This window comes from Lissotriton helveticus, chromosome 9, assembly GCF_964261635.1.
Source record: "Lissotriton helveticus chromosome 9, aLisHel1.1, whole genome shotgun sequence".
Taxonomy (NCBI): Eukaryota; Metazoa; Chordata; class Amphibia; order Caudata; family Salamandridae; genus Lissotriton; species Lissotriton helveticus.
In genome coordinates this window covers 1,024,640,415-1,024,712,503 of record NC_136070.1, presented here as the reverse complement: position 1 = coordinate 1,024,712,503, position 72,089 = coordinate 1,024,640,415, and positions in this window count along the sequence as shown.

Here is a 72,089-nt window from a genome sequence, read left to right as displayed (position 1 = left end):
TAACATGGGACAGGCTCAACAGATTCAAGGACAGATAATGCAAAATTCTAATGCAACACAGCAAATGCAAATGCTACAAGCTCCAATGCTGCAACAGAATGTTCAGGTACAAAGATACCAAGTCAATCAGGATTCCTACCAGAATAAGAGTGTATCTCAGCAGCATTTGATTGAACTAGATTATAACGATTCAGAACCATTCACATGACAGAGTCTGAGGTGGGAGGAGGACTGTGTGCTTGGTGCAGCCTTAGAGGTAGACCAGAGTGGTCAATATGTGGATAGAGAAGTGGATGGGAATAGTATATCATTCCTTGTTGACACTGATGCTACCCACTCTCTGTAAGAACAGCAGAGGTTCCAAACCTACCCATCCCGGGAGAAATTATCCAAGTTGTAAGTGTTACTAACAGAAAGATGTCAACCTCAGTTTCAGCACCAGTGACTGTTAGAATTGGATCCTTTGAGTGTTTGGTGTAGGATACAAGTCTAGTGAATTGGCTTGGATGTGATTTAAGTTGTAAACTGAATTGTTTGATTTATTGCACACCTATAGGAATTGAATTCCATACGAATGATGATGATGAGGTTTTTAAACTTGCCCAACAGACAACAAGTGTCAGAATGTATCCTCTCCTGACGTGTGAGGATTTGCCTAAAGATTCGAGAGAGACAGTTCAACCTGAAGTCCGGGGCTTTGCAGGTAAAGATATTGGACTAATCAAAGGTGTTGATCCAGTGTGAATTACAGTGAAATCAAATGTAGACTTTCCAAGAAAACCACCATATAATTTGTCTCCAGATTCAGTTGCTGAAATTATTCCTGTGATTGACTCAATGATTGAGCAAGGAATTGTCATTCCATGTTGTCCTGTGGTACCAAATCCAGCTGTGATCCTATTTAAAATCCCATGTGAGGACAGATGTTTTTCAGTAATTTACTTGTGCTAAGCCTTCTTTTTGATTCCAATGCATGAGCATGAGCATAGTCAATTTTTATTTGCTTTCCGCTTCGGCAGTCATGTTTTTGTGATGCCAAGTTCCACAAGGGTATACGGAATGCCCTTCAATATATAATCAGATACTTAAAAAGCATCTTGAAACTCTCAGAATACCTAATAATTCCGTGCTAGTTATGTACATTGATGGCTTACTGATAGTAGCAACAACCAGAGAAGCATGCAAAACTAATACTACTGCTTTACTGAATCATTTGGCAGAAAATGGACATAAAGTATATCCAACTAAGCTACAGTTTTGCAAAACTGAAGTCCTGTACTTAGGACATCAAGTTGAGAAGGCAGTGAGGAAAGTTTTGCAAGAAAGAATATCAGCAATTCTTAATATGAATCCGGCAGCTAGTCAAAAGGGAGTACGCATGATCTTAGGAGTTATGGGCTATTGCAGACAGTGGGGTTCGAGTTTTTTCTTCAGAGGTTAATACACAAAGAAATGTCAGATCCGGTACCCTAGGATAGCAATTGCATCACAGCTTTCACAGAGCTGCGAAAAAGACTTTGTAGAGCATCAGCTTTGGGAATGCCAGATTACAATAAGTGCTTTGTGTTCTTTTGCAATGAGAGGGCAGGTTCTGCTCTTTCAGTGTTGACATAAATTCATGGAAGCAATCATAGACCTATTGTCTATTTTTGGACAACCTTTGATCCTGATGATGCTACCGTGCCTGGATGTCTGAAAGCTGTTGTATCTACGTGTGTGAGCCTTAACAGTGTGAAAGTATTGTGATGGGACACCCACTGACTGTGTTTGTGCCACATTCAGTGGAGATACTGTTGACCCGTACTCGGACACAGTATTTGACCAACAGTTGTTTGACTAAATATGAACAGGTCTTGTTGGGTGCAGAAAAGGTGACTCTAAAAGGATGTACGGTGCTGAATCTAACAACCTTGATGCCATTCCCTGGAAATGAGAATGCGATGGATGAAGCAGAACATGATTGACTGCATTGTGCCGATACCTTGTCTGGACATTTCTGATGAGACATTCCCTGAATCTGATCATGTATTGTTTGTTGATGGATCTGAAGGCTACATTTGTTGACGGATTTGAAAGCTGTCTATTCTGCGTGTACAGTGGGAGGTGTGGTGGAAGCATCCTGGCTGAAGCAGTACTTTATATGCAAGTTGCAGGGCTTATAGCTTTGACACAAGCATGCACTATTTAAGACTAGCTTCGAGATAGTCAGTATGGCTTTGGAGTTTTTCATGAATTTGGGCAATTGTGGACACGGCGTGGGTTCATGACATCTTCTGGTTGACCTATAAGGAATGGAGAGTGCATTAGGAACCTTTTGCAGTCTCTACAATTGCCTACCCAAATTGCTGTTGTGAAGTGTTTTGCTCATCGTCAAGGTACTGACTATGTTACAGTTGGTAACAGGTATGAAGATGAGATGGAAATATATTGTGGCTTGAATGAGCACACATTCAATGAAGAGATTCTGAAAAACATGTCTGACGGTAATGACTGTACCTTGATGTTATCAGCTTTGGACACAAGGGAGGAGATTAGAAAATTACAGGATAAAGTGACAGAAGCAAAACAATACATACATTTTGGAGTGAGCAGGATGTCCCAAAAGAGAGGATGATGTTTGGATTATATTGATGGCAGACCAGTATTACCTGATAGTTTGTCACCAATGGCGAGACATTATCGTGGTCCTGCACATGTTGAAGAGATGCAATGATGCTCCTTATTTAACAGGTTTGGTACAATCCCAAATTTAGAGTAACTGCAGAGACCTTACCAATGTTTGATATGTCAGCAACTAAATGCAGGAAGAACAGAGATTGTCAAGAGTCTTATTGGTAAATCAGCAGGTCTTTTTATTCAAATGCCTCCTAGTAATGGCCTGAGATATGTTTTGGTTATTGTATGGATATTTTCCAAATGGGTTGAAGTCTATCCAACTCAAAGGAATGACAGTTTGACCATGGCTAAGCTATTGTTAAGAGAGCTGATTCCATGTTTTAGTGGGGTTCAAAAGATTTTATGTGCAGTACTACAGGTTGAGCAGAAACTTCATTGCAGTTACTGACCGGAGGCTTCGGGGTTGGTGGAGCAGATAAATTGCACATTGAAAACCAGACTGGCTAAAGTATGTGCTTCTACATCATTGAAGAGGCAAGATGCATTGTCTCTTTTATTGATGAGTTTGAGAAAAAATCCAGACAGGAGAACATGACTATCTCCTCACACAGGGATAATGGAACGAGTGATAAGGATGCCAGCTATTCCCGCTACTGCATTAATCAATATTACAGATGATCTTATTTTGGACTACTGCAAGGAGCCTCCCTGAAGTGGTATATTTTGTTTCTCAACCAGGCTTCTTTGCATGATTTCTCCCTCTGGCTCAACTCCTTGAACGCCCATCTCAAATTCACATGTGAGTCAAGTAAAGAATCACTTTCATTCCTTGATCTGAGACTCTATCCCAAAGAGGGACAGATATGCACGGAAGTGTATGAGAAGCCGATGGCTTGCAATTCACTCCTTAACTACAAAAGCTTTCATCATCAAGACCTCCGGGACAACCTCCCAGTAGGACAATTTCTGCGCCTTAGGAGGAACTGTACTGAATTGACCAAATACCAGGAACATGCCAACAACCTTAGAGAGAACCTGCTTGCACGACAATATCCCTTTCATTTGGTGCACAGAGTGAATAAGAGGGCTCACAATAATAATCGGAAAGACCTACACTAAAACCCACTCTGATTGCCTGGTGTGTGTGAGCACATACAGACACCTGAGTGACACCATCAAGAAGGCTGTCAATTCCAAATGGCATATGCTGAATAAAGGCAAGCAAGAAAGTTTGTGAGAAACCCTTGTTTGCCTTCAAACGCAGTAGGAACCTGAGCAACATTCTGGTGCACACTAGTCCATGCCAGCCCCATACTACATACATCCCACATACCATCTGGACAGGGGAACCCATACATGGCCATTTTCCTAGTGGTACGTGCGTGGTGTGTCTCCTGACAACACGGAGTACACAATTGGATCTGGGACATAAAACACCCTGGAAGCTCACTAACCATACCAATTATAACATTGAGGCAGTTATATATTTGATCCATTCCCTTTTTAAACTGAAGTATGTGGGCATGACCACCCACAAGGTCAAAACCAGAATGATTGCACATAGGAGTTCCATTAAGTGTAAGAAATCCAACACCAAACTCACACGCCATTTCTTAGATGCAGGATACACAGAGGAGGATTTCAGATGGGTTGTCCTAGATAAGCCACACTACCACAGAGACATGGGCCCCTTAGACGCAACACTCTTTCACAGAGAACAGCGTTGGGTTTTTAGACTAGGTAGCCATCAGACTGGTCTAAACAATGATATACCGTGGTGCACTATTATATCTCTGGACTCTCATGCTGCAGCTTTGTATCCTTATCAGCACCTTATCCCTTTAGATGAATTGCTGTACACTACACCTGTTCGATAATATGCTTGTGCCTTATGGCTATTAGATTTGGGCTTGTACATTTGTGCCTTATGACTACCAGCTTGGGGCCTATACACTATCGCAGCTATATCAGCATCCTTTGGCCTTTCTGTTATATTCTTGGGTCCCTCCTCCTGCTGCACCTTTATGGCTCTCTGTCATGCCTTAATGGTAACTTTGATTTACCTTGCTGTAATATATACTGATTTGGATTGTGACTGCTAATTGCCGTTGATTGCCTCCTTGGCCCACCTACCATGTATAACCGAGTTGGGCCCCTGCATTAGTACATTCCATATTGGCAGTGGAGCCGAAAATTAAACATGCAAGTGCCGAAGGATGCTTTCGCCCTCATTATGTTGCTACGGCAACTATTCATCATGTGCGCTGGACAACGTTTCCTCCTTGGTCACGTTGCTTCGACAACCACACATGCGCACGTCGTTCTCAACAACACGCGCATGCAGATGTAGAAGTCAATTTCTATTTGGCGCATTTTTAGTTCCACTTCCGCCTTAAAGACACTCCAACTAGGCGGCTCCTCACTCCCTCTAGAGGCCTTGACAGAGCACCACCCTGATACGTAAGGTGAGTGTAGTCAACTGCTCTGCCTGATTTTGCCTGCAAGGCAACACAGTGCATATTTTAGCCGGGTCAGGTGGTTGTAGAGCCCCTTTAGCTTGTTAATCTTTTGGGTTTCTCTATTATACTAACTGACAGACCTTAGACGGTTCGGCTTCTTTAGGGTCTTCTTAATTTTGGTAACCTTTGGGGCTATGTCTATATTACATATCTTGCAGACATTGTTTTGTTGAGTAAGTTTCCATTATTTTGGTCATTTCGACTGGCCTAGATGTCTCCCGATATGTAGTGTCTGGATAATATCTCAGTATTTTCCACAGATGGCAACACTTAGACCCTAACGCCCGTTGTTCGCTAGTGTGTGGCCTCGTTACAGCTCTCTGCCTCTTCACAGTTCGGGACCCATAAGGCTCTACACATGAGGTCCTCTATACCTTAACCTTCGAGGAGCCAATACACTGTTTGTTTATCTGTTATGTGCTATATTGCACTGACGTTTATCGTGAAATGTGATATATTCACAACCAACCCCCATGGAGACACTTTGAAGCCCTCACTATGTCTTAATGATGGCACCGTTGATTGGCCATAAATTAGTGCACTGTCTTCAGCTGAATGCATACAATTACTCTGCATTTCTGTCAGCATGCATTGAGGAAGGGTGCCTTTCAAATTTCGTTGCAATCACATACTTATTCAATAGTAGCTACAATGAAACATGTCTGTTTGTTGGCCTTTTCATGTTTTTGATGCATTTTTGTTGTACCTCTAACTAGAGAAATCTACGTGGTGAGAGACTCTGTAGATGGTAGAGTCGAACTGTACACATTGTTGATAGATAAGACCACTATGAACTTATTGTGGAAAAGGTATTCACTTGTGTACATGGTGATGGTGCACACTGGTGTTTAGTTATACCTTCTTGATATGTTGTTTTTATACTTCTATTACAGGACCATCTGACATACCTCACTGATTGTTACTGCTACGCATGGTTGGTCAAGAATAAAGGCCTGAATATATTTCTTCTTTTTTTCACTTTTACACTTTTTTCCAGCAGAGTGACTGAAGATCTTGGTCCCTATGAATGCCTTGAACTTATATGTCAAATAGGGCAGAAGCTTGTTGACCATACTACAGGGTTCACTTCCATAACCCTGTCTCACATTGCTTTTATACCCTATCCTGTAGGAGGTAAATAACGTTGATGTCCCTACTGAGATAGTTCTAAACACACACTTTTTGGTTTCACTCTGCCCCTCACTTTCACCCTTGAGATATTGAAATCTGACGTGCTCTATATAAAACACTCCTGCACCTTCCCCAAGGGGAAGTTGTAGCCCACACTGGGCACCTTGCGGTCCCAGTGTGTTGGAGGAACCCAATGATGAAGCATGTCACCCTTGGGTGAGTGAGGTTTCTCATCCAAACACCTGTTGTGCCAAAGCCTTTCCTTAGTTGCACCCTGCTACCCTATATCTTGTGTGAGTAATATTTGTTTGGAAGTAATATGGGATACATCACTCGTTGCATATACTTCCTTTTGACACCCTGTGTGAGAGTTTTTATATTGTGTTTCTCACCAGGCTGGAGAAGCTGTCCTTGTGGGTCAACAGTAGCAGTGCCATGACCTCAGTCCCGGTGGCTGGTTAATGGTGAAGAAACACATGCAAAGAGAGAGTCTGGAACCTCACTGGAAGGAGCCTTTCCAAGTAATTCTTGCCACCAAAACCACAGTGAAGTGTGGGGATCTCTCGTGCTGGATACACGCAGCTCATACTCACAGAGTTCCAAGTCCCCAGAAATATATGACAGCCGGTGGTAACAGCGAGACAGAGGGATCAGGTTAGCCAAGCTGTTATGGACCAGCAAGCTACTGGTACAGCCCTCGTTTGGTCTGAGGGGGGTACTAGATATCCAACTGTAAGAACTGAAGGGTTACAATTAAGAGAGTTGAATATGAGTGGTACAGACCCCAACGAAAGGCATACTGGACTGAGAAAGCGAGTTATACCTTGAGACTGCTGCCCCAATAGTGGTAACATTTTGAGAGGCTGCCTGACCGCAGGATTAGTACAACCAAAGATTCCTGAAAGTGCTGAGCCTTCAGGCCAAAGTTACACAGATGATGAGTCAACAGCTGCAGGGAGACCAAAAAGAGCAAAGGTACCAAGTGAGAGGTATGCATCTCCTGTATGGACTTATCTGGCTGCTAATGAGTGGGAACAGGAATTTTACAAGCTTTGTGCTAAATATGCATGTTCATTTGAATCTTCCTGAAGCGGACTGTGTTATTGATTTGAATTCCAGTTGGGATGTACAAAATAAAGGACTGACACAGTTCTTTTTGGATTTATTCATCAATGAAGCTGATATGAGAGTTTCTCCATACATGAGAAGATTTTTACCTTTGCCATAATTTTCTTTAGAGCAGAGGCTCTTGCTAAAATTGCTTAAACCATTGCTGCTATTTTTGATTTTTCCTTAGTTAAAGGTCTGAGTCTTGAGTAACCAGTCTGATTCTGGAATTACTCCCAAGAGCAAACATTTATATATTGCAATTCTTGCTATTACTGTTTTGATGTTAGTTGCAATGCTTATTTTGCCTAATTTGTTTACGTTATATTCCTTGAAAAAATCAAAGCTTACTATTTCTGTGGAAGCTACAAAGAGAAATGTTTCTGATGTAATTGACATGAATAATGACTTTTTACATAATGGTTCTTTGAAAATTGACTTTAGCTCAAATGTTTATGCTATGTTACTAAATGAATACACTAATACTATGGATATTGGTAATTGCTAGGTTTGTATGCAAATTCCTTCTCAGTTGCTGAGGGTGTGACATACCACCACTTACTACTGATATATGGAATCTCTTGCAATGTGCTAGCTATTCTATTTTGTGGTAGAGATCAATTAATGTATTATTTTTCAAATCAAGATCAAATCTTTTCTGAAGTTACTGTGCTTAAACATTTAAATCCACATCCTGAAGTATCAACCATTGAGAATATGGATTACAAAGTTAGACTGACACAATCTTTTGATATTGCATATGCACTTAGAAATAATCTGACATGTAAACTAATAAGAATGGAAAATAATGTTATAGATTTAGTAGAAAATAGACAAAATAATGAGAAAAATAACGTTAGTAATTTGCCCAAATCATTTTCTTGGAGTTTGCCGCAAGAAGAAAGCAAAGTTTTGGAAGGAATAGCTTCATTAGCTTTAGATTGGCAACTTAAAGGTATACTTTGTGTATAAACAGCAGGAGATCAAATGTAAATATTGTTTTTGTAGGAGTTATTGAATGTGAGCCTACACTTGAAATGCATGAGAACTGGCGGAGATATTTAGAAGGTGTAGATTCCATTTTCCCTGGAATACATTATGGGCCAGATGTAGGTAAATGTCATTTACCGATTCTTAAATACCGAATTTTACCGATTCGGTATTCAAAAATCGGTAAATGAGATGTAGGGGAAAAATCGGTATTTTTTACCGAATCGGTAAAAATCGGTATCCGACTTTCGGAAATTACCGAATCGGTATTTACCGAATCGGTAATTACCGAATCGGTATTTCCTATTCATTCTTATGGGCCAAAAGGCCCATAGGAATGAATGGGAAATACCGATTCGGTTAATACCGATTCGGTAAATACCGATTCGGTAAATTCCGAATCGGCAAGCAAGCAAAAGTGAAACTTAAGAAAACAGCCAATCAGGTGCTACCACCCTCCCCCTCCCTACCAGGAAGTGGCTACACAGGCAGCTGCAACTAGTTAGAAGGTTCTGGAGAGGCAGTCAGAGCTGACCAGAGACACAGAGCAGCAGGGAGAGTTTTGTTGAAACTTTACAAAAACAAAAATGGCAAGCAGCAGTGAAAGTCAGAAGGCTGAAAGGAAGAGGAAGATAAAGTTCAGCAGCATGGAGTTGCAGGTACTTGTGGAGGAGGTTGTGAGAGTACACAACAAACTATTTGGCAGGCACTCCCTCACTGTTCCTGAATATGCAAAACGAAAAATCTGGCTGGCAATTGCAGAAAAAGTCAATGCAGTGGGAGTCACACCCAGGAACATTGAGGATCTTAAAAAAAGATTTTATGATATCAGGAGCCTCACCAAGAAGAAGATGTCTGAAATACACAAGCAGGCTGGTCTCACCGGTGGAGGCAGGAACCCAGCGCCCCCCTTGACTGACCTGGAGGAGTTGGTGGCCTCAACCATTGAGGCAGACAGTATCGTGGGACTTGGAGATGTGCACAGCTCAGCCAGAGCAACTAAAAAAGGTAAGACGCATGCGCAGCATGACACCCCATATCAACCTGCTTCCCTTTACCCTTTGTGGACAAGCCAACCCCAGTCCAGTACTGCTAGCACTATACAGGAGCAATGCATTATGGGAAATGTATTCAGCCAATGTAAGACCATGTGTAACTGCGCAGACATCAGCAAGTCACTGAAAGTAATGCAGATAAATGAAAGTGAAATGTGTAAAGCATTTATTGTAGTGACTGTGACACAGTAGCACACAGTTGATATACGCTTATTTATACCTAGGTGCAAAATCAGCCAGTCGACCCACAGAAACAAAAGGGACTGCACCAGCGAGGGAGGAGAGTGAGGAAGCAGGACCAAGCCAAGTACAAGCCTCGCAGGAGGAAGGCGATACGACAGGCAGCGCCCATGAGGATGAAACTGTACAGACCCCAGAGTTGCCGCACTCCCCACAGCTTTCACAATCCCCTCCCCTGGTTTTCTCGCCAGAAACCTCCCCAACACTGTTCCTGTCCACTCCTGCAACCCCACCAGCCAGGAGGCGTGTTGTGGCCCTGCTACCAGCAATGGAGGCAGCAGAGGGTGAGGCTCAAGTCACTGCAGATGTGAGTCCTGCTGCACTGCAGTCCACCAATGAGCCAGTCACCTCGCACAGAAGGCAACGCAGACCCAGCAGTGCAGGTGGACGTGGAGATGGCACTGTGTTCCGTGGGCATGAGGGGAGCATGGTGCGCATACAACGGATGCAGGGAAAATCCATTCAGGCGTGCCATCGCCAATTCCGAGTCCTGAATGAACAAATAGGAGACATGGGGAAGGGCATCAGAGACATTGTTGATTCCAATAAGGAGGTTGCAAAAACAAATGCGGATATTGCTGCAGGAATGCAGCAGATGAGCAACTCCATCACCCAGCTCTGCTCAAAACTAGACAGCCTGGAACACACAAGGCGCAGGGATGCCCGTGTCCACAATACAGCCATTAATCGTCTGGCCACTGCCACATCCCAGCTATGCCGTAGGGGCATTAATATGCAGGAGAGCCTGACACAGAACACGGCCGAGGTCACCAGGGGCATGGCCAGAATCACTAGTGCACTGGAGGCTATGCTGATTTCACACACTGCACAGAATCCTGCCCTGGATGTGGCAGAGGCAGAAGACAGTAATAGCCGCAGCAGCATGGCAAGCGCTGTAGTGGAGCCACGTAGGAGTAGCAGGCGCCCAGCTGAGGCTGCAGGGCATGCTGAAAGCAGCGACCAACATCCCAGTGGCTCAGGGAAGCACGGGCGCAAGTGACATTGCCGGTCATGGGTGACGTAACCCGGGACATACAGTCCCCAAGTTTCAAATGTTTAATTTGTTGCACTTCCGTGCTTAAATGTTGTGGCAACTTTAAATTACGTTGTTCTCATACACAACCTGTCTTTGTCTCATTACTTACTCAGAAATAGTTGCGTGTAATCTCCTCACGTCTGTATCTGCCATCACTTGGTGTTGACACTCCAGCAGGTTGTGTTTCAGGCACAGCAATGACGTCGTCATGATCCTCATAGTCTGACAACTCCACCTCAGTACCCTTCTTCACAACAAGGTTGTGCAACATAGCACAGGCAGCAATGATCTTACAGCAGGTGATGGGGGTATACTGCCTTCCACCTCCGATCTTGTGCAAGCATATAAACCTGCTTTTCCAGATACCAAATGTTCGTTCTACCACATTCCTTGTGCTCTTGTGGGCCCTGTTATATCTCCTTTGGCTGGGTGTTGAGGGGTTGAGGTAGGGGGTGAGTACGAAGGAGCGGAGGGCATATGCACTGTCTCCTAAAAGGAAATGGGAATACATTACTCACATGCATACATGTACTTCTTACTGCAATAGGTGTTAAGGGGGTCGGACACTGTGTTTTACCTAGGAGGTATCCTTCACCAAATTCCCCTGCAGTCAGCCGTGCATAGATGCCGCTGTTTTGAAATATATAGGAGTTGTGGGTACTCCCAGGGAATTTTGCCACAAGGTCAGTGATGGCGCACTTTGCATTGCAAATCACCTGCACATTGAGGGTGTGGGTGGACTTCCTGTTCCTGTATATATATTCTGTGGCAGCAGGGTGACAAATGGGAATGTGCGTGCCATCTATGCAGCCAATTATATTGGGGAATCGAGCCATCTGGTAAAAGTCAGATTTTGTTTGGACCAGTTCAGTATGGGTTGTAGGAAAAGAAATGTAATGCTCCATCCTCTGTAACATGGCGTCAAGGAATTTGTGGAAGAACCTTGACAGGCTGCTCTGGGTCACCCCACCTACTGCAGCAACCACGCTCTGGTAGCTCCCAGACGCAAGCAGGTGTAGGCTGCACAGCACCTGCACGTGGGGTGGAATTGCATGTGCCCTTGGGGTGGTGTGCTCCAACAGTGGTTGGAGGTCCCTGATGAGGTCCAAGATGGTGTCTAGGGCCAACCTGTACCTCTGGAGTATCTCTGCCTCTGTGAGCATGAACAAGGTGACCCTCTGTCTGTAGACCTGCTCCTCTCTCTGCCATTCCCTCTCTCCTTCCTCCTGTAACCGCAGCCGTCTTGCAATGACATAAAATGCCGACATTGTGCAAACAGAATTGTATTTTGGGTCCTTTTTTATAGGCAGCACCTGGTTACCACCTGATTTCAATCCATGGTAAATACCGACTCCTAAATACCGAATTTCAAGCAAATTCGGTATTTCTGAGCTTCCCTACATCTCAATATTCAATTTTACCACTTCTTATTTACCGATTCGGTATTTTACCGATTCGGTAACTTTACCGATTCGCAAATAGTTGAGTTTCGGTAAATTTACCGATTCAGTAAATTTACCGATTCGGACGAATTTCGGTCTCCTACATCCTGAATGCTCAATACCGGTCGGTAACGGCCAAAAATACAGATTTTCGGCCGTTACCGACCGGTAAAGGGATACCTACATCTGGCCCTATATCTGTGGGAAGAGTTCTGATGCACAGTCTGGCCAGTGCAGCCATGGGAATGTGCCATAAGTAGGGTAACACTGAGAAACATTGCTTACATTGCATGAAACAGAGTTAAAACATTCATCTGGAGATAGCAAAACAATATGCTTGTCAAGCAGAACAGGGCTTAGGAGCAAGCATGTGTTAGGGGCATGCAGGAGGAATGGGCCAAGATGGTTTAATTATGAAGTAGTTTATACCTGCCTGATGGTCCTGTGTACCATGGGACAAATCTATGGGGATTTGGTGTAGGATAGGATAGAAAGTCATCTTGCTGCACTGCCCTAAGCCAATGTGAAAGGGCAGGTATTCACTGTATTTATCAATACGGTGCATTACTGTGCTTTCTCCCTGCGCTGGTGCTGTTTTGGCAGCCTAGTGCCAATATAGGCACCCTTGCAACATGGTGCAAGGGTGCCTGTGTTGTTGGCAGGATTGTTTTTGTGCAGGAAGGGCCACCTTCCTGCACAAAAACAATCCTCTGAGCCATTTTGCTCTTTCCATGTGTGCTGCAAAATGCAGCATATATGAAATGAGGAAAAAACAAGGAGAAATGAAGTAATTTCTCTTCGTTGTGCCACCCCTGGGGAGGCATAAGGTTTTGGCGCATCCTGAGGTTTATTTGGGGAAGTGTCAAAATCTATGGGTATTGCGTGGGAACACCCATTGCAAAGCCTTTGGAATGCCTCCCTAGCACAGAGTAGGGCAACGCAGCGAATTGCGCCGCCTTGTCTTACTCCGTATCTATGAGACCATTGAAAGCGGTGCAAAGTGTCTTTGCGTGGCCTCATTAATGTGATTTTATGATATTCCTTGCCGGAGCATCACAAAAAGGGATGCTAAGGCAGTGCAAGAGGCCTATAAATATGCCCCCATGTCTCAGGATAAGATGCATAGCCTGCTTGGTTTTTGAGAAGTTGGTTCATAATCTTAAAGATTATTGCACAGCTGAGCATTTCACGGAGAGTTTACTGAGACCTACCTTTTTATTGGGTGGAATGTTTTGTGTTACAGGGCCCAAAAGAAGGAAAGCTTAATGGTCAAAATATGAATTGCCTGATTTCACTAAGCATTAGTAAAAGGTTTGGAGCCAATGTAACTGAAAGGTGCAAAAGCGGAAGCTTGGAGATGGAATTCCCAGCTACTTGAAGACAGGCAACAATTGTGGCCATTTTAAAAAGGTGGAGGACATGATATGATTTTATCGACTAAAAAATAGCTTTCATTCCGAGGTGTCAGAAGGAAATTGGTGCTACTGTGCGAGGGCGATTTCCAATACATTATCATGCTGAATTTCTTTACGTATGCTAAATAAGGAGACTCTTCACAGGGAGGCTGCCATAAACCATCAGGTCAGCAAACCTAAACCTTTCATGCAGTCATGCTGCCCGGTGCACAGTAATTAACATGAGAATGTTAATGGCCAGTCCATCAGGGCTTCTTCCTGTGCGCTGCCATCCTCTCTGTCCTTGTTAGAAAGAGAGGATGGGCGAGCACACAATCGCGAAGTCTACAGGGAACTCACAGCCTCATTTACAATGACTTGGCATAGGGCAGCGGTGCAAGTGTTTTTGCTGTGCTTCCCTATGCCAGATCGAAAGGACAGAAAGGCACCGTATTCACGAGATACAGTGCATTCATGTCCTTTCCGCCAGCGCCGGCGCACAATATGGTACCTAGCGCCAATGCAGGTACCCTTGCACCATGGTGCTAGGGTGACTGCATTGTTGGCAGGATTGTTTTTGTGCAGGAAGGGTTCTTCCTACACAAAACAATCCATGGAGGCATTTTCCTTTTTCTATGTATGTTGCGAAATAAAAACATAAAAAGAGGAAAAAATAAGGAGAAATAAACATATTTCTCCTTTTTACGCCTGCACTAGAGAGTTGTACAGTGTTGATGCATTCCAAGGTTTACAGATCCTTGTAAATCTGGAAAGGCATCAAAACCCATGGGTGTTGCGCGGCCAGGGCGACTGACGCTGGAATCTGGGGACCACGGTTCGATCCCCAGCTCCGGCGGCAGGTTAGCCCAGCACCATGTGACTCTGGGCAATAGCTCGCTTAATCTTCCCGACGGCCCCCAGCGCCTAGAGACCCTTACGGGTGATTGTGCGCTTTACAAATGTGGACTTTACTTTTACCATAAACGCCCATGGAATGCCTCCCTATATCAACGCCACACTATATCAACGATGCCATGAAAAGGCATGAAAAGTGGCTTTGCATGGCCTCGTGGATATGGGTCTGCACTCATAAAAAGTGATGCACCAGTGACACAAGAGGTTTGTAAATCAGCTCCTCAGATTCCAGGCAAATATTTTATTTCATCAAGCCTCCTTTTTCTTCATAATGATGTCCTAGAGTATGGCTTGTCCGCCATTAACATATTCATTAGCTTAATTATTGGAGCTTCACCTCAAAGGTAAGATTGAAGGGTGCCATTTTATTTATGCTGAGTGTCTAACACAGATGCAAAACAACAGTTGATGGACAGAATGCAGAACAATGTCATACATTCACCCCAGTACAGAGATCTGGGCCTAAATCCATCGTTTTTTTGCACTCCACACCACCCCTGTTCAGACATGGCCATATGCAAATCAGCCTTGACCCTGTGCCTCATGGGAACAGTCCAGCCCGAAATGCCAAGCCATGTCTTTCCTGGACCGGAATCAAGAATCCTAGGACCGGTTTCTGGCTATGAGCCGTCTTCAGCCAGGATAGCTTGACTCCAGTGGTGTGGAGAGCATGGGACTCACGTCTGAGCATACCCATCCCACTCGGGGTGACAAATGCAAAACAACAGTTGATGGACAGAATGGCCATGTCTGAACTGGGGTGGTGTGGAGTGCAAAAAAACGATGGATTTAGGCCCAGATCTTTGGACTGGGGTGAATGTATGACATTGTTCTGCATTCTGTCCATCAATTGTTGTTTTTGCGAGTGTCTAACACAGAGCACCTGCCCCAGCTGTGCTTTCCACATTAGCCCCATGGGTTACCAAGCTTCTTCAGCTCTCTCTGCTGAGGTCATCTCAGTAATTAAGATGAGTGGTCCAGATAATAAAATTTAGATTGAATGTGCTTTAATTAATGGGCACTCACTAATCAAAAATAAATGTGAAGTCATAGACTCACTGAAAACTGAGCATACTGAGCCGAGAGCTAGCTAGTTGGTAAATAGCCAAGGTTTAAGTTCTTTTCTGAAGGGAAGGAGGGTGGATATGGTCCTAAGATACAGTGGAAGAGAATTCCACAACCTAGCTGTGCGGCAAGTAAAGCTCCTTCCACCCCAACTCACTTTCCTGATTTTGGTAGTAGTGATCAGTCTAGCACTAGCAGACCGAAGATGTCTGTTTTGGTATGCCAGTTAAAACTTTTCCATAAAAATTCAGGGCCTTCTCTACAAGAGGCCTTATGGGTCACACAGAGTGCCTTAAATTTGATTAGCTGACGAACAGGGAGCCAATGTACGGTCCCGGTTCCTGAAGTTACCGACTGATATTTGGGAATGTCCAGAACCAGTCTGGCAGCTGCATTTAGCACCACCTGGAGTTTCTTAAGTACATTTTCTTGGAGGCTCATGTATAAGCTGTTGCAATAGTACAGTTTTGACACGACCAGTGCAGAGACCACAGTTTTCCTGGTGTATCTAGGAATGAAAGGGAACATTTTCCTTAAGGTTTTGATGGTAAAAAAAGATGACACTACTGTAGACACCTGAGCCTCGTATCCAAGCTTGTCATCCACAATAACGCCTACATTTTTTGCTTTAGTCTCCTGATGCGGGGATAAACCCAGACTATCCGGCCACCAGGCAGGGGACCATGCTGGAGAGAGATTGCCAAAAAGTATGACCTCGGTTTTACTTGAGTTCAACTTTAGGCAATGTTTACCCATCCAGCTACTTAGAGCAATCATACAGTCATGTAGTCTTGCAGAATAGTTAAAATTATTGTCCACAGCAGATACCACACATTTGGTTTCGTCTGCATAGAACGTTTGGTTTTAGGTTAAAACTATTGATTAAGGAGGCAAGTTCTGCAACATATGTGTTGAATAGCTTTGGCCTGAATGAGGAGCCCTGGGGAACACCGCATGACAGTGTAAAGGGTGAAGATTTAAACTGGCCAGGGTTCAGAGTTTGTGATCTCTCCAACAGAGAAGATGTTAATAGGGCAAGAGCATTCCCTTTAACTCCTATAGCATTCAAATGGTGGGCAAGTAGCCTATGGTTCATGGTGTCGAAGGCTGCAGATAGGTCCAACAGTATAAGAGCTGCTGAACCTCCACTATCTAATGCCTTTCTTATTTCCTCAGTAGTTTTTATCAATGCCATCTCTGTATTATGGTTGGCTCTAAATCCAAATTGTCTAGGGTCTAGAATCTGATTATCGAGAGTAAAATTGGATAACTCCACATTGATTATTTTCTCAACAATTTTTGCTGGCAGGGGAAGTCTTGAGATGGGACGATAATTGGCAGGATCGTCAGAGTCAATAGTAGGTTTTTTGATGGTGTCATTGGATTTATCGAACATGTCAAAGATTTGATCAACCTTATTTGTAAAGGTCCGTCCCAAAGTATCACAGAAATCTTGACTGCTCATTGTAATAATTTTTTTAGAAACTGTAGTAAGCTTCGTTATGACCTGAAACAATTATTTGCTGGAATTGCCAGCATTTTCAATTTGTTGGTTGTAGTAGAGACTTTTTTAATTTATAACCATCTTTTTATACTTAGCAAAGGCAGATTTAGATCTTTGTTTTTCAGAGTCCTCATAATATTTGCGCCAGATCCTCTCTTGCCTCTTGCATGCTTGTTTTTCAAGACTTAGTGCTTCAGAGAACCAAGGGGCTTGATTGGTAGCTGATGTAGTGGGAGCTAGTTTTGCAAAAGTGGATTCAAGCCATGAAGTATAATTTGTAGCTGATGAATTAACATCCAAGTGGATGTTTGGCAGGCTATGTGCCAGATGGTGAGTTAAAGATGCAGAGTCTATTTTATGTCAAGGTCTACTGTAGACCTTATTTGCAGATTTTGTAGTTGCCCGACAGGAGAGAGCTATCTTATAATCAAAAAATATCCCTCGGTGGTCTAACCAGGAAAGTCGGGGAGTCTTGATGTTGGTCATAGCAGGATTATGACCAGCTGTATGTGTGGGATCGCTGACCAGTTGTTTAAGACCTATTTCGGTAGTCATATCTAAGAGGAGGTTGCCGTGCGCATTATAAGCTCCAAGAATAATAATAATAAGAAGAAGAGGGTGGAAAATTCTAATTGAAAGTTCACATCTCCAAGTAAAGTAAAGTTGCTAGATTGAAGACCTGGTTCTAACAGCGAGTGCAGGTTGACCAGGAAATTATTGTTGGGTCTAGGTGGTCGGTACATTAGTATTCCAGTAAAGGTTTCTTGTTTAAGAATAGTCAATTTAAAAGAAAAACCTTGCAGTCCGGTGTGGGGACCTCTAAGCAATAGGGGGCAGATTTATGAAGGCCTTGCGCCGCCGGTGCGTCATTTTTAACATGGGAAAAAATTACGCACCGGCGGCGCAAGGCCTTCATAAATCTGCCCCTAGGTGTTTATCTCACCTCAATAAATTGGGTCACTCTCCTACTCATACTGCCGGCCATACTCCTGATGGAATTTTACCAACTCGATTGGCCTTTGTATTAAGGACATAATTCCTCTCAGCTGGTCTGATCATCGGGTGATGGCTTTTGCGATCACCTCACCTTATTCATTGGTAGGCACCAACCTCATGCCCAGTAGGCTTCATTCTGGTAGAAACAAGTAAGACCACTCATTAGTACATGCAAAGTGCTCTTAACATCAAAGCATCATACATAGCCCTTTTCTCTGGTCACCCTGTGGAAGATTTCTCCAGTTGGGTGGTGGCAGCTAAGAGATTGTCTCTCTTTTGAAAGTTAAGAAAATACTAGATATTAATCTTCTGCTACTTGGTTTTCAGAGCAACTTAAAATCTTAGAAGGCTGTGCTACAGACAGGAGCGCAAATGGAGCATACATTTGGATCCAGCCAAGAAAAACAAGCACAAAGGTCTATTTTTAACATATAAGCGCTCCATCTTTGAGGCAACATCTGCTTTTTAGAAGAAAGAAAAATCGGCAAAAAATTCTTCTAATTTTATTAGTGCCTCTCTAACCCACCCTCTCAGCAACTTGTGAATACTTCGCAATCTTCCTGCAATTAATTAGCTAATTTGCTCTGTTGCTATCTGTCTTTGCTCCATCCACCGTAACTCAAATTAAGGAACTCCTAATGGGTAATAAATCTGTTCACCTCTTATTCCCTGCCCCTCCAAACATGTTCAACTCACTCCTGATTCAATTACTGAGCATTTGGCCAGGACCTTTATTCAGGTAAAGGAAGCTGGATCATATTCCAGTCCCTGGAAAGAAGACATTGTCATCCCTCTGCCAAAGAAACCCAATTTAGATTTGGAGGACCTCAAACATTTTCGTCCCATTTCCTTACTGCCTACCCCTGTCAAAATGTTGGAGAAATACATTAATTAGGAACTGATGAAATTCATGAATTCCCATGATCTCCTTGATTCGTCTTAGACTGAGTTCATTAGTGGGCACAGCACCTAGACTGCACTAGTACTGGCAGCAGACTGCATCAGAGGCCAGATTGTCTAGGGCGGAGCTGCTGTTCTAGACATGCAGGGCCTATTGGCAACCTTCGATATGGTCTCTGGTTTAGGTATGATCCACAGCTTACAGCCCCGGGGAGTGGGTTCCAAGCCACCCAGTCTTCGACACTGCTTCCTCGTAGATAGGGTACAGGCTGTCTGTTGTGGGCAGTTTAGGACTAAGGCTTTCAGCCATCCTTGTTTGGTGCTTCAGCCCTACCCTTTTAAATCTCTATAATCCTTCCCTAGCTGCAGTGGTGCACTCTTTTGGCTTCCACGTTCTGTCGAATGCTGATGACATGCAAATCATCATGTCAATAACTGACAGCATACCTCTGGTGGCAGATACGTTTAGGAACAGCATAGCAGGAATCAGTAACTGGATGAAAGACAACTTTCTAAAGTTGAATATGGACAAAACTGAGGTCCTAGTTTTTAGGGGTTAGCGGTCCATCTGTTCTGAACTTTGGTGGCCCGATTCGTGTGGTCCCTTACCCACCCCAGTGATGTCAGCTGAAAACCTTGGTGTTATGATAATTCCATGCTTTTTACTTTACAAGTTAACAGCATTACCAGTATGTGTGTGTCAACATCATAAGCTCTTTGAAAAGGATCTTCCCATTTATCCTGGCAGAGCTCCATAAATTAGCGGCAGTGACCTTGATTACTTCCCTTTAGACTACTGCAATGTCCTATATCTGAATATCTATAATTTTTCGTTGAACAAGCTTCAGGTTATTCAAAATGCCACTCTGCATCTTATTTTAAATACTCCTAAAATTCTTTCTGTTGCTGAAGGCCTTCAGGCCCTTCACTGGCTTCCAGTAAGGCAGCGTGTTATTATTAGTGTTATACACAGTTTTTCTGGATCTGCACCAAAAAGGACCGCAGCTTATTTGCGCATCTTTTCAGTGGTTTGTGCCCAATAGGCTGCTCAGATTGATATCTAGGAGGAAGGTGGTGGTCTTTTATGATCTGCAAAGACAGATGGGGCCGACGTTCTTTCTCCAAAGCTGTAGATAAACTTTGGAGCACCTTACCTACTCAGATTTCTGAAACAGGAATATTGTCAGCTTTATCCTTCCCCCTTACCAATTAGAGACGTAGGTACGTCCTATCAGTATCCTTTGCCAGGTGACACCTTCCTCCCTTGCCTCCGAGGGTGGGTTTTCTCCTAGTATTGTCCCGAGAGTCTCTGCAGATATTCATATACTCGGGGTCCCTTGTTGTTTTCTCTGCGGCTTTCCAAAAACACCTCAAAACCTGGCTCTTCTCCCCCAAGTACTCTGGATCCATGGGAATCCCCCTCCTGGTGGCTTAGGCATGTGTTTCTTGACTGGCTTAGCACTTTGACACCCTCTGGTTTAGGGTGCTTTATGAATTCTTTTTTATTTCATTTCATTAGAGTACCTTCAAGTGAGTAGGTTCTGAAAGTGCAGTGTACAAAAACCTCTTGTGTTTGATTTAACTGACTATAATGTTGCTCCATCTGCAACAATCTATGCCACATATAGGGTGGATATCTTCAAGAATCTATGCCACATATAGGGTGGACATAACAACTCACTTGCTTCTGAGTTCTCTAGTGACATTGTCATCAGGGTGGTGGGGCTAGGGGACATGAATGTTTTTAAGTTCATTATAGGGAAGTTCCTCTTTTGGACATGGTTAGCTCCCACATTGTGCTTGGAGAATGATGTAATTCCAACTGGATGTGTATAGGGTCCATGCCAAACAGGTCCCCTGTGCCAGATGTCTTTCCTTAAACTGTACCTGTTGTTTCCATGATTGGCACCCCTTTAGTTAACATGTAAGCCCCTAGTAAAAGGCACCCCTGGTACCAAGGGCCATGTGGTGAAAGAGGATCCCTAAAGGCTGCAGCACAAATTGTGCCACCTCACCAAGCACATGCAGCCTGCGTGTCTTGGTGCAGAAAAAATTGAAGAGTCTACATGGCACACATCCTTGTGTGCCAGGTCCATAGACACTGCATGAGATATAGGAAAGACACCCCTCCAGCAGGCCTTAGTCCTAAGGCAGGGTGCACTATATCTCCTGAGAGGGCATATCTGCATGAGCAGATATACCCTTGCAATATTCTTGTAAATTCTTGAATATTGTAAGTGACCAGTGGAGCCATAGTAAGTACATGGGCTGGACACTCGTCATTATGAGTTCCCCAACTCCATGATGGCTTCACTGAAATATGGGATGTTTGGTACCAAACATCTCAGCATAATAAGCCTGCACAGATTCCAGTGTCAGATTTATTAAAAATTGCACTCAGAGGGCCTTTAAAGGGGCCACCTGAATCCAACCAATCCTGAGTGTGGTCACTGACTGGCCTGAGTAAGCCTGCTACACCCAGGGTAGAGTGCCTGCGCCCTCTGAGGTCAAAAACAATACCTTTCCTGGGTGGAGGTGTTCACACCTCCCCCGGTCAGGAAGAGCCATCCTTGGCGGGTAACTTTAAAGGCCTTGCTGCCTTTGTAATTCAACTCCAACCTCTCCTATTAGAGGGAGCATGCCCCCTTCCTGTCCTCACCCCCTTTTTAGCAGGAGTACAGGCAGGAAAACATAGAAAGAATAGGAGGTGTACCCCCCCCTCTGCCAACTCCATCCCTCAGGTCCTGGAGGCAATGTGAAGTAGACTTTTCAGTGCCCACCAACTTGAAGTTGGTGGGACTTATCCAATTAGGACTAGGACAATGTCCTCCTCCTTCAGGAGGTGGACCTAATAGAGGATGTAGACACCCCAGGAGAGGGGCCCATTGGCCCCTACCTGTCACTTCCTTGTAACACTCCTAAATCTAGTATTTAGGTGGTATCCCCAGACCCTGAACTGCAGTTCCTGATGATCTAAGAAGAGCCAGACACCACAGAGTTGCACCAGCAGAGAAGAATGCAGAGAACTACTGACTTGGTCCCAGCCTAACCAGCCTCTCTGCAACCCTTGGCGATCCTGCACCAAAAGACGACTTTTCCTGCAGCTCAGTGACCTCCAGAACCTTGGGAGGGCTGCCTTCCTTCGATAAAGACCAATATCTCCTCAGAAGGAGTGGACCTGTTCACAAAGCAACCATCTTCAAAGTAAAGACTCTGTGACCTGAAAAACCGTGAAGTCTGCCTCCGGTTCTACCTCTGTCCCCAACGCCTCCGGCCTGAATCTAAGTGGCACACTTCTAGCAAGATTCCCCAGGGCTCCAGAGCCCAAATCCACCATGAGCGGACCTCTCCCAGATTCCTTGATGTCGCCTGCAGCCTCTGCGTGGAGACCCCTCTCAACAGTGACCTGCTCCAGTAAGCTGTTTCCCTGAACCTGTCCATACTGGGCCTTGGTGAAGAGAACAAAAGGTGTCCCATAGACTACAAGCATCACAACTTACCTCTACAGCTTTTGGTTTCCTTCAACCTGCTTCCTGGCCTGAGCTTTCAGCCCTTTTCCAATTTAGCCTGCCTCAATTGGTTGTTATTGGGCACCTGCCGCTGTGTTGGCACCCTGCACATGCCCACTTCTGTGCTACTGGTGGTATATTGTTGGTGCTGCCTAGCACCCTGTCCAGTGTTGGCCTCAACCCCTGAAGACTGGTCCCCCAAGCTGCTGCTACTTACTTGTAAGCAGCCTCTGTCCGATTTCAGTTCCCATTACTTTGTATTGGGCGCCCAAAGTGGAACGGGCACCCTGCACCAGGCCTCCCCTGTGCCGCGGGGGGGTGTACTGTTGGTACTGAACTGAACCTTGCCCAATACTGACCTTTACTTCGGAAGACTGGCCTTGTAAAATGATGTTGCCTTTATGTATGTTGAATATTTTCTTCCTCCCAAAGGTTAACATTGCAAGGTCTGAAAATTGCACTGTGTCCACTTTTTACATTGAAAAATATTTCTATTGCAAAATGTATTTTCATAAGAGGAAGTTCTCTTGTTCTACAAAATAAATATAACTAAGTATTAGTTTCATAAATTGGTCTCATATTTAATTATTGAGGGCGTCTCTCATTTTTAACACTCCTGTCTGATAAGCCTAACTGCACGCCCACACTATCACAAAAGAGAGCATTAATGTTATCTACTTTAGCCTCTGATGATCCACTGGACATTCTGCACACTATACCTCTTTTTTGTATAGTGTATGGAGAGCCAGCTTCCTACATTCATATTTTGAAACTTTAACTTTTAGTAAATACATCTCAATGCAGTGATTTAATCTGGTGTATTAGAGTTAACACTTCAGCATGCTAAAGAAATACACTTTTTTGTAATCTGGGAGCGATTTTATCACATTTTCACGTGATGCTTGTTGCATGACTTGCACACCGAATATTTTCAAGGTGCATCTTGTGCATGGACTCTTGGAACCATATTTATAGCCAGGTCACGCAGTGCAGCGCAGCAAGTCATCTTGCTGCGCTGCACTGTGTGACAGGGAAAGGGCAGGAATGTGCCGTATATAAGGAATGTGATGCATTCGTGCCTTTCCCCTGCGCTGGTGCTCTTTTGGCTGCCTAGTGCCAAAAGCAGGAACCCTTGCACCACCGGCACCCTTGCACAGTGGTGCAAGGGTGCCTACATTGCATGCAGGATTTTTTTTGTGCAGGATGGACACGTCATACATGTGATCTAGAAAATGATCTTCTGTGGCGCGAAGGAAAATAGGTTTGCACTTTTTTTCCAACACACCAAATATGGGTGAACTTAAACCAAAAAAGTGTACAAACCCAAAGTGCATGTACTTTTTGGAAACTGACTACCCACGCAACAAAGTGAATTGCCTCATAATACATTTTGTTAACTTGTTTTATTACCACATATTGATAAAAACATTGAGCTTTGATGTTTACCAGGCTCATGTATAAATAATGCATCCAGCCCTGAATTTTAAATTGTATTTGGGGGATTTTGGTGTGTGTTTGTCCCGCTCTGCATTCAGGACTTCAAATATCAGAATGCAACGTAAAAATTGGTCCAATCTATATTATCTGTCTATTGATGATCTTAAACAATGTTTTCAAATGGGTTGCACGTCATTTGGAAGATTTTAGAGACAATGCACTGTCACTTGTCTGTGTATCATAATGCTATTGGCACCTAGATAAGTGAACAGCATTATTTAAGATACCATATAATAGGCCATATAGTCTTCGTCTATTAGTTTGCCCTCTGTGTACATGGTCCTAGTGTCACTTGTAAATATGTATATGTGCCACTATACTAATCTCATTGCACAGCAACTTCTTTGCACTGTGATGATATGATAGTTATTACATAGCTCATAATTGTGTTTGCACACAGATTGGAATTTAGCCTTGATCTTGTAATGAGGAGCACAGTTTTCAATATTTCCTGGTTCCTTCAGGACAGAATGCTCCCTGAATGTGCCATTGTTACAGATGTTAATTTTAATTTAAAAGTCAGCATTTCAAAATTTAGGGGCATATTAGCAAGAACCTTGTTAAAATTATCGCCGTTTTAGCGCAGGAAACTGCCGCTAAAACGGCGATAATGGGCTTGCTAATATGCGTTATAGAATTCCAATAGAAGACCAGGTTAGATGTGCAGGACATCTAACCTGGGCTTCTATTGGAATTCTATAACGCATATTAGCAAGCCTATTATCGCCGTTTTAGCGGCAGTTTCCTGCCGCTAAAACGGCGATAATTTTAACAAGGTTCTTGCTAATATGCCCCCTAGTCTGGCCAATTCAAGCATCCTTTAGGGGTCACTACATTCAGGGGCATATTTGCAAGGAAATGATGAAGCACGGAGCTACAGCAAATTTTGCAGCGCCGCGCTCCACCATTTCTCAAACACAAGGATGTGACATATTCACAATACGATGCACCCCTGTGTTTTACCTATGGCTGGCACTAAAAATAGCTGCCTAGTGCCTACAGAGACATCTGTGCACCATAGTGCAAGGGTGCCTGCGTTACAGGGAATGATTGTTAATGGGCAGGAAGGGACACGTTCCTGCACATAAACAATCATTAATGGCGTTTTGCTCTTTCTATGTGTGCTGCAGATTGCAGCACACATAGAAAAAGCAAAACCGAGGAGAAATAAAGGGGCAGACTAACAAACCCCCATGCAACACTTTGCGCCGCCTTTGTGACATTTTTCTTTTTTTGTAATGCATCGGCGGTGTAAACAATGCGCCATGTTGAGACTCATTTACAACGTGACGCATCTAGGGAGATGCGTCACCTTGTAAAGCCCTGCGACACATTACACCTGCGTCAGGTACAATTTATGCAGGATGGGTGTTCCCACGCGGGGCAGCCCCATAGAAGTGATGCAGTGAAATCTACAAGATTTCACTGCGTCACTTCTAGGATGCCACTGCATCAAAACCCTACGCCTGCTTAGAGCAGTGTATTAAGAATAGGCCTCCCCATGCATTGCTGGAGTTGCGTCGTGCTTGCAACACAACTCCAGCAATGTGTAACTATTGTGCTGACAGAAGCATCAGAATTTCTGACGCATCTGCCAATCCTTGCGCCATGGTGCATCGTATTGTAAATATAGCGCATCTATGATGGTGCAAGGGTTTTGCATGCATTCGCAGGGAAACTGATACATCTATGCCGATGCAACAGTTTCTTTTAAATAAACCCCAAAATATTTCTCTTCATTGCACCATTCTTACACCTGTTATTGCTTGGCGTTAGTTTTTGGCGCTGCCTCAGCAGTACACCTCCTTGTGAATCTGATGCAGCGTCAAAAAGCAATGAGTGTTGTGGGGGAACTCCCACAGCAACACCCATTGCACACACCTTTCACGCAGACACCTGGGTGAAAGGGTACCATATTTACAACGCAGTGTAAAGCCACAAAAAGTGGCTTAACGCCCCTTTGGAAATATCGTGCAAGACATTGCGCCCCAGAATGTCAAAAAAGGTGAGATTTCAGTAGCGCAATTCCCTTGTAAATATGCCCCTCTTGTCATCAAATTAAGCAACAATAACTCCTGAAACTGCCTCATAATAAGGAAAGACAGAGGTAAAACGCTATATTCAAATACTGCCTGCTTTAATGTGCTACCTTCATTGAAAGTTCCCCAGTTACAAGTTGTACCTTTAGTCATTGCCAGTGTTTGTTTATATAGAGAGATGTTGGAAAGTCACAGTCCTTTAAACAAGAGAGGCATATACATTTGTTTTTATCTGCAACATAACATGTGATGTTTGGCGAATATATCACACCAACTCTCGAATTTGTGATTCGCAAAATAAGAAATCGCAATACAAATTCGCAAACCAATGTACAAATAATCGCAAATTGAGATTATTTGAAAAATCACTATTTTGGTGTCGCAAATTAACACTGACTTAAAGCAGGTGGTAAGCAGGTGCTCTGCATCTAAACAGCCCCAGAATGCATCAGCATTAACACAATGACAGCCCTCTATGTCATTGCAAGGCAGATGCGGATGCAAGCAGCAGCAGCACTGAGGATCTGGAGACAACAGGAACGCGTATACAGAGTGCACATTACACTATTCCAACTCACAGATGCAGAAATCCATGAGAGGTACAGGCTTCACCCCACCACCATCCTAGACCTGATACGTGACCTGCACCCAATCATGGAGCAACAGACACCAAGGGCGCACGCAATGCCACCACATGTACAGGTCCTTTGTTGCCTGCACCTACTTGCATCAGGTTGTTACCAGGGGGTTATAGCTGTGGATGGTGTCTCACAAAGTTGCCTGTCACGCTTTTTCAACACATTCCTGGATCCCATGATGCAAAGAATGCACCACTATATCCGGTTCCCCAGCACACAGACGGAACTGCATAAGATAAAGATGGATTTTTATCAGAAGACCCAGTTCCCACATGTTATAGGGTGCACCGATGGGACACATATTCAAATCTGCCCCCTCCCATACTACTGAGTACATATATCGGAAAAGTAAATCAACACATTCAATCAACGTACATGTCATTTGTGATGCGTCTCACATCATCACCGATTTTTAGCAAAATTTCCAGGGAGCACACATGACTCCTACATTTTCAGGAACAGTGGGATCTATACACGTCTGGCTGGGGGTGAATTTGGAGAAGGATACCTGCTAGGTAAACCAATATGACACACCCTGATGTATACCTTGGATGTATCTGTTGTTGACTCTGAATAATGTTTCTTCCTTTATCACTTAGGTGATAGCCATATGCGCTGTGGGCATTTATCCTGACTCCATACCTCAGCCTATCTACCCCAAGTGAGAGGAGATTTAATGTGGCCCATAAATCTACGCGAAATGTGGTGGAGCGCACATTTGGACTCCTGAAAATCAGGTTCCGCTGCCTCCACAAAAGTGGAGGTGCACGGCAGTACCGCCCTCTGATCTGCTGCAAAATAATAGCAACATGTGCCATGCTTCATAACCTGGCCACAAAGGAGGGAACACATGTGGAACTCACTGAATCAGGTGATGAGGATGAGGAATGTCTACAGCCACTGCACCGTGCAGCAGGTGTCGTAGCAGCGCCAGATGGGAGACACAGACATGCAGAGATCACACACAACTATTTCTGAGTAAGTAATGAGACAAAGCGAGTAATTGCAATTGTGTAACAGTGTTTTATTGACCTTAAATCAGGCAATAGGAATGCACCATATTGGCCTCTCAGTGCCTCAACAATCCCAGCATGGCATTGATACACTGCATGCTCATTGTCATCCCTTATCTGTTGGTCACATGGGTTACTTCACCCATCTCCCAATGTCAGCTGAAGCATGGTTTCATTTCTTGCAGCCACGCACAGCACTGCTCCGTGCACTTTGCACACTGCCCTCCCTAGAGGACTGTCCTGCGGCTGGACCTTGCCTTGCACTGCGCCTCCTGGACTCTGCAATAGGTGGAGTGATGCTGCTGTGGCTTGTTACCTCCTCACTTTCACCACCATCCCCAGACCCTGTGGCAGCGATGTGTGTTGTCTGGAGCACTTCTAACCCAGTGGTGACAGTAACCAACCCCCTAGCGACAGCCTGGCTGCAGTGGGCCATTTCCAACTGAATGGCCACTGAGCGTTTGCTAAGGACAGAGGTGGCATTACATAGGCGGTTCACCGCCTTTGTGTACCCTTCCATGTGCTGTTTATCCCTGCGCCTTGCCCCGCGTTCAATGTCCATTTTGCTGCACAACAGCCTTCCAGCCTCAGCCATGTCCTGCATGCCCTCTGCAACGGTGTTGTTGAGTCTATTTATGCCCTCCTTCATGTCCCTCATGTGTTTGTTCATGGCCACCATCTGGTGTTGCATTGACCGCATTGTCTTCCCTTGCAGCCACTGCACCTTCAACATGTTTCCATCCAGAACTGCAAATACACTGGAATCTTCACCCTGTACATCTGGACTGTGTGCCCTTGGTCTGCGTCGTCGGGGACTTGTGGGGCAACGCTCTATGGGTGACTGTGTCTCTGGAGTCTGTTCTGCCTCTTCCTGCATGGACTGTGGGCCTCCCGTGCTCTCCTCCTTTGACCCCTCCATCTCCTGAAGGCTACCCACTGTGTACCTCCTGGGTCTGTGTGGTGGTGATGGTGGTGGTGGAGGTGGGACATCGGCGGGTGACAGGGTCTCTTCCTCCTGATTGTCGTGTCTCCTAGGTGCCTCTTCTGACTCCCTCGCAGCAGTCTGGGGTGTATGTTCGCCTGTGGGTACAGAATGTCAATTTACTGACTTGCCTTGCAGTATTTGTGTTTCAATAAATTACACGAATGCCATTCAAACCAACAGTCCCCAGCTTGCTTATTTACTGATTTGGGTCACATGCACTTGGGTTCAGTTGACTCACTGGTATGCTATGTGTTAATTAGGACTACATCCCCAAGATGCATTGCTGGTTGTTAGCAAATTATGGACTGGGATTCATACTTGCTCATTGGGGATTGGGGAATGGGGATTGGGGAGGGGGAACACCATGCTGTGCATGCATCTTACCTTGTCTGTTGTTTCCTCTGGCTGAGCTGTCTGCGTCTCCAATGCCAAGGATGGTCTCAGGCTGGAGAGTGGACTCCACCAATTCTTCCAGGGGTGTTGTTTCTGGTGCAGTGGATGTTCCACCACCTGTCTGATTAGCTTGTTTGAGCCTGTCAGCCATCCTCTCCTTGGCATGGGAGCAGAGGTCATAACAGCGCTTCTTCAGCTCGTGAATGGAGCGCTGTGTGGCACCAATGGCATTTATTTTTCCTTGTATTTCTTGCCATATCTCACGTTTCTGCGACTCAGAAACATGCAGAGATTTCTTCCCAAACAACTGTTTGTGAGTCTTTACCACCTCCTCAATTAAGACCTCCAACCCCTTTTCGCTGAATTTGTGTTTCCTCTTCTTCTCTGCGGGCTCCTTTCCCTTCTCCTGTATATCGATACTTGTATTTGGGGTCTGCTTGGTAATTACTGTGCCTCTCCCACAGCTTCTGGCTCAGTGAAACAGCATGTGTCAGGCCACTTCCTGGTTGTGATGTCATCAGGGTGCACCAGAAGAGCAGATTCGCTAATTTGCTAATTTTTTAAATAGCAATTTCGCAAATACTGATGTGGTAATATGGATTCGGTATCGATTTAGTGATTTTTACTGAATCGCTAACTTTTAGAGAATTTGTATCTGCATCGAAGTTTGCATGCTCTTAATAGCGATTCGGTGAAAATCGCTTTCAAGAACTCGCAATTTGGTTTTTACCTACATCTGGCCCTAAGGCACTTCTCAAATGCGTGGCAACCAACACCACTTCAAAATGAATACAAAATGTAAGGCTACCAGAACAAAGGGGAGCAAATAAAATAACTGTATCTCATGCAATACGATCATAAATACTTCTCTCTGAGCACACACACACATTCTGACTGCCTCAGAGGCACGAACCCTAAGTCTGTTTTCTAGGTGACATTAAAAACCAAAATATACAGTGGTGGCTCCTCCTCTAAGGCGGAGGAGTGTTGCCCCACTGATATTTGGGTAGCGCAAAAAATAAAAATAAAATGATAATAACAAGATGTTATTATCATTTAATTTTTCTGTTCAGGACCAGACCAAGGTTGGGCAGGGCGGGGCGGGCTGAGTTTGCCGCCATCAGAGTGAGGAGTGGTTTGCACTCCTTAAGTGCACATGACTGTTTGGCCGCCAAACAGTCATGCTTATTTAGCATGTTCTCCGGCTTTCTGTGCTGTACAGCCCGGTGGAGAACGTGCCTAGGTTCCCAGGCACTGCCTGACCAGCCAATACATTCTAGAAAACAAAGCATGCAGAGTACCTGAATAAAAAAAGAGTGTATTCATTTGCCTCATCAGTAAAAACCTTTCAGCCTCAAGGAGGTGCTAAAGAGCACATGCCAATATCATGGAGTTCACTATAGGCTGTGGCAAGTGGAGGTCCAGAGCATTGTGCTGATGCAGTTGTATGTCACACTGGTAGCTCGTCAGCTGTAATTCAGAATATCGTGGACTTATACTTCATACAACTATTGTCCTACTGCGTGTAGAATTTCTTTTATTAACTCCAGTAAGTGATATTATGGTATTTTTTTATAAGGCCTGACTTTACTATCAGGTGACATTTCAAACCATGATATTCTAGTAATATACCAATTTCACATCTATCAGTTATGGCCAAACCCTAACTTGATCAGGCAATTACAGGTCTTATCTGTGTGTGTTCTTCCATGGTATCTGTTCTCTCTATGACTGTCCTGTAGAAACACACAAGGGATATTGTGCTAGCTGATGCCCACAGGTGTCAATACCCACTTTCAAGACCCAACTGTAATCAAATAGAATAATCTCCTATGCAGTTCAATAGATTTCTAAAACTAATATCTCAGCAACTGGATCTAGCCGAAACCATCTGTAATTGGTCAGTGTAAGGCAATGGGTTCTGCCATTAAATTGGTCTGGATTTTTTGCTTTTTGATATTTTGATTTTAGACCTTCCTACTGTGGGTGAACCTCATAACCAGAAACTCACCCACAGTGAACTCGCAGTAAATGGAATGCTAATGTTTACCGCCTTTTAAGATAAGACCACTGTGACGCAGCAAGGCTAAGGGGTACTTGGATATTTACACTGGAACACTTAAACTACCACAGAACACCAGAGCCTGTAACAAGATCACTATGTTCAAAAAACTTCTAAAGACATGGCTCTATTAGTTATATTTGCCCAGTATGACCTTCTCTTCGAAGCGCTGAGAGATCCCTTTGGGGATGATTCGCTGCGCTATACAAGTCCACAAGTAAAGTAAAGTAAAGTAAACACTTGTGCACACATGCGTGCACATGTGTGAGGGCTCCACGTGGAAGACTCCTTTCGTGCATAGCCAGGTAACTGCGCACAGGTAGCCTGGCGCAGAGGGAACTCTGCAGAATTGAATATTGACCTGAGGTAGGCTGCATGTTAGTGTACACTCATAGGGAAAGTCAGTGTGGTTTACTGTGTTGTCTGCAGTGACACTTCATTGTACACCTATGGGGAAGACAACCATAGCTTGCAGCTTCACTTCCCTTTGACCTACAGAGACCAGTGAAGTATCAACCTGGGGTGGAATCTGTATCCCAAAATCAAATATGAAAGTTCCAAGAAGATATCTGTACAGCCTACGGGTCATTCAAGATTGTCATATTTCTCTGGCTCAGCTCAGGATCAGAGCCCAAGCCCTTTGTCACGCTGCTGTGCCAAGTTTATTACATTTCTCTCCAGCAGCAGGAACAAAGGATTGCCCACACAAAGGGAGCAATTAACAATGCTTTACTCAGCTTCTGAGGAGGAAAGGGATGGAGAAGAAGGATCTGCATTAGCTAATCTGTTGTCACTCTCTACCAGGGATGGGCCAGCCCAAGCGCACAGAACAAAGCAGGGAGCCCAGACCTCTGGAGCCAACACCGTAGGGGGCTTCCTTTAAATATTTGGTTGGAATCCCTGGCAGTGATGGCAGCCAGGGAAGGAGCTGAGTTTTCCAGAGTAGATATGACTAGTGACTCTTGTGTGATGCCATTTTGAAATGTCCCAGCAGGCTCTGCAGAAGGGTTAACATGGGGCAGAGAGGTGATATGTCCCCCCTGGATAGTCCAGAGGTGCCTCGCTTCTGGAACCTTCCGTCCCCACTTAAAAGCTTTTGAGCAAGGGGGAGCTCTTTCTTGGTTGTGTTCTTCTGCTGGACAATGGGGCAGCCATGGAAAATTGTAAGAAGGAACCCCCTGATGCCCATTTAAACTAAGAATTCTAACTTCAATTGACCCCCTGGACCAGTGGGGCTATCCCCAGGATCAGGGAAGCTGTCCTTCTTACATCCACTGAGGGGTAGTTGGGGAAAAGACTAGGCTTCTGCACCAAGAAGAGAAACCCCAAAGGAAACAGATGACAAGGGCTGGCACAGGCAGCCAGTGGAACCAGCCCCTAGCAAAGTTTGCCACCTTTTAGGCCAGGAGACCAGAGGAAAGTACCCCAGGTGGCTAGGGCTCACCACTAGGATCAATATGAACCCAAGATATTGAAAAACGGCCCAACGGGGCAGAAGATACAAAGAGACAAGGGATTTGAACTTTGACCCCCCCAGCTTTATCGCAGAGTGTGTGGATCTACGCAGCAGCCCAGCTGATCCATACCACCTGTGTGGGCCAGGGGATCTATTCATTTTTTTCATGACGGAAGGGGGTGTGCGTGGGGCCATCTCCCCAGTGACCAGAGGCCCTGGGGACCCCAACCCCCAGGCTGGTTTATGGATGGGGATACAGGACCCTATTTCTGGGCCCCAGTGGCAGAAGAGATTGAGGGAGTGCATTTGCGCCTCCCCCAAAGAGGAGAGAAGAGCAGAGAGGGCCCAATATTCCCTCCCCGGGTCCCCGCAGAAATGAGAGGAGCAGGAGAGTGCTGCTGCACTCCCCCCTACCCATGGTGGGCCTGCCGTGCTCCCCGTGTCTAGGTAGACTGCTGGCCATCTCAGTCCTACGCTGAGTGATACCAGCTTTTGATTGGTTAAGTAGGACACAAAGGGCGCAGTCTTTACCAAACCATAGATTTGCATCCATAGGGAGTAAAACATGGTTCCTGGGGTGTTTAAATATTGGTTGCAAATAATTGGGGAATAGATTTTTACATGTATCTCTCAGGGCAGAAGTCTTCATACTGGGGTTGGATGCTCCTTTCAGGGTCTGTGGTGCTTTTTTTCTGGGGGTGCACATAAGTGATGAGAGGGGAGGGGAGGGGAGGAGCATGCTGCCCACTAAGCTGGCACATGAGCCCATTCAGAGCAGACCTTTAAATTGTATGAACTCCTGGGGATAGTGTTAGGAATGTTGGCTGATGGGACTAGGGCAAGCTGTGAGGGAGAGGGATGATGTGCAGCTCACAGTGATGAGTGATAAGATAATGGTCGCGGGGACAGAGGATGATGGGGGCTCCCTGTGATAAGAGGACACTGGTTACTGTGCCCTCAGACCAGTGGCATGAAAGGGAGGAAATGGGAGTAACTGCTGCCTGCTACAGTATGTCAGCTCACCTTGTCATAGTGGAGAAAGACCTACCCTACTGAGGCAAATGTTTTTGTTTTTAACTTTATCAGTTTTGCTGAAATAATCCAAACAAGCTACACAGATGGAAACAGTAAAAGACATTATTCACATGAACGTTCCCAGAAAGAAAGGGGAAAAATTAGCCAAAAGAAAAAGAAAAATCAGTCTCGAAGCTCAGCATTGCAGGCACATAGTGAAAGCAAAGCAATGCAATTGTTCCATGAGGTACATGCCATAAGTAAACCACGTGCCATACAAAGAACAGATCAGGGAAAAAAGACATTAGTCTACGGTTTCGTGCTCCTCATCAGAGTCCAATGTTAAAAGTCAGTCTCAGAGTGCCTGCCAGATATCCCTTGCTCTGGATGTTGGCAGTTGCAATGAAGAATAAAGCTCACTGGTTGTATCACAATATACCAGCAAAGACCTGTTGTTTAACTAGTAGTAGCGCAATGGTTGTAAAACGTCACCAGACTGGGGGTAGAGGTTTAACATAACCCAGCAGGTCCATCAGGGGACGAGGGTAGAGTATATGGTCAGTCATAGGGGATATTGTAGAAACAATCTCCCCCCAATACGATGCTATCACAGCGCAGTTCCATGTCAAGCGCACATTATCAGCTTGGCTCATTTTACGTTTGGGGCAGTGGTGTGGTCTTGTGGGATTGAGTTTAGCTAATGCTTTCTAAGTTATATAAACTTGGGGAAGGTATTTGTATTGCAACACCTTGTGTTGGTGGTTGTTGGATAAAAGTTTGGTTTGCATACAACAGTAGGACCAAGTTTTATCTGGAATAATGTATCCCAAGTCATGTTCCCATGCAGTTCTAGATTTTTCTGGACCAACAAGGCGCAGTTGCAAGGAGGTGTGATATAGCAGGACACTAAATGACTATTATCTGGGGTAGATATTACCAAGGTGAGTGGAGGAAAGTCTTTGGACTCCTCAGGATAGGTTGGCAGGGTGGAACGTAGTGTACTATATAGGTGGTAGAAGACAAATGTGTCCATGTGGGTTGGGTTCTTACCCTTCGCCAAGGTGGAACTGGGTTTCAAGGTTCCATTAAGGTACAAGGTACCCATAACAGATAGCTGGTATGATGCATGTGAACGCTGTACCTACCATTTCTGTGTGAGCGCTATCTATGGATTATTTGAGATGGTATAATAAAAGGGTACAAAAATCTTCCAGCCCAGGTAAGGCCGTAGTTTTGGCAAACCCCAACACGTGGTGTGGAGAGGGGCTGTTTGTTAGTGGGGTGTTGTGGAATTCCCTGATTGAGTAAGTAGGATAGAGGGAGATGTGGTGTTTGAGCCATCTTGGGTTTAAGATATGGTAACCTAGCATCTGGATGATACCAGTAATGAGCGAAGTGGGATTGTGCCACCAAATAAAATAATTGGAGGCCAGGAACCCCAAATGCGGAGTCAACAGCCGGCCTGATGAGTTGTGTCAGGCAGCCCCGCAAAGTGGCAAAAAGAGTATCAGTCAAAGCGATGGGGATAGTTGGGAAAAGCTATAAAAACTTGGGAAGGCCCACCATTTTGATAATGGCAATGTGTCCTGACATAACTAATGGCAGTTTAATCCATCATCCCATTTGGGAAGTGGGTTTGTCTACAGCTGGGCCATATTTATGCAGGATAACTTCTGATTTAGCTCTATGTAAAAAGATGCCCAAGGATATAGGGGAATCAGTGCACCAGCACAAGGGGTATTCAAGATAAAGTGATTTAGTGGCCTCCGTCAATGGAAACAGCTCTGATATGTGCCAGTTAATTAATAACCTGGAAGAGGTCCCAAAGCGTATCACTTCACAAATGAGAGGGGGTAAATTGATAGATGGGTCATGGTCAAACAACAATGTATCATTTGCGTAGAGTTTGGCTAGCCGGGAGCAGTGTCGGAATCTGAGGCACCTGTGGGGATGGTGCTTCTGTTGGTGTCTATCAAGGGGGTCATGGCAATAATAAACAAAAGGGGGGTGAGCGGGCAACCCTGCCTTGTACCCAAAGTGAGTGATCGGAAAGGATTCCAATAGCGTGCGATTCATCCTGAAGGTGCACCAGGGGGTTCTTATAAAGTAGCAAAAGGAGGTCCCTGAAATTGTTAGTCATTCCCAGTTTGATCCGTGCTGCTTGTAGGAAGGACCACTCAAGCAAGTCAAATGCTTTTTCAGCATCCTGTAGGGTGACTACAGCGGAAATGGTAGGTGAGATCTGGTTCAGTACAGCGAAAATGGTGCAAAGACTGATTGAGGTGGAGCGATGAAGGACAAAGCCAGATCGCATGGGAGAGATTATATGATCCATTAAAAGGAAGAGGCGGGTGGCTATCACCTTAGCCAATATTTTGTTGTCATGGTTCAAGAGTGATAGTGGTCTGTAGGAGGTACACAGGTGGGCTGGTTTGTCAGGTTTAGGCAGCAAGGTAATGATGGCCTTACACAGGGTAGGAAGGAGTGTGTCTGCTTCGAGGGATTCAGCTTAAACCTCCAGAAGGTGCGGGGCTAAGATGAACCTGTACACTTTGTAGACATTCCCAGTAAAACCATCTAAACCCGGAACCTTAGAGCCGTTGAGGGCTTCAGTAGCTTGTATTATTTCCTTGCATGTAATAGGGACAGCTAGAAATTGTTGCTCTCCAGGTTCAATTTACACCATGGCCACATTGGCTAAGTACTCAGCTAAAGTGGCCTTGCAGTCGCTCATCCTCATGTCGTACAGTTGACGATAATAGCATGTAAACGTCTACATTTGAAGCATTGTCAGTAGCGGTCAAGCCATCTTCAGTCAAGATAGACGACTACATACATGGCATGATAAGGAGGCCAGTGCAGGTAGGAATATCGACGGAGAAATATCGTGGGACAGAAATATCGACGCAAAAATATAGTTGACAAGAATATTGACTTACAGGTAAGTAATATCAATTACAACAATATCTTTGTAATAAATATCATTTACAAAAATATGATTAACAAAAATATTGATTTAATAATAATTTAATGTATTTTAGTGTTTTTAATGATATGTTTTAGAGTTTTACTAGTTATTGATTTATTTTAAGTTTAATTCTGCTTTTTTTAGTTCCGTAGCGGGTTGTGGGTTTATAGGGAAATAGGGTGAGTAGTAATTACATTTTATAAAATGTATTGAATAATTAATGTGTTAATTGATTCATTAACAATAGTTTAATAATTAGTTATTAATTTCAATTAGTCAATTGATAATTAATTAAGTTAATTGTTTAATTAATTTTAGGTGTTGTTTTGTGGTGTTTATATGTGTAAATTGTGTGAAGGGTGATAAGTAATTCATTTTTTTATTGATGAAGTATTACATATTTTTAAATTAATTACCATTAATTAATTAGTAATTAGTAATTGCAATTGTGTAATTAATTTTAGGTGTGCAAGGTGGTAGGTAATTATTTTTTATTGATTAATTAATAAATTCATTTTCATTAATTAATTAGTAATTATTACATTTAATTGTGTAATTAATTGTAGGTGTGTGTTGTGGATATTGTAGTGTTAAATAATGTGTAATTAATAATTTTTTATTATCTTTGTTAATAATAATATATTCAAATGTATATATTAATTATGTTAATATTGGAAATTAAATTTAATAAAAATGTTGATGATTTTGTTTTTTATTGTTTTGGGATCCAGCGCTTTCCCTACTGTTGCAGTCACTGGAGTGGGAATAGTAATTTTTATCCCTTTGCTATCCAACGCATTCCCTATTGTTGCACTCACTGGAGTGGGAATAGTAATTTTTACCCCTACGCTATCCAACGCTTTCCCTACTGTTGCACTCGTTGGAGTGGGAATAGTAATTTTTACCCTCCGCTATCCAACGCTTTTCCTACTGTTACACTCACTGGATTGGGAATAGTAATTTTTACCCCTCCGCTATCCAGCGCTTTCCCTACTGTTGCGCTCACTGGAGTGGGAATAGTAAATGTCACCCCTCTGCTATCCAGTGCTTTCCCTACTGTTACACTAATTGGAGTAGGAATAGTAATTTTTACACCTACGCTATCCAGATTTTTCCCTACTGTTGCACTCACTGGAGTGGGAATAATAATTTTTACCCCTTCGCTATCCAACGTTTTAGCTACTAATGTTTTTATTTTGTTATTATATGTATGTATTATTGTTTTTTAAATAGTTTAATGTGTTAATTAAATATAGAATATTTTATTTTAAATTATTTATATATGTTTTTATTTTATTTTATATAATTAAAAACGTTTATAAATTAAATAAAGATAATAGTTAATAAAATGTATTTAAGTAAATAGATGTATATGTACACATTTTTTGTGTTTATATTTATTACATTAAGTTTATTTGTTATTTCAGTAAAAATATATATTACATTTAATTTATTCTGTTAATATTATTAATATTATTTAATTCATTTATTTTAAGTTATGTTATTTTTTAAAGTCGATAGTTTTTACATCTATATTTTTTACATTGATATTTTTGAGTCAATATTACTGTGCTTACCTGTTTAAGTATAGGGAGTCGATATTTTTGTAATCGATATTTGTACATCGATACTTTTTTCCTCTAGATTTTTGAAATCGATATTTACACATGGAACCAAGGAGGCCATAGGGGCTGAGCCAGTGTGCATCCAAGTCGCTCTCTGTCACTATATTTTCACGCTTTAGCATATTTGCCCAGGTATGCTACCTCCGGATCAGCCAGGTCACAAAACTCCTGCAAGAATGTGGATCGATCATATAGGTGGGACTATTGCACGTCAAACATGTCTATCTTATCAATGTCTTGTAGTTTTCCCTCCACTTTAGCCAAGTCATGTCTAATGATAATGAGCACTCCGGCATGTTTTGCCATACATACACCCTCCTTATGTAAGCCTTTGAGACTTCCCAAAGTACAGAGTGTTTTTCAATTAAACCAGTGGTGTTCATTAAGTATTCATTTATTGTGACATTGATTTCCGACTGGAAACCCTCATCATGTAGCACAGTTTCAGGGAAGTGCCATCACCTAGTGGAGTAACCGAAACATGGTGCGAAAAATGTTGCAGTCACTGGGGCCTGACCAGAAAGGGTACATGGTTGATAGGCGGTGTCAGTAATCCATAGCAAAGCCTCTTGAGAGATGTTCCAGTGATCGATGCGGGTCCAGATGTTGTGTGCGACAGAGTAAAAAGTATGTCTTTCGCATGTGGGTTGCGAGTGCGCCAAGTATCCATGAGCCGGAAAGTATTGAGGATGTCAATGAGCGCCTTTAGCGAGTGAGGTTTCAAGATTGTAGTGGAACCAGTTGTGTATGGAAGAGAATGACAATGTGATATTGGAGTCACCTCCCATAAAGAGGTAGTCATCCTGGAAGCGACCCAGAAGCGCAGATATCTGACAATGTTCCTAATACCAGCAAATATCTACCTTTAAGGTCAGCTATACATTTGTGGCACACAAAGGTGATACTTTTGTAGATAAGGATACAGACCCGCATGAGTAGGAGCTGTAGTAGGCAAAGAAATGGTTGGGGCCCTATGTTGTACCAGATATGCAGTCACCGCAAGGGGAGAGGTGCCTCTCTTGAAAGAATGCTAACTTGACCTCATGTCTGGCTAAATAGGAGAGCATCTGTTGCCCATTTCTTGGGTTATTGAGGCCTCTAATGTTCCAAGTCATGAATGGGAGGGCAAGACCCTAATCTGCACTAGTGCGGTGCACCATCTAGTCTTCGGTAAATATTGTGCATTTATAAGAGCATGTGTCGCAAGAATGTCATGTATCAAAAAATTGGTGTAGCAACTGAAAGCAAACCGAACAAGACAAGACAATATAACTCCCACCCCACCCTCACACCAGAAGAACAATCCTCTGGCAAATCCAGACAATCCCAAAATATATCAAATAAACAAGCATGATGGCATATACCACCTGGGGGGTAACAACGCTCGAGGGAACATCGCCCTACTGCATAGTGGGTATGTAAGAGGAGTAAGGCTGTCCAAGCCAGGCAGTTTGTCTCCTGGTTGCACACAAAGGGAAGAAGTTATAGTGTAGGTACGATATCAGGCATCGAAGGATAACAACGGTTTGGGCATTGAATCCGGTATAGAATCATTCAAGGTGGTGATATGTGTTGGGATCCCAAGAAGGTGGCAGACGGGGGACCACCTGGAAGAGTATGCCCAGGCGAGGTCATGTGCAGTTTGTGTGTTTACAGAACTGAGGAGCATCAGCAGGGGCTTGAAATATATGATGTCATCCATCAGTCTCGATGTCAGGGGGGTTGCCTATAGCATGTTATATTTGAGGCCTAATTTCTGCAAGATACGTTTCATATCTCTGAACTTATGTGGTGCCTCCAGGACCACTAGTGTTAATACTGGGAAGATAGACAACATTAAACCATGATATTGGAGTGGTCCCCTCATGTGGATTACATGTACTGCAGTGTTTCGGTCTCAAAAGTTTAGTAGTTGGATAATGACAGGGCATGAGGGCGTGCCCGGTTTGGGACGAGGTCCAAGTGGTCTCTGGGATCTTTCTACAAAAAAAGTCTCAATGATGGCAGGTCTACCACCTCTCTGCTTTCCCCACAATTTGGAGATTGTTATGGCACAAGTGTGCTTCTAGATCTTCATTTTTGGCAACAGTGCTTTTTATCAGGCACTCTACCTTCTCAAGGCACTTCAGGGCATCTACGTTCCCGCCCTCCATCTCCACAATGCAGCACTCTATGCCATCAAGGCATGAAGTGTGACAGTCAAGGCGTTGGTTTATGGGGTCCAAGCGACTGGCAAGAGTGTCAAACCGTGTGTCAATAGCCTGGAAGCCAGCACGTTGTTCAGCCATGATGGTGGATATGCCATCAAGGGGAGACCTAGACACCTCTCCTTGGGGTGGTGCGTCAGTGTCCGGGGGTAGAGGGGAGAGCTGTCGCCACGGGGTCCTCACAGTCTCAGAGGACAGCTGTTTCCATTTTGCCTCTGCGGCAGGGGGTCTCAATATATCAAGTAGAGCAGGCGCCAGTGAAATAGTGAGCTACTGCAAAAGTGTCCGCTCCAAGCGGTGAGCCAGCAGCCACATGATCGCAAAGAGACACTCTGAGAACAGCACCACAACACCATTTCGAACCTGGCAAAATAAACCTTTTGCCAAGCTCAAACCTTCCTTATTAATGCATATAGTCACATCTAGGGTAGGCCCTTGACAGCCTAGAGGTCAGGGTGCAGTGTATTTAAAAACTTGAACATGTACTGTTCCCCCACTTGCATCTGAATAGTCTGAGTCCTGCCTCCACACAAAGAGCTGCATACTCACTGTAGTCAGGCTGGGGCCTGGACAAGGAAGGCAGGATGCCTGGGAACTTCAAAGGGAAACCTATAGAAGCTTCTCCCCCTCTACAAAGGTCAAACTGGGTGTAAATATTGGCCCTCAGACACCAGCTTTTCAGTACACTTCTGGAACTGTGGATAATCTGCCAGGAAGAAGGACTGCTGTGCTGCTGAAAGGACTACCACTCTGCTGTACTACTGCTCTGAAAGTACTGCTACACTGCTGTGCTGACCTCTGCCTGCTGCCCTCTGTCTGGGTGAGAAGGACTGGGGGACCTGCATCACTGGAACCCATAGCCCCAGAGTGAGTGAGAAGGAACCATCTGATAGTGTATTATTACCTTTGCTAAGGGACAGGTGATTGGGTGTGTATCGCAGTTCGCTTTGAAATAAATATTCTAGCAGAATTCGTTCAAAATTCCACATTTTGGTTTAAATACTTTTTACTTGTATTCTTTTAAGCCGAATAGTTTCAGCTGATGTTGTTTGAAAGCGAGACTCATGTTTACTACACATTAATTCAGGCTGATGTGAGACTCAGGTCCTTATTTATGGCAATTTGTGGTAGGGCAACACAGCAAGGTCCCTGCTGCGCTGCCCTCCGACAAAGTGAAGGGCAGGAATGCACTGTATTTAAGCAATGCGCTGCATTCCTGTCCTTGCTGCTTGGGCTGGCGTAGTTTTGGCAGTCTAGACCCAACCCAGGCACCCTTGCACCATAGTGTAAGGGTGCCTCCTTTGCATGCAGGATTGTTTTTGTGCAGGAAGGGCACCTTCCTGCACAAAAACAATCCTGAGAGGCGTTTTCCTCTTTCTATGTGTGCTGCGTTCAGCACACAAGAAAAGAGGAAAAAACGTGTAGATATGAACGTATTTCTCTTCGTTAGAACTCACTCGGGAGGTGTACCGATTTGACACTTTCCCAGGTTTACATCACTTTGTAAATCTGGGACAGCGTCAAATTCCAAAGGTGTTGTGTAGGAAAACCAACTGCAATGGCCATAGTAGGCCTCCCGGGTACAGAGTAAGACAACACAAATTTTTCTCTGCGTTGCCTTCCTCATGATTTATAAGGTCACTCAAAGTCACGCAGGGTGGCTTTGTAAATCTTTATGAGAGTGCTGCGTCACGAAAATACCTCTTTACGTGGTGTAAAGGTGACTCAGGGCCTCATAACTAAGCCCCTAAGTATGATATTTTGCACCACACAGTGTCATAAAATGGTGCAATTGACAGTGACGATTAGTTTTCACATGCAAGAAACATTTTGCACGTAACATTGACAAGTTTGGAGTGCCAAAACCTCTTTGTGTTGTAGATGGGGTGTTGGGGGCTTAGGCAAATTTCTATTATTTATCCAGTAGGTCGACATGAGGCAGAAACATTACAAGCACCGTAGGTTTTCAATCAAAATCAGATCTAAAATAGCATGACCTAGCTTTGTGTGAAATCTTCATACCAGGTGCAAACACGAGACAAACAGATAGACAGAATTTTGCATTATATTTGTGCACATTTCATTCAATCAATCAATCTTTCACATAAAATATGCAATTAAGGCAAAATTACACAATGCCACTGAAGGCAAATATACACATTGTATGTGCCTTTGTTGGTTGTCATCGTATTAAGGGCCAGATGTATCAAGATACACTTTTGCGATTCTCAAATAGCGATTTTTAAGGAATCGCTATTTGAGAATTGCAAAATGGTATGTATGTAGAAATTCGCTATTTTTTAGCGATTTCTTAAAATTCCTTAATTGCGATTAGCAAATTGCTAATTGCAATTAAGGAATAATTTCCCATTCATTTCTATGGGCCAGGAGACCCATAGGAATGAATGTGAAATTATTCTCAATTTGCGATTCGCAATTTGCTAATCGCAAATTGAGAATAATTTCAAGGGTGCAGGGGTGTCCAAAGGACACCCTGTTGCACCCCTGAAATAAGCATGGGTGCACATGTGGTGCACATACATGCCCTAAGGGCATGTATGTGCATCACATGGCACTTTGAAAAATGCGAAAATTGGCATTTTTCAAGAAATTCGCAAAGTACCACCAACTTGAAGTTGGTGATAATTTGCGATTCCTTAGGGACAGTAAGCAAAATGTTTTTGCTTCATACATTGCATTTAAGGAATCGCAAATTTTGAGATTCCTTAAATGCAATCACAAAATAAGGAATCGCAAATTTGCAATTCCTTATTTTGCACTGAAATTTGCTACATACATACCATTTTGCTCAAATGAGTTCGCAAACGCCGAATTTCGGCGTTCGCGAACCCATTTGAGCTTCATACATCTGGCCCCAAAATTTGTACCAAAGGATTTATATAGGGACATATTTATGAGGGCCTTGTGTCATGTTTGCACCTCGCATAGTGGTACATGCACGATGCAAATCCCTAAGTCATATTTATGAAGCTACGAAAAGCCACATTGCATGGCTTTGGGTGGCTTTATAAATATGGAGTAATACAATGCAGCGCAAATCACTGCATTGCATTTCTGTGTACAAGGGAGGTGTTCCATGGCGTTGCTGTGGGTGTTCCCACGCAAATCCCATGGTTTTTGATGCGTTCCCATATTTAGAAAACCTTGTAATCCTAGGAATTCACCAGACAAGCTGAGCCTCCCCAGAAAATATCTTTATTTCGCCTCATTTTTTCCTCTTTCTATGTGCATTCAGCAGCACAGATAGAAAGAGGAAAACACCTCTATGGGTTGTTTTTGTGCCCCTTCCTGCACAAATACAATCCTGCTTACAGCACAGGCATCCTTGAACCCTGGTGCAAGTTTACCTGCGTTGGTGCTAGGCTGCTGAAATGGCACCAGCGATGGGGGAATGGACAGGAATGCACCATATTGTATAAATATGGTGCATTTCTGCCCTATACATAAATTGCTGTGCTGCCTTCCGCTACCTTTCCCATAACTATGCGCCCTAGAGTACAAATGACATGCCATGCACTACATGAGATTTGTACCCTTACATACAGTAAAAAAAATACTTTATTTGATTTGGTTTAAATCATACAAAGAGCGGAATGACCGCTAAAAACACATAGGCACCTGTAACTTAAAATTTTATATTAATACTGGTTTAGTAAGTAAGCTTTCTTTTAAAACATTTTGATCAATGAAACAAAGGAAGCGAGGGTTCAGTTAACGCCTTTTGGTCTTTTGAGGTTATACTAGCTCAAGGAATCCGGTTCTAGTACTTATGTTTACTTGAGGTAAATGTCTAAGCATTTCCTAAATCCTGTTCCGCCTCTTTCTTTTCTAGCGCTTTTGCAGCTAGACTTAAAAGTTTTAGTGATTTGCATGCCAGGTGCACTGTTGATCCTCCTAAACATTTTATTACTGCTGATCTGCATGTCCTTATCTGTTCTTTTATCAATAACGGCCGCAGCAATCTTTTCCATTCGGATAGTAATGCCGGACAAATACAGAGCAAATGGAGCACTGATTCATCGCCTTGACCGCAAAGGCGACAGTCCATTGAGGGCCATGTGCATTTCCATTTGGGAGTTAAGTCTTTAGTTGGGTATACTCCTAGTCTCAGTAGCATTAATTGGTGTTTCATTCGGTTTGCAAAGTGTTCCGAAAGATATGGTTGGGGCTTTAGGTTTTTGTATGTCGGCAGAACCGTCCATGCATTTGTTTTCGTGGACAGCGTGGCTTTATCCTGGTCTTGTGACATTTGGTTAACATTTTTGTTTACCAATTGTTTGACCTCAGAATAGGACTGTATGGTCTGCCATACTATCTCTAGCTTTAAAGCCTCAATCGATTTTCTTAAGTGCGAATAAACCGAATTAGTCAGCTTTGATTGCTTTTCGACCTCCTGCCAGCAATAGTGTACCAGGGAATCGTCCTCAGCTGCACGCATTCTCCAATAGTATTTCACCAGCGCGCCCTGTCTTGCCATAGTCTGATTTTTTTGCCCAAACTCGAGTCTTATCTGGTCTTGTGAGATGTGGGGCGGGATATTAAACAGTTTTTTGAAGAGGCGGATTTGGGCGATGTTCAATGATGTTCCATCCTTTGCATTTAATAGTTCAGAACCATATGTAATTGCGGGTAGAAATTTTGATGCCACAACTTTTAATAAGTGGGTGGTGGAGCTAACACTGAGTTTTTTTTGCAGGGTTTTGAATGCAAACAAAAGTTGTTTAGCTTTAATTTTCCGATGTTCTTGGTGTTGCTTATAGTTGAGGTGGTTGTCCAAAATCAGTCCCAAGTACTTGTATGTCTCCTCGCGATCCAAACTATTGCTGTTGATGGTCCAGGTGAATTTTGGTATTTTTTTCCGTGGGCTGGATAAACACATGACCTTTGTCTTTTTAAAGTTTATCTGGAGTTGGTTTAGGTCTGTATATTCTGCCAATTTATTTATCAGTCATTGTAGTCCTCGAAGGCGTTTGGGAGAGCAACACAATGTCATCTGCGTATTGCAGGCTTGCTGTTCTCACGTTCCCCAGGTTTGGGGGATCGCCCGGTGTTGTACGTAGGTGGTTGTCTAGGTCGGCTGTGAATATATTGAATAAACAGGGGGCCAAGACGCACCCCTGTTTTAGTCCATTCGTGGTGGTGATTTTATTTGTTAGACTTCGGCCATCTCCCATTTTAAATTGGACCCATGTTTTTGAATAAAGGTCTATAATTGCGTTCAATAAACTTCTTGGTGCGCCCCAGAATTTCATTTTTGCCCACAATGCTAGTCTGGGGACCTTATCAAAGGCCGCCTTGAGGTCCACGAAACAGGCGTACAGTACTTTAGAATTTCTGATGGATTGATTGGCCAGAAGTGTTACGGCGGAAATGTTTGCTAAAGTGCCCATTCCGGGACGAAAGCCTGTCTGTGTGTTGGGGATCAATTTGATGTTATCCACCCATTCTTCTAGGTCCTTAAGCAGGTTTGCTGCATAGATTTTTGCCTCAACGTCTATGAGCGCAATCAGCCTAAAATGTGAGGGATTTGCACGGGCCCCTGATTTAAATATTGGGTGTAATATACTTCCTCGCCAGGAATCCGGGATAGTGTGGGATTCCAAAATGTTGTCAAACAATATGGCTAGGTGTTTAGACCAGAATTGTGGATCTTTTTTAAATAGGGTGTTTGGCAGACCGTTGGGACCTGGCGCCCTGTCTGATCTCTGCTTTTTTATGATGTTCATTACTTGTTTTTGTGAGGACTGGATGTCAACCATTAATTGATCAGACCCTAATGTTTCCAATTCGTTTAATATTATATTGGCTTGGGGGTGTGTTGTTTTTAGAGTCTTGATGGTGGCGACCAATTGTTGCATGTGTCTCCTTTTATACTTGTGAGCTGGGTTGATGTAGATGTTCATTATTATCAGTGTGCAAGCGATGTTGACTTTGAATTTAATGCATTGCATCCAGCTCGAGTCTAAGTCGATATTTTCTTCTACCCATCGGATTTCTGTGGTAATGTATATTGATAAACCGCCCTTGGCTCTTCCGTGTGTTGACTCCTTTTTAGCTGGGTTTAAATGTTCTTTATAGCCTACAATCGGCGTGTGTTTTGTTTGCCAGGTTTCTTGCAGCAGCAGTATGTTGTACTGTAAAATGAAATCAGCAAAGTCTGTTTCCCCTATTTTAGATGCCAAACCATTCACATTCCAGGAACAGATGTTGACGTCCTGCCCTGTGTTTAATTTTGTTTGGGATTTTGTTCATGCTACTCCTTGTTGAGTGGTAAATTATGTCTGGTATTGATTAACTTCTTGTTGGTTTTTGTCTGGGTGTGAAATTGTAATTGTGATTTGTCTTGTGAGTTTGACATCGTCCTTTGTTTGTTCGTAAGTTTCTGGGCCTTTTGCTCCTTTTAGGATACCCTCTGTACGGTTGGAGTGTTGTAGGGGACTCGGGTAACGAGGAGCTTCCACCTCTTTTAGTTCTATGCCCCATTGTGCGAATTCCTCCTTGTGCCTCAAGATCTGTTCAGCTACTGAGTAATTTGTCCAGGTCGCTAATGTTTTTCGACTCCTGTTTGGCCAGTGATAGATTTGAATTCTATTCTTTCCAAGTCTCTCGATGTTATATGACTCAGGGCTGGCAAGGATTTGAGTAGCTTTATGATTGTACTTCGGTTTAATATATCATGGGATCCTCGTGATTTATAGTGTGGAATCAATTCTAACTGACTTTGAGGCTTAGGCAGTTGTTTTTTGGTGTAATCGATCGGGTTCCCTGTTGTTAGTTCTATTGGTTCTTGTCGATATATTTTACCGAGCTGGACCGTTTTGATTTGATCTTGTTGTATCTTTTCGATATGCTCTATTGTGCTTTGGAGTTTTAAGTTGTTTTGCTTTTCATTGTTATAATTTCTTATCTGATTTCCACCTTCCCCACTTGTTACTGTATCCTGCTCTGTTGAGACTTTTTCCTTTATAGTTTGGTTATTAGATGTTTGCGTTATTTCTGGTTTTACGAGTTCTTTATTTTTATCTTTGTCTTTTTTCTTCTCGGCCAACGACTTAAATATGTCATAAATTTTATTGGTTGACGAGTTTCCGTTTCTTGTTTTATTTTTGCCGTCATGATTTATTGTGGCCACGGGTTCTTTTAAAGCCGAGTTTTTATGAATCATCGTGCTGGATGGCCCGCTGCCACTTTCGATTTTTTCCTCCGATCCTTGCTCGATTGGTGTCGGCGAGGCCCGTGGGGTGACTTTGTTTGTTTTGCTTTTCCGTGCTTTCCTCAAGCGTTTGCGTTCCTGTTTTGAAAGGGGTTTTGCCAGGGTTCCTTGTTCCTTGCCTTGTGATGGTTCCTTTGATGGTGAATTTTGATTCGCTACTAGTGTTGAACTTTCCAATTGCGGGTGTTCCTCTGTTCGTTCCCAGTCTTTCTCTTTGATCGGCAAGTCGTTTCCCTCTTTTGATGGTTTAATGTTGGTGGTAAGTGTTCCATCTGTCTCCTTGAGCTCTCCTTCCGTTGAAGTTGTGGAATTTAGTTGTGTGTCCCTTACTACCCCCAGCAGCTCTGACATTATTGTCGGGACGGTTGCAAGCTTATCAATTATTTGGTGACAATGGCATGTGTAATAGGTAAAGTACCCTTACATAATGCTTAGCTTCATCTAAAAATGACTATGTTATTGCAAGTGACTGATGAAATCATCAGTGAATGACATTTTATAAACATGGTGTTGTGTAATTTTTTTCCTGTTAACCCCTTCGCTAAGCGGCCCTGTGCTAAGCTTTTTTTGGCTATTTGGGGTAGTTTGCGCTTAGGCCCCTGTAACTTTTTTACCACATAAGGTATCCACACCAAATTTGCGCCATTTTCTTCCAACATCATGGGGATTTTAAAGCTACCCTGGGTTTGTTGATTTTCCCTGGAGGGAACCAAGAAATTACCCAAAATGCAGCTACGTTTAGTATGTTTTGGGAAACATGGTAAAAAAAAGTGCTGCAGATGAAAGTGACTTCAAGGGCTAGCTTCCTGGCCTCCTGATTTGAAGCCTCAAGGACACAACAGGCTTCTAGCAAACTTTCACCTGCACCTGGACTCTGCCATCTGTGAGTCTACCCTGCCAACTGGTGCCACCCCAGTCCTTGAAAGTGGGGCGAAGGTGCTTTACCAGCCTCTGCAAGACCAGTGGAACCAAAGCAAATCTTCTGCTGCATGGTGAAACCCCTACCAGAGCTGATGCGTTGCCAAAAGACTCAGTAAAGTCGTAAAGACCCAAATCACACTGCAGCCTGCAGCATCTTTGGAACCGCCACTGTGTGACGCATCCCCAGCGCATGTCCTAACATCTCCCATCGGCAGCAGCCCCTTCGACAACGCGATACTCCACATCGCAGCCTTGCAGCTACTCAGATCCGATGCATTGCACTGATTGCACAGTGCATCCCCGACACCAGACTTTGCATTCGAAGCCCGCACCGACAGGATCCTCGATGGCAATGCAGAATCTTGCCTCGCTGCATCTCAGAACCGATGCATTGCTTCTGCTGCACAAAGCGTCTTCGACGTGGATCCTCTCAATGCTCCACAAAGCAGGATTGAAGGTACTCTGTTCAGTGGGCCTAACTAAATCCTGGTAGCCGGCCTGCGCTCCATCGTGGTCAACCTGAACTTTGTCTCGGTCCGATGCGATCATATATTCACAATTAGCACTTTGTGCTTTTAGGCACTATTTTTACTGATATTTTTTACATTGAATATCTCCTGTTCTACTACTTGGATTTTTGTTGTTTTGGTCTTGATTTGCTCATTACAAACTACTCTAGTTTTCTAAACCTGTTGTGGGACTCTTTTGTAGTGTGTTTTCACTGTGTCATTGTTTGAAATGTTGCACAAATACGTTAAACGCTACTTCTGAGTTAAACCTATTTCTCTGTGCAAGCTACTTGAGGGTTGACCACAGGTTAATTTAGGGTTTGCTTGTAACTTCAGCATGAGAGGAATTGAGGTTGCTCCTTGGCCAGGGCTCACTCCCCAGTCAACCAACAACGCTAGTTCTTAGAATTAACTTAAATGTATCTTTTGAGAAAGCCCCAGATTCGTATTAAGTTTGAGATTCCCAGTCGAGGGTTGACTGGGACTATTTCACACTGCTTGGTGTTAGAAGCTAAGTCACTTAGGTGCATTAAACTGAATAGACCCCTTGCAATTGTGCTATATTTGGCTGGTGCCGAAAGCTACAATGGATTCCTCAACTAAGTAGCTAGCTAGTTTTAAATCATTGTTGTTGTTGTTACCATGCACCCAAGTCCTTTAAAACGTCTTGAAACAAGAGAATCCGTGGGCTTGCACTGGGTGTGTTTGGTTAGCATAGGAAAGCACCAGGTTGCATTTGGGCCATATCTCAGCCCCTGTAAATGATTGACCCTTGAAGTGTGCACCACTGTCATCTGTCTAACTTACTATATTTCTATTCTGTTATTCTGCATCTGAGCCCAGACATCTCACGGCTCCTATCGAAAGCCTTGACTGCACTACCAGAGTTACAGCTGGAGAGTCAAGAAATCAAAGGAACTCTTGAGCACCCATTGCAAGCAAAAGCGTCCAGAGCCCTGGGACTGTGAGGAGAAAATTCAGCGGAAAACAACTGATGCTCAGGGGCGGCTCTTCCAAGTGGGAGGAGGAGCGTTGCCCCACTGCTTTCTCTCAGTGCGAGAAGCAGAACCATAAAATGGTATTTAACTACCATTTTATGTTTCTGCTTCTCGCACTGTGAGAAAGCTGACTGCACGGTTTTGGTTCGGGGCGGGCGGGTGGGCGGTCCTGCTCGAGGGCAGGGGAGGAGTGGCCAGCCCACTCTTGTGGGCAATACCGGTTTGGTCGGCCCCAGGGCTGACCAAACCAGCCATACGCACTCTGCATTTTCTCTATGTAGGCTGCATGCAGCATACATAAAGAAAATGGCCTTCCAATGGATGCCTGTGGGGTCGGCGTCCCAGCCAATCACAACACTGCCATTGCAGCGTTTTGATTGGCTCAAGGGAGGGGAGGGAGGCTGCCTGCGGCTGCTTTCTGTTGTAGACAGTGAGGACGACGCAGACCGACAACGCGGGTCGGGCCAGCAAACCTGAGTTCACTTAACCTTTCTTTTTTTGAAATTAAACCTCCCCCGTGCCCCTCCTCCCCCGCGCCCCCAACCCTACCATCCCACCCGCGGGTCAAACCGGCCGTGACTGCTAATACTGCCTCCTACTCCCCAAATGCCAAAGGTCCAGCGAGTGATGCAATGGATCAGGTAAGGCTGTCTTAGTCTGAGAAGGAAGGAGGATAGAATGCATCTAAAGAGGGCTAGCACATCCATGAGTCGAGATAAGGCACGAGCCAGTGCTTAATTTGAGCCGGTGGTTTCCGGTGCTTGGCACCAGCATTTACTTGGCTTCCAGTGCTTGGCACAGGCACTTAATTGTAATTCCCAAACTTCTGACACTCTGCGACATGGTGGCACTCCTCATCTAATTTAGAGATGAGCAGAACAACGGTTGTTTATGAATACAATATACATTAAAAAAATACTAATACTAGCCTCTCCAACCGCTCTTTTAGCTTTGGAGACCTGGAATAATTTGAACTGTCGCACTTGCAGGTGAGCGAGATGGTTAGTAGTTGTTTTGGTACCATCATTGGCATCGATGACTGGCAATGGATGGTGCAAGCTGCAGTGGCCTCCTGGTCAGGGCCCTGGCACCTCATATTTTACAAACTAAGCACTGGTCCCAACCTTATGACAGCACAAGCAGCGAAGAGCTCTGTATAGTGACATGGGGCTGTAAATATGGCTCTTTTGCTTAAGGCCAAAACCAAAAAATGCATTTTTGCTATGTGCTTAATAATTCTTTCACGATACCATTCTATCCTGTTACCTAGAGTATTTGAAGCTTTGACGAAAAACAAGATGGTTGTGTGGAGTATTGAGGATGGAATATCGAATGGCCACAATATAGAGACCAACATATTTAAAACCAGAATATCGAGGAGACAAGTGCATATAGGCACTGCAGATGTATTACTCTTACCATAACATCTATGTAGTCTGAAGATATATATATATATAAATGTATATATATATATATATATATACATATATATATTCACTGAAAAAACCATAGGTTATAGACCATATATAGTTAGGAATTAGCATTTACAAAACCTTGAAAATTCACTGAAAAAACCATAGGTTATAGACCATATATAGTTAGGAATTAGCATTTAAAAAACCTTATTTTACTCACACAAAACCATTGAAATTCCATATATAGTTAGTTGCACTAACTATATATTGCGCACCCGCAATCCACTGCTGATGATGTCACATATTACATCATTCATGACATGGTCAGTGACATCACTGATGACAACATCCAGTGACTATGTTTCTGTAAAGTTAAAATATGTCTTACATATTGAAGAATGAGTGGATGTATAAGTGTCTGGACGAAGGATTTAGTAGGTGCATGACTGAATGTATGAGTGAGTGATTAAATGTGTCTCACTGAGTGCATGGGTTAGTGACTAAACTGTCTTAATTTGTGCATCATTATGTCTGTTATTCTGTAAACTGCTGCATGTGTTGATCAGTAGCTATATGAGTAACTATATGGGTTATTGATTGATTGCCCAAGTATTTGCATGGGAGACTGAGTGTGTGTGTGGCTGGATGGGAGGTGTGTGACTCTGTACAGATCAATGTGTACTTGTATCAATGATTGTATAAGAGAGTAAGTATGTGTTAGTATATGGTTGAAAACGTAAGGTGCTCTATGTTTAACTGTATAGAGTAGAAAATGGAAGTGTGATTGATTCTTTACAGGACTGACTAGGTGTGTGAGTAACTCCATGGATGAGTGGCAGAGTGTGAGTGTCTGTATAGGTGTATGAGTGCATATGATTGTGTTGTAAACATGAGTGATTGTATGTATGAATGATTGTATGGGTGAATGAGTGAATGTGTGTGTAGACGTAGGAATCAGTGAGTACGTATGTAGTAACTAGTATTGGTGTGTCAATGGTTTCAAAAATTATACTCTGTTTTTAACACTGGGTGAAACAGAGGTTATATTAAAATGTGAGGAGATGCATTGTATTGTCACATGAATGATATCATCAGTGATGTGGTCATTGATGTCAAATGAGATGTCATCAGTGATGTCATTTGAGATGTCATCAGTGATGTCATCAGTGATGTCACTGACCATGTCATGAATGATGTAATATGTGACATCATCAGCAGTGGATTGCGGGTGCGCAATATATAGTTAGTGCAACTAACTATATATGGAATTTCAATGGTTTTGTGTGAGTAAAATAAGGTTTTTTAAATGCTAATTCCTAACTATATATGGTCTATAACCTATGGTTTTTTCAGTGAATTTTCAAGGTTTTGTAAATGCTAATTCCTAACTATATATGGTCTATAACCTATGGTTTTTTCAGTGAATTTCAATGGTTTTTTAATAGCAAATATCATAAGCTGTCGAATGTCAAGTACGTGGTAAGAATTTTTTTTTTCGTGTTTATGCACACTGATCTGCTTTGATTGCTGCCCCCCACCCCTCATTTCTATTAGGAGTACTCTCTCTTTGCAGATAGTGAAGGGTAGTTAACGCAGCCCTTTCCCCCTTTGTAATCCGTCGTGCCTGCTTCTCTCTCCATTTGATTGATTGTTCTCTTTGGTTCATTCTCTATTTACAAACAAGCACAGAGTCGCAATACTCTGTTTAGTCTTTGCAGATAGCGAAAAATCGTGTAAAAAAACAAAAGGAATCGAGCAAAATCAGTAGGCCACTAATGGGATCTCTTTTTGACCTCGCTAAAATAGAAACATTAGGAACAACCTGTTGAAAATAGCAATGCGTATGTACATAAGCGGCGTTCATTTGTGTTCACAGTACCCCTTGTTGATTGTTTCAATCGAGCATTGAATTGTTCGATGTTAATTCTCTTAAGGATCTTCTCTACCTGCAAACGAGGAAGAATAGGAATATTCTCTCTCCCTTTGCAGATAGTGAAGGGTAGGTAACGCAAGCCTTTAACACGTCGTACCTATTTCATTCCTCATTGATTGATTGATTGTCCGAACATTGACTGTTTGAGAATTAGTTCTTTTTGGAGGTATTCCCTGTTTGCAAATAAACGTAGGAAAATCTTTGCAAGTAGTGAAAGGGTACGTAATGCGGACCTTTCTCCCCCGTTGTAATCTATCATGCCTATCCCCACTGATTGATGCACCTGTTTCACCCGGACCATTTACTAGACATACGTCATCTGGCCCGACCAGAGAGCACCCCTAGTGAAAAGGACATATGCAATAATAACGAAGTGATCACTGTATCCTGTTAACAGAAACTTTAGCATGAAACAACCTGGAAAGAAAAGAATAGGAAAACGAAAATCAGTAGGCCACTGATGAACATGAACTTTTATTAAACAACGAACAAAGAAACGATAACATAACGTAATGATAAAACCTATTAATGTCCTAGAAACAAGAAAACGTTAAAATATGCCAGTGGTGAGAGACCAGAAAAACAGTAAGAGAAACCAAATCACCCCTCGCTGTCCCACCGCCTGCCACGCCAAAAAAATCGATAGACTAGGGAAAATGCAAGTCAGTAGAACATCCGCCCCCACTCTGGAAACTTCCAAGGTGGGGCAGGGTTCCGGCTACGCCCAGCCGGGAGCAGCCCATATAAGGCAGGTCCTGCTGCCACGCCTCGGCCAGGAGATCCTAACGTAGGGTGTAGCCGGAGGAGAGGCCGAGACCAGCGGGACCCGGCCAGGGGATTGCCTTTACAACGCTGAACAGTTGCAGGGGGGGGGAATGTCTCCTCGACCCTCCCCTCTCTCTCCCAGTCCGGCCGCGGTGGCCCTTGAGAGTTGCAGGTAGTCCCGCCACATGCTCTTCCGGTCCGGCCACCAACGGTCGGGGGGCCGAGGCCGACGGAATCCGGCTGCAGCCGATAAACCAAGAAACCCGTTCATGGGGCCAGAGCCAGGGGCGTCCGGCCGACATCCACCGGAAGCCCGGCCCGAAGACGGACGGGACACTTCTTTCTTTTATAATGGCTGCGACAACACTGGGGGGGGATGTCTTGCACATGCCTCCGACCCCCCCCTCGTCCTCATCGCCTGGTCCGGCCATAACAAATCTCAAGCGAGACGCCGTGGGGTGCACTGGGAGGGAGAGACGGTGCGAACAGGCCTCTCCCGCCTCCCCAGTGTAGGCTTCCCAGCTGCACCCTCAGCGGTCCAGGCGCCCGGAAAAGAGTTCTTCCACTGTGGCCATGCTGCAACGTCTCGCCCGGCAGGGTGGAGCCCGTCCGTTCATTTGACCCCGCGATCGCCAGTAGCTACCGAACTCTCAAAATGGCGGTCGACCTGGCAAGAGCGGGCCCAGCATAAAGAAATGGCCCGGTCACTGGTTGACTCCACCACCGTAGTCCTCCACGACCTTGAAGATTCTAGAGGAGCCGCGGGAGTCTCCCACCCCCGATGGCGAATGACTGCCATGATCACCCGTGGAGTGACGAAACTGTATCCGCGGGACGTCGGCGCCAGCCTCACTTTGAATTACTAGAATCCTGCAGACCTCACTTCCGGTGAAAGCACAGTGTGACCCGGTAGGAAAAATTGTTGCACCCCCTCCCCTTTTTGACTGATAGTTCAAACCACCGATCCTTTCCTTTGCCCTTTTAACGGAACTTTGGACTGCCTCCCCCTCTTTTACATTTTCTAGAGAAAACAAAACATTAACCACTACATTAGCATAGCAGTTGACACCAGAACTGTTTTCAAATTGAAAACCAACAACATCTTCAACAGAATCCTTTTTGTTTCTGCTGTGACCCTGCTCCAGCACAGGCATTGTCCCCAGCAGTAATTCTGCAATGCCGGTAAGAATAGCTGTGGTGCCTACTGGACTCACTCACCCCCGCGGCGCCCCACGCCGTTATTTGCTGGGCGGCAACTTGCTAGACATCACCTTCGTGACATCCAGATTTCAGCGCGTTCTGCTGCCTTGGAACTATTCGCACAACAGACCGCTACTGACAAGAATATTTCATTATTGGTGCTGTCAATTTCAATAAATCTATTACTGTTTTTGTTTTGTTGTATATATTTATATGTTATTAAAGTTTTATATTCCTACTACTTTGTTGGAGTGCTATATATTTTTTATGTGACACATAATTGTAAAAACTTTGATGTACAAAGAGTCATTCCTGGAATCTTCCGCTTCAGGCTCGGTCCCCTCCCCAATCACAATACAGGATAGTTTTCAGATAGTAGGAACACGTGTGGTGTGACGGATCTCATCGGGTGTGGGCCTTGATCTACTATAACTCCTTTGAAGAGGGGTGATTCTTTACAGCTGGGGCCATAAACTACATCTGCAGGGCTAGCTGATAGCCTGGACAATCGGACACAGAGGAAGAGGAGTGTCAGAGGGTGCGGTAGTGAATAGGGCGAAAGGGAGGTGTCGGGCGGGCACAGTGTGATTCTCAGGGAAGAGCAGCGCAGATGGGGGGAGGTTTATTGCCCATGCATAAGACAGAGAGCGGGGGTGACCAGTGCCTGGGGAAGATGCTTGCGAGGGTGAGGAGCCATGCTACGAATCGACAGCGTGCAGAGAGTGGGTCTGGTCAAGACATCTAAAATGGCTGCCGTGCACGACAAAAGTGTGGCATTTCAAAAAAGGCAAGATGGCGCAGACAATGTTTTTCAACACTTCCTCATTTCCTTCGAATCGAACGTTAACAGACGTTGGGGCATATTACCAAAGTTAAGCGATATTTATCGCTAACGATGCTTACCAACCAATTTTTTACCACTAAGCATCGTCAGAAATTATCGAAGATAAACCTTACTATTATCAAGGTTTATCGCAAATGCGATAATAAACGGCCGCAATGCATGAATATCGCTAAAAACTCAGCGATATTCATGCATTACCGAGCTAATACTCTTAGCCATGTTATCCACCTCCCATTGGATAACATGGCTAAGAACTGCTCAGGGCAGGTGTTACTTTTTGGAGATATTCGCGCTTAGCGCGAATATCTCCAAAAGTTGGTAATAGGAGATAGATATCTTGCATGTTGTAATGCAAGTTATTGTGGTATATGGAACTCATACCATAATCTCTCAGGAAAGCAGAAACTGATCCTTTTGGGACCGCCTAAAAAGGCCTAGGGGGTGAGGAGTACTCTACTTTGCCCCCTTTTCACGTTCCGAACTATTTTATTTTACTCTCTTCTGTAATTACACAAAATACCAGCGATAAGATGCATCGGAGACACACAGTGAGAGAAAGGAGGCCGGAGATGAAGAAGACATGTCAAATACACATTGGAGATAATATAGTGGCAGAAGGGAAGTAAATATGAGTAAACTTACCATGTAACATAAAAATGTTGCACTCTATACTATAAGTCTCATTTTATACTACAATCACTTCGCTACAACCTCATAAATTAAAAATAAAAATAAATAATGTCTCAAACAATTTTTGATTTCTAAATATAAATTTATTCTTCAAAATTTTCTAAATTTGAAACAACTAGTAACATGTCCTCATCAGTAATTTCCTCTTCAATCATCTCATCTGGAATCTCCTCATTAAAAGTCTGCAATGATGATTCTTGTAACTCTATGGTCTCCAAACACTCGATAAATTCGCCATCAAGAGATTGATCAAAAAAATCATTCAAGTCATCTCCTCCTTCTGACAATATTTCATTATTGGTGCTGTCCATTTCAATCAATGTAGTGGAATCATTCAAGTCATCTCCTCGTGACAATATTTCATTATTGGTGCTCTCAATTTCAATCAATGTAGTGGAATCATTCAAGTCATCTCCTCCTTGTGACAATATTTCATTATTGGTCCTGTCCATTTCAATCAATCTAATGGAATCATACAAGCCATCTCCTCCTTGTGACAATATTTCATTATTGGTGCTCTCAATTTCAATCAATGTAGTGGAATCATTCAAGTCATCTCCTTGTGACAATATTTCATTCTTGGTGCTGTCCATTTCAATCAATCTAATGGAATCATACAAGTCATGTCCTCCTTGTGACAATATTTCATTATTGGTGCTCTCAATTTCAATCAATGTAGTGGACAATTCAAAAGAAATTGCCACGGTCTCTTCATTGTGAGCCATTTTATTTTGAAATTGCTTGCTGTAAATTGCAGAAAAAAATAATCACTTTCATTTATCGTTTTTAGTAATACATAATATAAAACTAACTTCATCAAGTATTTAGTATAACAGAAGGACTGCAAATAAATAACAGAAAACATTTTTCAAATTATCTTCAAGTGTACAACATAGTTCCCCTTACAAATTAACAACTCACCTTTTTAAAAGTAGCAGAAGTGTTAGTACTGTGTAAATCAAACACCAGAAATTCACCACCAAAAATTCCTCACAAATGTACCTCAGACAGTAGTATCACAAAATGGCTGTGGTTTCCTCTCATTTGACATATATACATAACCAATTAACTTTCATCACACACAAATACAAAACCAAAGTAACATTTTAATTGGTTCTAAATTTCAACACTTTCAAATGTGTTTTCCCCATGCAATTTTCCATAGGACATTTACATACGTCTACAGCCTGAATGGCTGAACGGAATTACACCAAACTTGGCAAAATGGTACATCAAACCTAAGAGGTCAGGAAGGATCTACTATGCCCCCTTATGGTCATTTCCCCCTTCGCTTTGGCCTCCTCTTGTCTCTCAATCCTACCGAGAGACAAGATGGCGGCCGCTACGGACTGTTTGGAATGTTGACAGACGCCGGAGAACCAATCAGCTTCGCAAAGCTCCGTAACGCGAAAAGTACGCGAAGCGGAGCGCTGTTACAGATATATATCTTTTTTTGAACGTTAATTTCTCAAAATCCACTGGAGCACATATATTGAGACCTAGCAAAGGCACATCGGGCTACCAGTCCCTAATATTTTGCCAAGTTTCGTGCAAATCCATTCAGGTGTTCGATTATTATTATTATTATTTTTTTTTGCCCCGCGGGGCCCTTTTAAAACCTCCACATCAAACCTAGGGGGTCAGCGAGGATCTACTATTCCCCCTTATGGTCATTTGCCCCTTCGCTTTGGCCTCCTCTTGTCTCTCGATCCTACCGAGAGACAAGATGGCGGCCGCTACGGACTGTTTGGAATGTTGACAGACGCCGGAGAACCAATCAGCTTCGCTTCACAAAGCTCCGTTGCGCGAAAAGTACGCGTCCTAGGACGCTGCCCGGTCCGCTGTTACAGATATATATCTTTTTTTAAACGTTAATTTCTCAAAATCCACTGGAGCACATATATTGAGACCTACAAAAGGCACATCGGGCTACCAGTCCCTACAATTTTGCCAAGTTTCGTGCAAATCCATTCAGCCGTTCGGGCTAAAAGTGAGGCCAACCGCCCTATGGAAAACTCAATGTTAAAAACACGTTTTGGGACCCCCCTTTTTTCTCGGCCCCCCCTTGACGAACCCCCCCCAAATTTTCAAGGGCTGCTCAGAAACAAAATGTGCCATTTTCCTGAAAATTTCAGCCAATTCCGTCCACAAACGCCAAAGTTATTAGACATAGAATTTTCAAAAAACCCATAGAGAAAAAATCCTAACTATATATACCTACTGGCGACCGCCAGTAGGTAATATACATACACACATATATATAAATATTTCAAGCTACATAGATGTTTAGATATATATATATCTATCTAAACATCTATGTAGCTTGAAATATTTATATATATGTGTGTATGTGTATATATATATATACATTTATATATATATCTATATATATATATATATATATATATATATAGAGAGAGAGAGAGAGAGAGAGAGAGAGAGAGAGAGAGAGAGAGAGAGAGAGAGAGAGAGAGTGAGTGAGTTAGGTATAGAAAATCTATGCATTCTCACGTTTGGCCCTTTAACATTAGTCAGAATATTGTGGTCACTCGATAGTCGATCCTTGAAATTCCCGATCCACACTGTAAGGACAAGCACTGACAAATGAGGTAGCTGCCAGTACTCAGGAGGCACTTCCCCTATGAAAATCCAAGGCTAGCAGGACCTTTGTGCTGAGGAACAGATCTGACCACGGTCCATGGCAGAATCAGTTCATGGATTGTTTCTTCAGTAGAAAACAACACTTTGCCCTCCTTGTCTAACCCCACCCCCTGGCCCCCCACAACCTGCCCATCTATCAATGTGGTCACACTAGATACCTTTACAGATGATCGTGTACCCCTTTTTTGAGGCCGCCCTAGGCGACTGCCTAGAGTTGCCATGCCATCCAATACCGCTCGCTGTTCGACCTTCTCAAGGGTGGTCTAACCTCATAGCAAACTTTACGAGCGGCTGGCCATCCTCGTGCCCAGGGAATGGGGCTGGTAGGCTATTATTAGCTGTGGTTGGACGAGGAAGTCGTGTTGCCAAGGGATTTAGTCTGGGGGTTTATTCACGCGCTCATGTGTTTGCTCTAATTTTACGCATCCTGCCTTTGATTGTTTTTCCTCTCCCTAAGCGAGGGTGCATCTGGACACAGATCCTGCTGCTTGCCTGTGATTGGGCGACAGCCTCGCTCGTCTGATGGGCCCAAGGAGACCACATCAAGCATTGGATATACCTCCAAAGCAGCGAACATCTAGCATTTCCAGAGGAACTCCCGGCTGAAAATGAACCATCTGATAGTGTATTATTTCCTTTGCTAAGGGACAGGTGATTTTTGGGTATGTATCCCAGTTCGAATTGAAATAAATATTGTAGCAGAATTCGGTCAAAATTCGACATATTGAGTTAAAGTACTATTTACTTGTATCCTTTTATGCCTAATAGTTGCAGCTGATGTCGGTTGAAAGTGATACTTATGTTTACTAAACATTAATGCAGGGCGATGTGAGACTCATCTCCCCATTTATGGCAATTTAGCGTAGGACAGCACAGCAAGGCACCTTGCTGTGCTCCCCTGTGACAAAGTGAAAGGACAGGAATGCACAGGGGCAGATTTACAAGCCCCTTGCACCACCTTTGCGTCACTTTTAACATTGGAAAGGTGACAGAAAAGTGACGGTAAAGTGGGGCAAGGGGCTTGTAAATCTGCCCACAGTATTTAAGCAATGCAGTGCATTCCTGTCCTGTCTGCCTGCGCTGTTGACATTGTGGCAGCCTAGCACCAACATTTGTTCAAACGCTCCGTCCATCATCCCCTTTTGCATCGCTTTGTTCGCCCTAAGCGTGGCAGGGTATGCTCAGACGTGAGCCCCTTGCTCACTTGGCCACTGGATTCAAGATAGCCTGGCTGATGAGGATTATGAATCCGGAACCGGTCTCAGGATGCTTCTTTCCGGTCCAGGGAAGACATGGCTTGGCAGTTCGGGCTGGACTGTTCCCATGAGGCACAGGGTCAGACTGATTTGCATATGGCCATGTCTGAACTGGGGTGGCTGAGTGAGCTAAAGAATGGTGATGGATTAAACCCAGATCAGTTGACTGGGGGTGAGTGTTTGATTTGTTCAAACGCTCCGTCCATCATCTCCTTTTGTATCGCTTAGCACCAACATAGGCACCCTTGCACCATGGTGCAAGGGTGCCTCCTTTGCATGAAGGATTTTTTGTGTGCAGGAAGGAGCACCTTCCTGCACAAAAACATCCTGCAAGGTGTTTTCCTCTTTCTATGTGTGCTGCATTCAGCACACATGAAAAGAGGAAAAAATGAATAGATATGAACATATTTCTCTTCGTTACAACTCACTCGGAGGTGTACCGATTTGACGCTTTCCCAGGTTTACATCACTTTGTAAATCTGGGACAGCGTCAAATTCCAAGGGTGTTGTGTGGGAAAACCCACCGCAATGACCATGGTAGACCTCCCGGGTACAGAGTAAGACAACACCAATTTTGCTCTGCGTTGCCTTCCTCATGATTTATGAGGCCACTCAAAGCCACGCAGGGTGGCTTTGTAAATCTTTATGAGAGCACTGCGTCACACAAATACCACTTTATGTGGTGCAAAAGTGACTCAGGGCCTCATAACTAAGCCCCTAAGTATGATATTTTGCACCACAAAGTGTCACAAAATGGTGCAATTGACAGTGACGATTAGTTTCCACATGCAAGAACCATTTTGCATGTAACATGGACAAGTTTGGAGTGCCAATACATCTTTGTGTTGGAGATGGGGTGTTGGGGGCTTAGTCAAATTTCTATTATATATCCAGTAGGTCGACATGAGGCAGAAAGATTACAAGCACCGAAGGTTTTCAATCAAAATCAGATCTAAAATAGCATGGCCTGGCTTTGTGGGAAATCTTCATACCAGGTGCAAACACGAGACAAACAGATAAACAGAATTTTGCGTTATATTTGTGCACATTTCATTCAATCAATCAATCTTACACATAAAATATGCAATTAAGGCAAAATTACACATTTAATGCCACTGAAGGCAAATATACACATTGCATGCACCTTAAAATTTGTACTAAAGGATTTATCTAGGGGCATATTTATGAGGGCCTTGTGTCATGCTTGTACCTCGCATAGTGGTACATGTACGATGCAAAGCCCTAAGTCATATTTATGAAGCTACAAAAAGCCACATTGCGTAGTTCTGATTGGCTTCATAAATATGGAGTAATACAATGCAGCACAAATCACTGCATTGCATTTCTCTGTTCAAGGGAGGTGTCCATGGCGTTGCTGTGGGTGTTACCACGCAAATCCCATGGTTTTTGATACATTCCTAGATTTACCAAACCTTGTCATTCTAGGAATGCACCAAAAAGCTAAGCCTCCCCAGAAAATATCTTTATTCCGCCTAATTCTTTCCTCTTTCTATGTGCATTCAGCAGCACACATAGAAAGAGGAAAACACCTCTATGATTTGTTTTTGTGCCCCTTCCTGCACAAAAACAATCTTGCTTATAGCACAGTCATCCTTGACCCTGGTGCAAGGGTGCCTGTGTTGGTCCTAGGCTGCTGAAACGGCCCCAGCGCTGGGGAAAAGGACAGGAATGCACCATATTGGATAAATATGATGCATTTCTGCCCTATAGGTAAATTGCAGCGCTGCCCTCCTCCACCTTTCCCATAAGTATGATCCCTAGAGTACAAATCTCATGCCATGCACTACATGAGATTTGCACCCCTACTTAATGCTTAGCTATGTTATTGCAAGAGACTGATGAAATCATCAGTGAATTACTTTTAATAAACATGGTGTTTTGTAATTTTTTTCCATTAACCCCTTCGCTGCTAGGCCTTTACCCCCCCCCCCCCGTGCTAAGCTTTTTTTGGGCTATTTGGGGTAGTTCGCGCTTAGGCCCCTGTAACGTTTTGACCACACAAGGTATCCATGCGGATTATGCGTCCTTTTCTTCCAGCATCATGGGGATTTTAAAGGTACCCAGGGTTTGTTGATTTCCCCCAGAAGGAACCAAGAAATTAGCCAAAATACAGATAAATTTAGTTTTTTTTGGGAAACATGGGAAAAAAGTAATGCAGATGAAAGCGTCTGGTTTTTTCCCTTTAAATGGGACCAACAACGTGTTTGTGGTCCTGAAATCACCATCTTCCCAGCTTTCAGGAACTGACAGACTTTTGTCACAAATATTTACACAGTTTTGGCATTTAACTGGAACATAGGCTATTTTTGCTATTTTTTGTGCTTTCAACCTCCTTCCAGTTAATGGTAGAAATGGGCATGAAAGCAATAATGGATCCTGGAAAGCTATACATTTCAGAAAAGTAGACAAAATTCTGAATTCAGCCAGGGGCCATTTGTGTAGACCCTTCAAGGTTTTTTCATAGAAACGAACCTTTGAAAATAGGAAACATTGAAAATGAGTTAACAGCCATTTGTGTCAACCTTTTTGCCTGTAACTTCTTCAAAGAATGACAGATTTTCAAAGCAATATACTGTTACATCCGCTGAACCCTTCAGGTTATGGGGATATATAAGACTTGTAGGTTCACCAGGAACCGGACGAGCCGAGAGCCGATATCTGAGCAGTGTCTTGCGATGGGTTTTTATTGTGTATGGGGTATATAGCAATTTATTTGGGAAAATATAAACAGTGAAAAATCGGTATGAACGACACCTATGTATTTATGAAATGGGAATAAATTATAGAGTTTGGAAACAGTAGCTATTTGAGCATCTCCAAAATTGTGGGTAACGATACTAGCATGTGAATTGTTGGACCCGGCCTCGTGGCGTGGTCCTTCCTGACCCGTGGTAACCCCTCCTGACCCGTGCAGCTCCCCATGACCCTGATTCACCCGACCATTCCCTCCATGACCCACATCCCCGACACTGGGCTTCCCCGTCCTCGCCCTCCATTTCCCTGGTACCCGAGGCCGAGGCCCATGTCCCTGCACCTAAGATGGCTGCCCCGGCCCCAGCCCGACCTCGGCCTTCGGCACCATACCCGGCCTGGGGGTAGAGCGCTCCCCGTGAGCGAGAGAGGGAGGAGTAGCTCGATCACACCTCCCACCTCCCCTCTAGAGATGAGTTTCAATCACCCATCCGGCCTCCCTGAGGGCTGGCTCCAGGCCCGCTGAGTGTCTGGGATCCCTCCAGACCCAACTTGAAAGGATGAAAGGAGCCGCCGAGGCGGAACCCCCAACAACCGGCCCCCAGGTGCTAAGACCTCCACCTGCGAGGACTCCGGACATCAAAGAGGAGCAGTCCTATATCAAGAGTGGCTCTGGGACGATCCCCAGTTGTATACTGGACTACGTGAGCCCTGCTGACCTCGTCGCGGCTCCCCTGCAACCTAAAGACTACTTGAGCCCCTCTGACGCTGTCGAGGCTCCTACCGAGCAGAGAAGACTTCTGCCCGAGACCACCTGAGCCCTGCTGATGCTGTCGCGGCTCCCTTGCAACTTAAAGAACCACCTGAGCCCTGCTGACGCTGTTGCGGCTCCTACCGAGCAGAGAAGGACTTCTGCCCAAGACCACGAGCCCTGCTGACGCTGTCGCGGCTCCCTTGCAACCTTGAGAACTCCTGAGCCCTGCTGATTTGATCGCGGCTCCCCAAGACCGTAAGAACTGCGACTTCCTTGCTCGAGCCCTGCTGATTCGATCGCTGCTCAGAGACTACCCTGGTCCGGTTGGACCCAAGACCACCCCGTATCCCCCAGCTAAAGGATTGAGAGCTGTGCGCCGGATACGCACCCGCAAGTGACTTTGAACCTTGAGACTGTCCCACTACCCTACCCCTACCGAGACGTTTTGAGCCCTTTATCGCCTGTACATAAGAATCTGCGGATCATAAAGATCCATTTCTTTCTTGAAGATATAAAGAATACGTTCTCTTGATCCTACGGTGTGGTGTCCCTTTGTCGAGTGGTGCTAGAGCAGCGCGTACGATCCTAGATCGGAGGTCCTCTCCAATAGGGGTCTCCCGCCAGTGCTCGGCTGTGTTCCTAGGAGAGGTGGGTCACAGGGTGGTCAGGTGCCGAGTCTGTCCTCCCCTGGGATCGCCCCTCTAACATTGGTGGCAAGCGACGGGATACGAGCCCATAATCTAGAGATCGTACAGTAAGCGGCTGACGCACTGCCAAACAAAGATAGCGGAAAAAAACACCAAGAGTTCCACTGAAGCCGACGCGAGTACCACGTTCCGTGCAGAACGGCTGGAAGAGTACACGCACAAAGAACTGAAAGAATTTTGCAAAGCACGAGGAATCGCTACCACAGGCCTGAATACGAAGGAGGATATGCAGAAAGCCCTACAAGCTTGGGTAGAGTCCGAGGAAAACCCTTCCCCGTCAGGAGGAGGAGTAGAACAGCCGACCAAACCCGAACACAACTCAAGAGTGAGCAGCAGCACTCCGGTACGGAGCAGCGCACCAGATGGGGGCCTCTCCCCAGAAGAACTAGCGGACAGAGAAAGAAACCGCAATCATGAACTTGAATTGGCAAAACTCAAAATTGAGTGCGAATTAAAGCTAGCAGAAAAGAGGCTAGCAGTAGAGGAGCTACGAGTACAAAGAGAGTTTGAAGAGAAGAAACTCCAACGGGAACATGAAGACAAGAGACTCCAGCTGGAGCACGATCGCGGCCTGAAGGAGATCGAGCTAAAGGCCCGGAGCGAAGAAAACCGAACCTCGGGGAACCGAGAAGCCGTTCCCCCGGTAGAGCCAAAAGTCCACATCCTCAAGGATGTGGTGAGAGAATACTATAAGAACGACGATATCCAGCAATGGTTCAAGGCCTACGAAGTCGCCATGACCTCCCACCGAGTTCCGCAGAAGGATTGGAGAGCGGGGTTGTGGGGCCGATTCCTGAGCGAGGGGAGAGACACCCTGCTCGATCTGCCGTCCTCTGTGCAGACCTCCTACAGCCACATGAAAGAGGCCCTCCTCACGAGATACGGGCTCACCCCCGAGATGTATCGCCAGCGGTTCCGGGACTGCAAGAAGATCCCTGGCACCACGTGGGAGGAGTACGTGAATTTTTAAAGTCGAGCATTGGAAGGGTGGATCAAGGGCAGCAAAGTTACCACCTTCGAAGAACTTACCGACCTTATCGCATGGGAACATTTGTCCGCAAACTGTTTTGTGGAACTACGCCAGCATTTGCTGGACAGCAAGCTTGCAGACCCAAGAAAGCTGGCCGTGGAGGCTGATCGCTGGGTGAACACCCGGGTCCCCCGGGGTCCCGTAGGAGACTACCCCCGAAGCAATCAGGGATCTCCCCGCCAGAGGGGAGGGGGGAACCAAGGAAGACAGAGGGATTCCCAGTCAGGCCCCCAGCGTAGTCCCCCCAGAAGCCAACCCCAGACCGTACCAGCACCCCCACCAGCCAATCCTGCTCCCCCGGGCAACCGTGGGCACCGGGTCACTATTTCCTGTTACCGTTGCCAACAGCCAGGGCATTACGCCAGTGACCCCCAGTGTCCCATGGCCCCGCGACCCTCCACGACAGCTCCCCCAGCCAGACAGGTAGCCAACGTAGCCCTAGGGGAGGAGATGGAGGACACCGAAGAGTGGGAACCCGCTGCCATGGCCCTAGTCTCCCTAGGAGACCGAGAGATGATTGGGGCCCCCTTACCCGATAATACCAAGAAATACCGGCAACTGGTGACGGTGAACGGCCACCGGGTGGAGGCCCTTCGCGACACCGGGGCGAGTATCACAGGGGTCCTCAGTCACCTAGTCAGAGAGGACCAGATCATTCCGAATGTCCGGTGCCCCGTACTGTCCGCTGACAACACCAAGAGTTTATGTAAAATGGCCCAAGTACCGTTCGAATGGGGGGGAGTGATGGGAAAATTATGAGTCGCTGTCCGAGCCTCCCAACCTGTAGACTGTCTCCTGGGCAATGACCCAGAAAGTTCCCCGTGGAGACAGGTGGAACGCAAGACCCACCTGGGTATGATGGGCCTACCCGAGTGGGTGTGCGCCACCACCCGATCCATGTCCGCCCGACTACCCCCCCTCAGGGCTGTCGACGCCGAGCCTCCCAGCCACCGCCCTGTAGAAGAAGATAGGGACGACCGAACTGAGCCCACCGGCCTCTCCCCAGGAGGAGAGCCCTTCACCGACAATGAAACCTTGCATCCCGAGCCCGCACAGATCCCTGAGCTAGATAATCTGCCCGAGTTGGCACAGTGGCATCACGAGGGGGGCCCCTCCGGAGAGGAGTTCTGCCGGGAGCAAGCAACTTGCCCTTCCCTGGTCGGACCCCGGCGACAGGCCGCGGCCCAAGCCGCGGGCGACCAGACTGGAAGCCATTCCGTATACTGGGAGAATGACCTCCTGTACAGTGAGCAGAAGTCTGCCGAGCTAGGGTCAGCCCGAGTGCTGGTGGTACCCCTACGCTTCCGAGACTTCCTCCTGGGCCTGGCCCATGATGTACCCCTGGCGGGACACTTAGGCCAGGACAAGACCTATGACCGCCTAGTTACGCACTTCTATTGGCCCAAGATGCGAGCGAATGTAGAAGCCCACTGCAAGTCCTGTCTCACGTGCAAGGCTAGTGGAAAAAGTGGAGGAATGCGCAAGGCTCCCCTCCAACCCTTCCCCGTCGTCAGTACCCCCTTTGAGCGGGTCGGGATCGACATAGTAGGGCCCCTGGACCCTCGAACCTCCCAAGGTCACCGATTCATCCTCGTCCTGGTGGATCACGCCACCCGATACCCCGAGGCCATCCCCCTCCGCACCATAATGGCCCCCGTGGTGGGCCGAGCGCTAATGGGGAACTTCTCCCGAGTGGGTTTTCCCCGCGAGGTCGTGAGTGACCGCGGCACAAACTTTATCTCTAAATACATGATGTCCCTGTGGCAACAATGTGGGAGTGTCCTACAAATTCACCACCCCGTATCATCCCCAAGGAAATGGCCTAGTGGAACGGTTTAACTGGACACTGAAGGGGACGATCATGGGCCTAGAAGAGCCCCTCCGGCGCAAGTGGGACGTCCTCCTCCCCTGCCTCTTTTTCGCATACCGGGAGGTCCCCCAGAAGTCCCTGGGGTTCAGCCCATTTGAGCTGCTGTACGGGTATCCCGTCCGAGGGCCCCTCAGCTTGGTCAAGGAGGGATGGGAGACGGACCCCCGAGAACCTCCTCCAGATGTGTTCCGCTACATTCTCACCCTCCGAAATCAGACACGGAAATTCCGAGCGCTGGCCGAAGCCAACCTCGAAGCAAGTCAGGAGGAGATGAAGCGCTGGTATGACCAGAATGCCACTCTGGTCGAGTTTCAACCGGGCCAGCAGGTCTGGGTGATGTCCCCGGTGAAACCCTGCGCCCTCCAAGACAAATGGACCGGCCCCTTTAAGGTCGTGGAGAGGAAAAGCCAAGTGACCTACTTGGTGGACGTCCAGTCCCCTCGGAACCCCCTTCGGGTCCTCCACGTGAACGGCCTCAAGCCTCACGCCTCACTTCGTGCGGACGAGTTGAGCTTGCTCTTGGCCACCGACGACGGGGCAGAAGAGGAAACGGAGCCTCTCCCTGACCTCCTGTGTGCCAAAGAGAAGGATGGCTCCGTAGATGGAGTGAGCCTCTCTCCCTCCCTCACTCCTCAGCAGCGTGAGGACTTCCGCCAGATCTTGGGGCAGTTCCCGGATTTGTTCTCCTAGTTCCCCAAAATCACCGACTGGTGTGTCCACGACGTGGATACCGGAGACAGCCCGCCGGTGCGGCACCGAGCCTACCGAGTGCCTGACCCAGTCCGGACCTGCATCCAGGCCGAAGTCTCGAAAATGCTAACCCTAGGAGTGGTCGGGCCCTCCGACAGTCCCTGGGCCAGCCCAGTGGTGCTGGTCCCGAAAGCCGCGGCCCCTGGTGCTGTCCCCGAACTTCGGTTTTGCGTGGACTACCGGGGGCTCAACGCCGTCACCCGAGCAGACGCCCACCCCATTCCCCGCGCAGATGAGCTCATCGACCGCCTGGGGTCTGCTCGCTACCTGAGTACCTTCGACCTGACCTGGGGCTACTGGCAAATTGCGCTCACAGAGGGAGCCAATGAGCGGTCCGCCTTCTCCACCCCAGACGGGCCCTATGGCTTGCGAGTGATGCCGTTCGGGATGAAAAACGCCCCGGCCACCTTTCAAAGACTAGTAAATCAAGTCCTGGCCGGGCTGGAAGAGTTCAGCGCCGCCTATCTGGATGATATAGCGGTGTTCAGTTCACAATGGGACAAGCACCTCTGGCACCTCCGGAGGGTGTTGCTAGCCCTGCGCCAGGCAGGCTTGACGGTGAAAGCCAGCAAGTGCCAGATTGGGCAGGGGTTAGTGACCTACCTAGGCCATCAGGTCGGAAGCGGGCAGGTCGCCCCTCTCCAGCCAAAGATCGATGCCATCCTGGCCTGGGAACCGCCCACCACCCAAACCGAGGTCTGAGCCTTCCTGGGCCTCACCGGCTACTACCGGAGGTTCATAAAGAATTACGGCAGCATAGTGGGTCCCCTCACAGAGTTGACGTCCAAAAAGCAGCCCAAGTACGTGCACTGGACCCCCTCCTGCCAAGAGGCATTCGACGCCTTGAAGACCGCCGTGTGTACTGCCCCCGTGCTTCAAGCCCCGGACCACTCCAAGGAGTTTGTGGTCCAGACAGACGCCTCCGAGCATGGCATCGGGCCGTACTGTCCCAGCTCAATGAGGAGGGCATAGATCAGCCCGTAGCCTTCATCAGCAGAAGGTTACTGCCCCGAGAACAGAGATGGAGCACCATCGAACGAGAAGCGTTCGCAGTAGTCTGGGCCCTCAAGAAACTTAGACCCTACCTGTTCGGAACCCACTTCCGAGTGCAGACAGATCATCGACCCTTACGGTGGCTCATGCAGATGAGAGGAGAGAACCCCAAACTGCTGCAATGGTCAATCTCCCTCCAGGGGATGGACTTTACAGTAGAGCACCGCCCCGGTACCGAACACGCCAAATGCTGACGGCCTCTCCAGGTTCTTCCGTCTCAGCGAAGAGAACCCCCAAGAGGATGGGTAGTTCTCCCCGACCTTAAGCTGGGGGGGACGCGTGTTGGACCCGGCCTCGTGGCGTGGTCCTTCCTGACTCGTGGTAACCCCTCCTGACCCGTGCAGCTCCCCATGACCCTGATTCACCCGACCATTCCCTCCATGACCCACATCCCCGACACAGGGCTTCCCCGTCCTCGCCCTCCATTTCCCTGGTACCCGAGGCCGAGGCCCATGTCCCTGCACCTAAGGGGGTAGAGCGCTCCCCGTGAGCGAGAGAGCGAGGAGTAGCTCGATCACACCTCTCACCTCCCCTCGAGAGATGAGTTTCAATCACCCATCCGGCCTCCCTGAGGGCTAGCTCTAGGCCCGCTGAGTGTCTGGGATCCCTCCAGACCCAACTTGAAAGGATGAAAGGAGCCACCGAGGCGGAACCCCCAACAACCGGCCCCCAGGTGCTAAGACCTCCGCCTGCGAGAATTCCGGACATCAAAGGGGAGCAGTCCTATATCAAGAGTGGCTCTGGGACGAACCCCAGTTGTATCCTGGACTACGTGAGCCCTGCTGACCTTGTCGCGGCTCCCCTGCAACCTAAAGACTACTTGAGCCCTGCTGACGCTGTCGCGGCTCCTACCGAGCAGAGAAGGACTTCTGCCCGAGACCACCTGAGCCCTGCTGAAGCTGTCGTGGCTCCCTTGCAACCTAAAGAACCACCTGAGCCCTGCTGACGCTGTCGCGGCTCCTACCGAGCAGAGAAGGACTTCTGCCCAAGACAACCGAGCCCTGCTGACGCTGTCGCGGCTCCCTTGCAACCTTGAGAACTCCTGAGCCCTGCTGATTTGATCGCGGCTCCCCAAGACCATAAGAACTGCGACTTCCTTGCTCGAGCCCTGCTGATTCGATCGCGGCTCAGAGACTACCCTGGTCCGGTTTGACCCAAGACCACCCCGTATCCCCCAACTCGAGGATTGAGAGCTGTGCGCCGAATATGCACCCGCAAGTGACTTTGAACTTTGAGACTGTCCCGCTACCCTACCCCTACCAAGACGTTTTGAGCCCTTGCTCGCCTGTACATAAGAATCTGCGGATCATAAAGATCCATTTCTTTCTTGAAGATATAAAGAATACGTTCTCTTAATCCTACGGTGTGGTGTCCCTTTGTCGAGTGGTGCTAGCGCAGCGCGTACGATCCTAGATCGGAGGTCCTCTCCCGGAGGGGTCTCCCACCAGTCTTCGGCTGTGTTCCTAGGAGAGGTGGGTCACAGGGTGGTCAGGTGCCGAGTCTGTCCTCCCCTGGGATCGCCCCTTTAACATGAATTATAGGACTTTTTCAAAGTGACTTCTTTTTTACACATTGTCTTACATTTGGAAGGCAGAAAGGAGTGGATGCAGCCTTACGGCTAGTGCGGTCGACCTCAAACCTAGAGAGTCGGGTTCAAGTCTCGGCAACGACACTCAACATCCTGTGATTCTGGGCAAATCACTTAAAACTCCCGGTGCTTACCAAAAAATGAATATGTTCATCTGTAACAAAACTGGTGCTCATGTAAATCGCTCTGACACCCGATGTTTCGGGTCTAATTCGCGCTATATAAAAACATTTTTTTAAATGCATCGAAAGTCAATAGGTAATAACAGTTCTGTGTTCCACTAATTCTCCCGATAAAAATGGTACCTCACCTGTGTGGGTAGGCCTAGTGCCTGTGACAGGAAACGGCCCAAAACGCAAAGTGGACACCACATTGCTACAGTGAAAACAGACCCTTTTTTTTCAAAGTGCCTAGCTGTGGATTTTGAATTCTAGCTCTGCCGTCACCTAGGGAAACCTAGCAAAACTATACATTTTTGAAAACTAGACACCCAGAGAAATGCAGGATGGGGTGACTTGTCTGGATCTCACCAGGTTCTGTTACCCAGAATCCCTTGCAAACCTCAAACTTTGTAAAAAGAAAACACATTTTCCCCACATTTATGTGATGGAAAGTTCTGGAATCTGCGTGGGTCCAAACTTCCAAACATCCCAGATTCTCCAAAGTCTCTGGATAGAAATGGTATCTCACTCATGTGGGTGGGTCAAGTACCCGCAACAGGCAAGGGCTCTAAACGTATTGTGGAGACTTCAAAATTACCTATCATAAAATGACCTGGTTTTGCAGAGGGGGCACCTAGGATGGCTAAGAGGCCATCTAGAGAAACCTACCAAACCCATACATTTCTGTAAACTAGAGACCCAGGAAGTCCAGGGAGGTATGG